The 72,089-nt window shown below is 29.6% G+C and overlaps 1 protein-coding gene across 1 annotated transcript; it reads right to left on the minus strand.

Moving 5' to 3' along the window:
• Positions 1-4,940: 4,940 nt before the first annotated feature.
• On the minus strand, positions 4,941-47,602 carry LOC127277979 (lateral signaling target protein 2 homolog). Its single transcript, XM_051299451.1, has 2 exons — positions 46,085-47,602; positions 4,941-7,179 (listed from the first exon to the last, which is right to left on the minus strand). The coding sequence occupies exons 1-2, from the start codon at positions 47,124-47,126 to the stop codon at positions 6,812-6,814; spliced, it is 1,410 nt and encodes a 469-aa protein (XP_051155408.1). The 5' UTR covers positions 47,127-47,602; the 3' UTR covers positions 4,941-6,811.
• Between the last annotated feature and the right edge of the window lie 24,487 nt (positions 47,603-72,089).

Here is a 72,089-nt window from a genome sequence, read left to right on the forward strand (position 1 = left end):
AGAGCGCTCTACTTCAACCCGATTAAAACCAAGGACCGACCAGGGCCTAATTTGGCCCCGTTCGGGTTCCCTGTTTCAACCAGGTCAGGGCCAGGTTGGCAAATTTCTGCACGGGTTATTTTAAGATGCAACATTGTTTTTTTTTTAAACAAAAGTCAAAAATTTACTTACTTGAAATTTAATTAAGTTTCCTCTTTTCTCACTAGCGCCATCTGCCGCAATAATCTCGATCAATTGCTCTATAGTCAAGCGATCACTCTGGATGCATCTTTTCCACTTCTCTAATCTGAAACTTCAATAAATCTTATTTTTTATATTACCAATCGTGTAACTCCAACATTTTAGTAATTTCACTTTGCCAGTTCAAAAAATGAACAAACTGGGCATATAGTATGTATTAACCTAATTCAAGTACGCTGAATTCAATGGCGTTAACCGTTTTTCAAGATCGGATCAAATTTTCAAAATATTTACCATTTTTTTTTTTTGGTCCATTATAAAAATAGAACAGTTTTACTATTCAAAAAAAAAATAAATAAATAAAATTTACTTGAAACTTGTTACTAGGGGTTTTTTGGGGTCTTAGATTACGAATCCGATGTCAGTTTTTCAAAATTTAAAATGGCGGATCCAATATGGCGGACTTTTTTTTCAAAAATCATTGGGATTCGCTTGAAACTTTTTACTCGGGGGTTTTCGGGGACGCTGATTTCGAATCCAGTGTCACTGTTTCATAATTCAAAATGTCGGATCCAATATGGCGGACTTTTCTTCAAAAAATCGTTCGGCTGTCTACAGTTCAAAATATGTGACCTGGTCGATATACTAAAAGAAACACAAGGCTTAAAAAAATTTATATGTTGTCTCTTTGGCGATTCTGATAGGAAAAAACACTGTTTAGAAATTCTTAAGGAGGTTATAGCGGAAATAGAATTAACATTAGGAATTTAATAAAACTTGGTACACTATTAAATAAATGTTTAAAAATTATGTATAGCTTAATTTTTGATCTCCTTACATAATTTTTGAGTTCGTTGCCACCAGATTTGTAATAAGCGACCACAAGAACCTCTAAGTAATGAATTTCAAAAGTAAAATACTTGAATTTTTAATAAATTTATCCGCCATTTTGAATTTTGAAAAACTGAATTAGAAATCAACCAATCAAGAAAAAAAGTTTTAGATTTTTTTTTGAAACAATGCAAATAATTTTAGTCAAAAATTATTATATTGTAAAGAAAATGAGTAGAAAAAAATAGAATATATATATATATATATATATATATATGAAAGAATTGAAGGACAATAAACGATCATGCTCGACACGATGGAATCAGTTGAGTTATTGGTGTATCAGATATATTGAGAAAATTGGCGGTGGTCATCATCGCCATTATGAATTCTTTATTTGGATGTAGCGGCGTCTGAATTACAAGGCGGTACGAGCTACCTTGCTTACTGCTTCATATATGGCTGATGCCCGAACCGCATAATAGCAAAGGGAATAAACTGCCATCGGTCTGTACAAACCAAAAGTAATACTATATACTCTTTTTTAGACGCAGAAAGCGCACCACTGCTGTTTCTTTTGCGCCGCGCAGTCAAATCAATTTTCTCCTCTTAAATAATAAATATCTTCTCCGAAGAACACTTTCTATATATATATATATATATATATATATATATAAAGAATCCATTTATTTTAATTTCCAAAAATCCTCATCGCAATAAATTACCCTCAAAAAAATCATTTAAAATTCAAGAAAAATTGAATGTTACCTTAATTTCCACAAATTGACCGCACACATGTCTCTCTTACTCTAAAAAAAAAAAAAAAACAGTTTGTTACCGAAAATTTTTCAAGACACCAATTAATAGGCATTATATTATATTTTAGGTATAATTTAATATAAATTATTAGATTCTCGAATCCGGCTCAAAATGATTTACCGTGCGCATAAGGACTATATATATACTCCTGTTCAGTGATCTTAATTTTCGGGTGTGAAGCTCCAGAAGAAACGCGTGTCTAACGAAAACCTATAACCTGCACTTAACGAAGATCATCTCTAATAGTTCCGACAGCTGGCAGACTGCTACGAAAAATCTTTGTGTGAAGTCTTTATTTGTCGTTACTGTCTTTCGACAATCATTTCCCTTCGAAAAATAAAAGAAAAAAATTTGTGGTTTCCCGAAGGCTAGAAACCAGTCGATTTCTTCACCTTTGTGTGTGAAACCCACTGCCTCCGGTCACACCCCATTTATTATTTTTTTCCCCCTCTCTTCAAAATCAGGTGGATTCTCATTGAAATGTCTCACTTCGAAGAAACAACAAAAGATCCGAGAAATTCTCTTTTATTTCGAAAATCAACGATAAAATAAAAATTTGTTTCACCTCGTATAAGATCTTTCAACTTATATATATATTTTTGTTTCTCTTACTTTTCTTAGATTATTATTGTTTATTTTATTAATTTCTTTTTAATAAAAATTTTCCAACAATTTAAAAATAAAATTTTAATGAATAAAAGTTTTTATCTTTACTCTGTATTTACTTCTAGAAGGTGATTAGCAATTGGTAAAATCAAATACGAGAATTTTTAGGTTAGAAAGATTGTAAACTGTCAAACGCACAAGTGCCAACAATGTAACACAAAATAATAAATAATGGCGCTAAATTTCAAAAAATAAAAAAATATAAAAAATACATCTTTCAGCAATATATCAATTAAAACTTTTCTCATTCCACTTTGGAATTATAAAATAAAAAAAAAACGACTTTTTGCAAAATTAAAATACAAATATCTTTCTCTTTATATTTTTTTTTTATTTTTCTCTTTATCTCTAAAATTATTGAAACTGCAACTGCGGCGGCGATATGCACAATTTTCTCCTTGCTTTCTGCGCAATGTAAAAATATCACTTTCTATAATTATGAGTTAATTTATACTATCTAATTACATGATTCAGAATAGTGAAAAATCTGTTCAGATTATATTTTTTTCTTTTTTTGAGAAATATAATAAGGGCAATATATGAATGTATAGTTCATAAAATATTTATTGTATTTTAAAAAATTTGGTTACTGGCATTTATATATTATATATTTCTTTGAAAAAATATATAATATTTTATAATATTATAATATTTTTCAAGAAAAGTCCGCGTGTTCTGATTTATACTTTAATGTGTGTGTGTGTGTGTGTTAGAGAGCACACACATACACGCATATATTGGTAATATATACTCCCTTTTCGACCCCGCAAATGGACCAAAGAGTTTTGTTATGTCAGGTATTCAGTTATGACAAGTTACAGACTTTACGCGAATGAATGTTACAGAGGCAAACATATAATGACTTCATCTTAATAAATTACAGACCTGGGTAAACCCCGCGAACCGCATCAAAAAGATTCTCAGAAGAACCGGACTCTTTGCGCTATTTTTGGCCAATAATTTTTTTTTCTTTTCATCTCTCACACTATATATTATACGCACGCCTTATGACTGCCGTGCGCGTAAGAAACTTTCATGTTTCTATACCTTTTGTCATTTTTCCCTCTTCTCCTAAATATTCTATTTTTTTTTACTGTTTTTTTTTTTTTTTTTTTTTTTTGAACTTTACTTTTAACAATAAACCTCTTAACAATTGCCTTTCACGATAATATATTTGCATAAAAATATATAATAACGCTCTCTGACAAAAACGACAAAAGTTTTGAAGTTTATTTGTCTTGAAACTTTGAGAATTAAGTTGTTTATTCTTAACTTTTATTTTAGATAAGCTATTTTTGGTCGACATTTTTTTTTTCACAGTTTAGATAAATTATTTTATTTTAATTTCATTATTCGAATTGAAATTTGATTTATTTCTAAATTAATTCTAATTAATTTGGTTATTTAAATTTATATTTAGGAATAAAATTATTTTTTCATTTAATTGAAAATGAAGTTCAATTAATTTAATTTAAAATAATTGAATATTCAGTAAATTTTGTTGAATAATAACATATTAGACAAGAAAATAGACAATCAATTGTTATAATTTAAAAATCAATATTTCTTAAAGATTACGCTATTGGTTGTGTAATTATAATCCTATTAAATCCTGTATAGGCAATTCAATTTCTTTATATATTGTTCAGTTCATTACTAATGGTCATACACACGTGTGCTATGTCACGTGTGTATATATATTGCAGTTACACGAGTCGAGAGTTGAGATGACAAGCGAGTGACAAATAGCAAACGACCAAGAGAGTTGTCTATCTTTTGTTTTAAAAATACATTCAACAATTGGTGGCTTGCCATTTGTCACTTGATTTTTTTTCTCCACTCACCTCTCTCCTGCTACTGTCATATATTTCAAACATTGTTCATTGACATTTACATTGCATATTCATAAGGTAATACAAAACAAACCTCTTTTACTCACAATTATCATTAATTAAGTATTTTCCCTATTCTTTGACATAAAGTAAAATTGAGAAAGTATTGTCTATTTGCGTTTTCACAATTTTTTTCTCACAAAATGAATTGAAATTTTTTTTTTTTTAGATAAAAATTGATTTATTTAAAATCATAGTTATTACAATTATTTAAATATAATTTTTCTCTCATTTTCCCAAAAACTTTTTCTTTTATAATAAAATATTAAAATACGAAAATACAAATAAAAAAAAAATGTCTTCATTTAAAAATTATTCTTATTACTTTTTTATTTATACTTAAATTTATTTTTCATTCTGAAATAATAATCTTTTTTGAAACAGAGAAAAATTATTGTTTTAATAATAATTAATTACAAAAAAAATTTTTTTTAAATTAATCCATTTAGCGTATAATATCAAATGAAAATTTATTGCAAATTGCAATGAAAGTAATTAGAAAATATTTCAAGAAAGAGGAATATAGAGGGGATAAAATACGAAGACATCGAGTATAATTATGATATAATGAATTTTCTATTTATTTTTTGGATCACTATACACTGTCCTAATCTTGTTTGTACAGACATTCTCCTTGGTTCACAGGTTCATTTGTCATCTGGAATATAACATTCATATACGATAGAATTTACATCATACAAAATCGTAAAACTCCCTAATTAAACTGACAATTAGGTATATTGCAGTGCCCCATCTATATGGCTCTACGTTTACCTATACACGGGAAAAAAAAAATCTTCTAATTAATGACAAATATGCTATTTACAATATTATGTACACGAGACAGCCGGTGAAAGCGACTCATAATTTACGAACTATATATATATATATATATTTACTAATAATTTATTATCATCGATTTAATCCGATCATGCGGACATCAATTTTCTTTTTATATAATAAATACATTATAATACATCCACCTAATTCGATCGCCACAAATGTTCCATATTAAAGCGAAGATGGGAATTTTGTTTTAACAACAGGAGATTCATCTATATATATAATAATGTCTAGAATTTTAAGCGAATCGAGAAAATTTAATTGTTAATTTTAGAATCACATTGGAATTAGACTCATTAATTGAGTGTTGCTTTGTTACACTGAAAAAGTTATATTCTAAATTATAGAATATTTCTCAACATATATAGAAGATGACAAATTTTCTTAAATTAAAAATAAATAAAATAGAATCACATACATTATATATATATATATTCTTAAAATGAAAAAATTTATTTTAGAAATTGTCATATATATTTCTAAATAAAGAATATCATTTTTTCAGTGTATATACATTATTCCCACAAATTGAATTGCTTTTTGGGACAGTATAGTCGCACAATATAAAAATCTTTACATATATAATATTTCACTGAGATCTTACAAATTTACAGACAATAAGATATACATAAACTTTTATATGCCGTATATATTTCTACCTAAAATTGATTATAACAATTTATTCTTTTTCAAAGATTCATATATCGATTAGAAATATAGTGAGCGTGACATATATATATAGAGAGAATTTTTCTTTCAGAAAATTTTAAGTCTCTTTTTTTTTAATGGAAAAAATTGTTTAATTATTTAATTATAGGGTAATTTGGTATTATTTTCAAATACATAATGTCATAATTTCTTTTCATTTTGTATGTTTGAATTGATAATTGTCTATATCGATAGTTCAATTTTTTGTATTAATATTTCGTTTGTTTCTTGGAGTTTTGAACTTATGCGTTAAATAATAAATACATTGTAAATTCAATGCTATACTGAACACAAATTATTTTGAAATAAACCTGATTAATAGATATATATATATTAAACACTGGGTATTTAATAATTTGAAAAAAAAAATTGCGAAATAATTTTTCTTATTTTACAATAGTATTCAATTTGTGCATCGAAATTTTAATTTTTAAACAGTCAAACAAAAGTAATTATGTACTGCAATTGTAAGTGAAAATTTGTTCTTTTAATTTCGTTTTATTTTTTTAAGAGAAATTATGACGGGAATATTTTGGCGTTGTCCTCTTTAATTAAATGTGTTTTCATTTAGTAATGAGAGAATTTAAAAAGAGGAAAAATTTTGAATATTCATATATGCCTCGCACTTCAAAGCTTCTTTCAGTTCTTTTTCATTTAATTTTTTTTAAAAATAAACATTTTTCTTGTCATGGGAATAATTTTTTTTTTTTTTCATTAGAATTAAAAAAGGTACATTTATTTTTTTTTGGGAATTATTTTCATGAAAAAAAAAAAAAACAGTTTCTTCTCGCTTATATTATATATAGCCTTTAATTTTAAATTTTTTATCAGGTGGGTAAGGGGTGTTAGGGGAGGGACGAAAACAAAATGGTCTATAATTTTTCATCCATCGAATTTGGTAGTGGCCTCTTCTTCAGAATTCCGAGATCTTGAACATTTTCGAGGAATGTTTTGTGATGTTGTGCCACAATAAGTGGATTTACAGTCTGCACATCTTTTTTGAGCTCTTCCATGTCCCTTTTTAATTTTGCTCGTCGATTTTGAAACCACGTGATCACCTGAGCATTGCTAAGACCCAATTGTGCTGCAATCTCATCTCTATCGGCTGGACTTAAATATTTCTGATAGAGAAATCGTTTTTCTAATTCGAATATTTGTTGATTTGTGAATGCTGTTCGACTCTTTCGTTTTTTCTTCGGTTGTTGTCGATTGTTGAAGAGATTCAAATGATTAGCTTGCTCTGTAACAGAAAAAGAAAGAACGATTCATTAATGAGTTGAAAAAAGAAAATAAATATAAATCATTTTCTCTTAAAGTATAATCAAAAATTATATATTTTGTGATGAGAATTTTATTTTTTCTTCTGTATATATATATTTGAAAATTATATTTTTAATTCTTGTTTTTATACAATATGTTTAAAAGTGTAGCAAAATTCTTTTGCTGAGTTTGAGAAAAAATAAATAAAATTTATTTGTGGGATAAAAAGTCATAATCGCGCCTTTGGTGGCAAAGGTGAGAAACGGAACAAAGTTACGAGGGAATGGCTCATGTATAGACGCGTAGAGCGTGAGCTTTATGCAAAAGCCACAAATCAGATGCATTTCGAAATGTCGAGAGAAATCCCCCCATAAAAGTCGTATTACACATTCGTTCCGGGACCTATCACGAAATTCCGAACTGGCCACATAGATATTTGAAACCAGAGAGATCAAAAATTCAATTTACTATAGTCTATACTACTGTTGTAGTAAAATTTGCCAAATTTGTAAAAAAAAAAAAATTCTGCATTTTTTTAATTGAAGAAAGAAAAAAATTTTTCATCGCATCAATATTCTTATGATTGAAATCAACTTTTGATTCGGCAGATGGAACTGATGTGGAATTTTATATATATATATAGATGAAAGACTTCGATTGTAGAAAATTAGTATACACGAAATCATCGTGGATCTAGTTCATGGAAGGTGTTATGGATCAGATTGGAAATAATTGGGTTGAAATAGGGCAGAAGCTCGATGAGTCGCGGACAAAGTAGCCGGTCGTTTATAGGAGATCAAAGAGTATACCGCCATCGGTCACACCTGCGCGCAACTCGAGTACAGTCATCTTCGAAAACAAGTCTTACTTCTTCTTTCCCTCTTTTATATATACCTCTTCTTTTTCTTCTTCTTTTTCTTCTTCTTTCATTCCCTCTCAATCATTGGTGAACCGAAGCGTCCACGAAGGACCATTGGTTTGTGGCATCATATATATTGACAAAAACACATCGCCTTTGTCCTGTCGATACATATCCTACTGTGAAGGTTTATCAATTTTATTTTTCGTTAGGACCTCTGTTCCCAAGTAATCGTGTCATGATTCGTTCAACAAGCCAATTCAGTGTCTTGTCAATTTTCATTATCCATATACCAACCATCACGCACATCTTCAGCGAAATTAAGATTCGATTAGCTTTATTGAATCTTCAATTATTCTTCATTATTTTATATACTTAAATACCATTTATCATAAAATTCCTCAACATTTTTTTTAATTCTACTCTAAATGACTTTTTTAAAAAAAGAAAATAACCTGTTCACAGAAAATGACATATTTTATATAGAAAACCTATAGGGGGAAAATTGAGCAACTTCAAAGACTATCATGATGATCTCTTTTCTTCATAGAATAAGCTATATTATAGAAACAGTTTATAGTTCCTTATTTCTAGGAAAATTGTAATATATATATATATAGATATAAGAGAGTTGGAATATTTGCAAGATTTTCAAGAGTAGTGTAGAGTAGTATAGCTGCGATGAGGTACCAATATCATGAGCCTATAGCACAGAGGGAACAAAACTGACGAAGAGAGGCGCTGAGATATTAGTTTCTGGGGTCGACTCGCCGCGGAGATTTAATTCGTTTGATGTTCACGAATTTGCCGCGGCAGCCTCTTTTCGCAACACGTCCAAAACCTCTTCCTTCAACGACGACGATGATGACGACGACCTTCCTATGGTTCAGCTCACCTCTTTTTCTCTCCTTTTCCTTTAACCAATGATGACTCCGCGTTGCGCTATATACTTCCTTTCTTTTTTTATATTTCATTTTTATATTCTCATTAGATAACAGCCTCGGGCCAAATTTTATAATAGTCGTTTTCAACTATTCAATTTTAAAAACATCACTTAATGAAGTTCACCATAAGGTGGGTCGCCTCATTCCCCCCCCCCCTCTCTCTCTCTCTTAACGCAGATATCCCCTCTAGACTACAATGAGAAAAGAATTTATTTCATTCAAATAATTGGTCACTTGACTATTTTCAAATAAATATTAACTTGTATCAAATAATTTTTATTTGAATTAAATTAGTATTTGAATGGTATTTTCAGAAAAAAAAATAATTTTTTAAAAATATTTTCGCTTTTTCTCACGTCAATCGACATGCCGATCTTAAATTGCTATATGTATTACATCTCCATTTCTCAGATTTTATGGGAAATATTTTCATACTCCAATTTTCCATTGGGTCGTTATATAACTTTTGATGATCAAAGCGGCATCAAATTTAGGGGAAAAATCAAGTAGAAAAATTACAGATATATGGACCAGAAATTTTATGGTTCTGCATGATTTGTATCGAAGTTAAAAGCCGCGAAGTTGTTAAATCGATTGTATCGTCTAATGGATTATTTAGTAACCGTTTCTTTAGTTTCTGAATTTAACGGTCAAACAATATATATATATATACCTAGAAAGAGATATATATACTTCTTTCTCTCTTTCTCTTAGGAAATTGAGAAAAGAAGCGTCTAATTAATGAATTGATTCATCCGGAAAATTTCAGATCATCCGTAAAACACGCATTTTTTTATATCCACCTTTTAATATGGATTGTTTCGCTTGCCTTTCTTTTGATATTGGCCCAGTCAAATTTCCGTTCCACTGGCTTTGTGCGATTGACGAAATCTATTTTCAAAATCAGGTGGGATTTTTTTTTTTTTTTTTTTTTCGTTAAAATATATACATCGACATCAGTTTCTATATAAAAAATGTCTAATTCTCAATGTGCAGAAGCGGAAAGTGCGCGAGAGTAATCTGAAATTTTTTAGAGCGCGAGACTTTCTTTGAAAATTATATAGAATGAAACAAAAAGTAATTTTGTTTCTATTTTAAAGTGACACTAAAGAGAAAATTGAAAATATATCATTATAGAATTACAAAACTTCATATAATAATATTAAAGTCAAAATTGATTAAATGAGATGATATAAATATTCGATAATATTTAAAATTAAAATTTACTTTTTGGTAACTATTGTTATATATTATGCAATCGGTGATAATGTTATAGTTTGTTTAATTATACTGAAAATAAAATCCATAATTATATTTTGTACTATTGTTATATTTTTGATTTTAAGAATGAATATTTTGTACAAAATAATATTTTGTTGTATGAAACAAGATTATCACCTGTTGTAAAATATATATAACAATAGTTACGAAAACTTTGTTAGCAAAATAATAGTAACCCAAACATTTGACAATTAGAAAATAAATATAATTTTATATAGTATACAGTCAAACCTGGCTGTGATCAACTTGAACAGTATCCCACTTAAAAAGGTTGTACTGTATTCAACAATATTAAAATACAACAAAAAAAATCTCCTAAGACAAATTCGGCTAAAAGTGAGATCCAAATGATCAAGAACATTCTATTATATATATATATATCTAATAAAAAAAAATGTAAACTATTCGAACGCTAATTTTGATATGGAATGAGAAGCGTAGAGAATGAGAAGTGATTTAAAGACGAGCGATATATTAAACAATGCGATTTGTGGCGAAGAGAAAAAAAATCATGACAGACCAATTGGGAAGGCGACAGTCATTTGTCTCCCTGAAGCCAAGTCGGGAGTTGTGCTCCCGAGAACTGGCTTTTATTCGTATAAGAAGAAGAGAGAAAGACCATAAGAGAGTCGACCCTCAAGCGCCTTTGCCCACATGTCAACGATATATTTTCTGCCGGCCCACAAATCGCTTAGCGGGTAATTTTGAAATTGGAACACTTATTTAGTCGTTTAGCCCTAAGGGCGTGTGTTGCCATGAGCCCCATATACACACACATATATATATATATACGATTCAGCAACGAAGATTTATCGTTGGATTTTTGTTGGTTAGGCCACCGGACGAGAGTCACCTTTTCTATTCTTCTTTCTTTTTTTTTATTTTCAATTTCGAAAAAAAAGATATCTCTTCCATTCACCTTTATTTCAATTCCAAAAAACGTGGTCAAAACATAATTCAATTTTAAATATACATATATTTTTTCTAACCAAAGCGTTTGAATGTAAATAATATTTAGTCAGAAAAAAACTGCGTGCCCGAAATTATTACTTGACGATATTATACATATTTGATGCTCCACGAGAAAAAGGACCTTACAGTAATTTTTGAAGTGAAAAAATACAAAAAGAATCAACTCAACCCAAACAACAAAAAAAATTGCTCGTCTGCTAGGTAATCAAATATTTTATAATTTATTAAATAAATCATATATATATTTGAGATAAATTCGTTAGTGTAATTCTCCCTATAGTGATTGATATATCTTTTTTTTTAATAAATACCACTTAATCATAACTTTTAAATTTATGATAATTGAGATTAGTTTGAAAGTGGAGGGTGTGAAGGAGTGAAAAAGAGAATAAATCGTAAGAGGGAAAGGAAAAAGTCGGTCAAATTGATTTTGTTTGGTGGTGCGGTATATATATATATATAATACGGCAGTGCAGTAGGAAATAGTTTCGGACGCCATTTTCAGTTGGATTTGTCTTCATTAGGACTTCCTGCGGGGCGCCACTATAACACATCGACCCAATATACCACCTGGGCTATTACGAGGTGTTGAGCCGCACTCGAAGATACACCAATATTTCCATCTGATGAAACGATATACATATATTATTGAGCCCAATGGGTGGTCTACAATGTTAACTCCTCCTGATGAAGACAGTTGGCTTATTTCCTATTTCACCTTCTGTTCCTGACATATTTCGTTATATATTTCTTTATTATTTCATATATACAATAATACACAATTTTTCTTCAAACAATATAAAATTATTCTTCGCACAATATTTTATTTTTAATTGAACATTATAATATTTTGTTTAAAAAAAATTAATTTTTTTTTTTTATTTTCTAATCATATATTTTCCTTTTTTTTTTAAATTTAAATTAATATCCAATTTTAAAAAACTTAGCGACACTGTTTTTTTTTTCTATTTTTACAAAATAGTTACTAGCGAAACTTCCGCTTTTTTATTTATTTATATGCTGCAGTTCTTGAAGTCGTAAAATTTTCATGATTATGTTCTGCAAAGATATTTTGTATACATGCTTCCGGCGTCAGTGTGAAACATTATTATTATTATTATTATTATTTTAGTATTGTTGTTAAATGTCTTTCTTTTTTTTATGAGACGTTATTTATGAAAATATTTTGTAGAGACCAACATGATATTTTTTTGTGGATGCAATAACAAATTATAGATAAAAAAGAAGCAATAAGGACTGTTTAATGTTTGTGCAATATTGTTTGATATTGTATTAAACGTTGCATTTTTTTCTATCTCTTTCCAACTACATTTATCCAACACCATATAATAAGTCTCTGTTACCCAATTTGCGCGACTCGAGTTTCCACGTATCTATTTCCGGAACTCGAACCCTTTTATGTATATATATATATATATACTAAAGTGGTGGTCTGAATTTCTTAAACCAAGGGCCCAACCCACGTGCCACTGATTAGAGTAATTATTAAAAAATAGAAAAAAAACGAACTGCTGAAAGGCACGCACTCCGTGTGATATAAGGCAAAAATATTAGAAAAAGTGGAAAATGAAATGAAAATCAGATAACAAATATTTTTAAACAAGACTCAATGTTAAGCTATTATTTCGAATATATAATGTTTATAAGGCGTTGTAAAAAAACTATATATCTAACTGATATTTAAGTCCTTTTTTTTGCAAAACTAAATTTCCACTTTATTACAGTTTATATCGTATATATATATATATGCGCACAATATATAGATAAAAATTTCTCCTTGAAAACAGCTAATTTTATTGCTCTATTACCTTTTTAAGTATGGTGAAACGAAATAAAAATTTGTAAGTCGTCCTCAAAAGTACTCAGAATCATGCACTTAGAGAATAAAGTTTTGTTTGAACCAAATAATACCATTTTTTTTATTAACACAATTTTTTTTTGGTAATTTATTGATTTAAGAAAGAATTTGATTGAACCAAATAAACATTTGGTTGATTTAACCATAAGTTTTGTTATCTATATGTATATACACTTAGAGAAATATATATAGTCTCCGAGCCTATATACTAACTCATTTATTTGTTGCAATTGCAAATATATTTTATTTTATTTAAGTAATAAAATTTATTTGAGCCAAAGAAAAATTTATTTATGACACACAAAATTTTTATTTACGCCGGTTCAACCAAAAATTGGTTAAAAAAATGTTTTCTTATCATGAGACAAAATAATAAATTTTCATTTCTTTAGAATTTTGTAATTTAAATAAATATATATATATATATGTTTTCAAATTTACTCAATTCAAAAATTCCCCATTAAATTTATTTTAAAATTTGTTTCGCACATTGAAAAAATGAATCTCTTAACCATTGCAGCGTGTGTATATATATATATATATATATAGTAAACAATCGTTTATCTTGTTTCCTTTTATTTATATTCATTTTAAATACTTAATTTCTGGCACACGACGCTGTATCCGCACCTCGTTTCTTATATATGGAGATAGTCGACGCGCGCATTGCGATGACTGATACGACGTTTGCATTCCGGTCATTAGTTACGGCGTCGTCACTTCTGCAATTAGAAACCACTATAACCGCGCTCTTCTTTTCGTCCCTTTTCTTTATCCTTATACATTATTCGCATTTTTACAAGGTCAACCCTGCAGAAAAATAATCATCATCCACATATACCCCTTTTCATCCCTCCATAACATGTTGACGCATGGACAAATTAAACCAAGTTGTAAAAAATAAAAAAATACACATACTCTCCCTTTTTTCCACTGTGACGCTAAATTCAGAATTTTTGATTACATTAACTTATTTACTGTATTTTAAGATAATTTTTTTTCCTATAAAATATTAAAAATATTGAGGGAAAAAAAAGTAAGTTATTAATTTTATTTTTTAATGAAATGCGGTAAAATAAAAAAGAAATTCACAAATATAAGGAGGGGATGAAATCCTCCATTTCGTGTGTAAAGGGCGTTTACAAAGATGAGGCTAGACTAGACAAATGATAGAGTTTGATTCGAAGGGGGCATCGCAAGGGGCTGTACATTTTTATAGTGAACTATTGCTCGCAGATGCGGATGATGTATTAATTGCACACGAAACAGTCGGCCCTGAAAATTGATACTTTCAATTCAGAGCCCAACCTCGAGCACCTGTCGCTATTGGGTTTCTCTTTTCTTTACCAAGGGACCAAGTACAACGCCTCTTTTGGTATATATATATATATATACCATATATATATATAACCTTCCGCTCATCCAATCCACCTTTTTTTCCTTCTTCCGTTCTCCATTTCTTACAACCTCCACGAAATCGAAGATTTTACCATCGTTACACTTACAGATATTAGTCCCTCTAATTCCAGGGTTTTAAATGTAATTTCATCTATAGGCGTTTCTAATTTCTAGTTATTATAGTAAAAATTGTTTCAAATATCGGGTTATTTGGCAGCAGCCATTCAAAAACTTAATTTCAATGAAAATATACTTGTGCGCGCATATGATTTGGGGTTTTATAATATTCGAGGCACGCTTCATTTGGCAACTTATTTTTTTTTTTTAGTAAATTACTCATCAATTAGTATTAAAAAATAGAAGCAATTTCGAACATTCACTATTCGGTTTTTTTTTTTAATTGCATTCACTATATATAAATGAGAAATTTAATTATAAAATAATTCAAGAGACAGGAAATTTCAATAATTTCTCATGAAATTTCACAGGCGCTTTACGAAATTGTCATACCTGTTAATTAAATTGGAAAAAAATAAACTCGATTTAAAATTTTCATTATAAAATAAGTAAAGAACAAACCCATTAACAGCGCATTTACAATGTAACGACCCGTTGCAAAAATCTATTATTGTGACATTATATATATATATATAGTATACGCGACGACGCGGCTTTGCCCAACGAACACAAGGAAAATCGCCATCGAGCCGCGAAGTCTTCCAATTAACATGAAACGAGACAAAATATAAAAGAAGAAAAGAACACAACAAAGTTTTTGATTCGGATTATCTCTACTGTTTTTATTGCATTTATATATACCTCTGCCTGAGGTAACGAACCATGATGATTAAGAAATCGCAGGGAGGAATTTAATCGCATTTTAATCATGGCAGAGTAATTATCACTGTAATTAATCCTCCTTTTGATTTCAAAAACAAAGACTCAATTATTATTCGCATTCGCACGTATCAGTGGGAGGAAAAATATTAAAATTTTTTTTTTTTTTGCTGAAATTTCAAAGACCTTTTTATATATATAAAGATATGTACAGTCGTTTACATATTATAAACCAGCTGTCTTCGCACATTAATTTGGGAACAGTGAGACAAACTTCGAGATGAAAGACGTAATAGGAGCGACATTCTTGACAAAACATATATATAAGAAAAAAAAACGATTTTTAACTGTTTTTTCTTCAACTGATTTATATTAGTTCTGAAAAAAATATAGAAAAAATTTTCAATTTACAAAAATGCAACAATAGTTGCATCCAATGCGCTAAACAATATGTATGTATGAACACAATTTTTCCTATTAAAGTGATAATTTTTTAAAAACCATATTTCTTTTTTTATAGATTTCGCACAAACATTCATTTGTGTCACTATGTCAAGGACCGAAGAAAAATAATCATTTTTCAACAAAACGACTAACAATTCTAATCTTTTTCACTTCAAAGTAAATTGCACGTGGGAGAAATCTAAATTACCATATGAATATATAAAACAGGAGTAACACTAATTTTAATCACCTCTCTTGAGAAGAATATTTGCATCTCGATCTCAGTGAAGAAAATATGGAAAATATTTTAAGAAAATATTTTATCCCAATATATATAATTATTGCAAAGTATAAAAAAATTAAATTTGGCGCCAAAATCACAACTAGATGGCGCTCTCACACCTTTTTGGCTGCCTGAAGGTTACCATGGCAACGCATGAGAGTGAGTGCGATAGGAAATTTGCATATATTCAAATTTTCTGTCTCACTCATAACCGTGCGTTGCCATGGTAACCTGCAGGCAAGCAGGCAGCCAAAAAGGTATATGTGAGTGCGCCAAAATTCGCCATATTGTTATTGTCATAAATTTCGCACATATTTTGAATAAATAATTTTCATCAATTTTGTACAAAAAAGGCAAATTAATTATTGTTAATAGGAAGTAGCAAAAAAATGGAAGCCCTCCAGGTTAATAGGGATTCTGAAAAGGAAAAATCTATATCCAAAATTTGCAGTCGTAGATAGATAACCTCAAAAATTACTTTTCTAATCTTCTAGTATCTTATATATATTATTAACAAAAGGTATATCAGAAAAAGAAAATTTATACCACTGTGAAAAAAGAAACAGGAGAACATATTCGAATATCTCATTTTCTTTTTAAATAATAAATTTCCGTTAAAACTCAAACTCGTTTTCGCGAACACATATATAATAATGTGAAAAAAACAACAATAAATAAACAAAAAAAACGAATTTCTTTCATTTGGACAAAATTTGCTTTTTTCAAGACGTCACGGACGTGAGAGTTAACAAAGAGGGCGCGTCTCCAGGGAAATAATAACTTAACTTGGCGATAATGACGCGCGCTATTTCTTCATTTCCTTAACGACAGCTCACAAATCCCTGGAAACATGGGTCGTTTTGCTTCTTAACGAGTATACACGTTTTTGAACCTGGGTGCACGCATATGCGAACGATTGTGTATATATCTATATATGTATAACTTTCCTTTTATTTTATTTTTTGCTACCGCGTGCGCGTCTCTCGTCCTTTTCTCCTACATATATATATATATATATACATATATGAGAGCTGTGTATGCCGTTATACACTATATATATATATATTTATATATATATACAATTATTTTTGTCTCTGGATGATACTCAAAAGCGACAAAGCGGGCAGCGACTCAGTCTAATTAGCATCAGTCTAATCTTCCGACTAATAAATCTACTAGAAGAACCCATCGACCAACAATAATGATTCTCATCTCGTCGTAAATAACCAGCTACTGCTTTAGAACCGGTCCAAAAGCCGTGAGAAGGGGGCTTCGAAAACATTCGTTCCAACATCAACAATGATCACTGATCGCGCACACGCAACATTAATTATCCCATCGATTCCAAGACAAACCAATTGGCTCATATAGATATATAGATATATATTATAAATAATTATACAGGCATCATTTAACAGAAATTGTAACCAAAACGGAAACGATTTTTCTCTCATCAATCAAGAAATTTATCTTTTATATAACTTTATATACAATTTCCGCTTGAGCACAATAACTAAACTGGTATCCAGTTTCCGGTCTCGTGATTTTCTTTATTCTTTTATTATTTTCTCTTATGGCAAAAGTACTTTTAGTGTGAATTATTCCTGGCTTACGGCAAAAGTTCCATTTTTCGCCACGGCGCTACTTAGTTTTTCCATTTCATCTTCCACTCGATACACTGCCCAGATAGCACGTAAGCATGCAGCAACCTTGCACGGCAAACTTGCCGCAATCTTACTGCAAGCTTCAAATGTCCCACCTGATCCAAGCTTGCGTGGTAAGATTGGATCAGGTGGGACATATGAAGCTTGCGGCAAATTTGCCGCCAGGTTGCTGCAAGCTAACGTGATATCTCTGTATTGACGAGGTTGCACTCTAGTAAAATGTAAATAAAAGATTGTTTTGTGAAAAAACTAGTGTAAAGAAAACAAAATAACTTTTTCTTTACAAAAAATATATATATACATTTCAGATAATTATCGAAAAATTTTTCACCTAGAAAATTTGGATTGATAGAAATCAGAGAAGCATGGTTTAAATATTTACTTGTTGACTATATAAATATATATATACAAAGTGCTGAAAGTGTAAGGGCAAATAATCTTTTAAGGATGATGGTGGTGTTCAACACAAAGACAGCTGTATCAACAGGCATTACTTAAACACAATTTTAATTCGTTTATTTTCCGCGGATACCGGCACAGCGACAAAGGTGGACCAAGCCACTGATCCCGATGCTTCATCTCGTCCCCCGGAACAAATCGTCCTCTTCCTTCTTCTTCTTCTTGCTCGTAACCGCGCGCTCTTTATTTCGTTTTATGGCGTGTCGCGCCTCGCTCACAAGCCTTTATTCGCTCGATATCCCGCCTCTTTCATCCCTATATGCGCAAGCCTCTGACATTTTCCGTTTGACATCCTAAGCGTTTTGTTTATTATTTTAAGTTTCTGGTTTAATCTCAAATTATCCTCTAATCTGTTCCCGTTTTCTTTTTTATTTCACTTTTTTTTTCTCTTATATATACTCTATAAATGTATACCTGCATGGGATTTTTATTTTGTTTCTCATTTTAATTTCTTTCCTTTTTTTTTCGTTTGAGTGAATCATTTTTTACACTTTTTTTTTCTATTTTCCAAATGATCCAACAGTCTTGAAATGAAAAGTTGAATTTGATTTTTATATTTAAAAATTATTATTCTTTAATATAATTTCACGCAATTTTAAATAAAAGGTTCACACTTGGAATTTCTTTTTCACAAATAATTTTGCATGTATAAACGGTTCAAGGTAAAAAATGTTGCATTATTGGAAAAAGAGTATAACAATGAGATGACGGAAGTAATTAAAATAGTATTTATAGTTTTCTATCACGCTATGGAACAATTAGTACATTGTATTATGACAGTGAATGACTATGAACATTTGTAAAGTTTCCTGATGAAGTTAGAAGTTTTGTTAACTAGAATTTATATGAGATGGAAAAGTGCCTGAAGGTTTTTCAAACTGTGAGCGCGCGGCGAGCAAAAATAATTTCTCTCAACTCATTTTCAAATGTCATGTGTTTGATGCGAAAAAAAAAGAAGTCGATGAGATTTCACCGTAGAGTCATCGATTAAATGAAAAAAAAAAAAGAGCGACGAGAAAGTTGGACATGTAGTCAATGCGACTTATCTGGTCCATTAAAGCGCAAAACATTCACGATATATATTCGTTTAGAACAAGAGGTATATGTATACATATTATAATGGCCCCTATATATACCACGTCTATAAACTTCATCCGAAACAATTCCAATTTCCTCGCGTTCAAGCTTCCATTCGATTACACTTCTCCCCAAGAAAATTGAATCTTTGACATTAGCAGGTGTCCGATTTCCAAGAGACTGGACACCCCCTCCGATTTACAAGCGTGCCTAATCCCACAAACATTTAAACACTCAAACTTGCTGTTTCATTTTACAAATCGCTTAACACACGTTGTCGACGATTAAACGAATTTCCAAAGGACGACTTTTCAATTATTTTCAAAGTTTATACATTATATTTTCATAGTAGAACAAATATTTTCAAAATTATCACAAAATTTACAAATTGCTGACAATTTTAGTCCCATCATCAGTAATTTCACAATTTTTACCATTTATTTGTAAATGAAAATTTTCTGTAATAAATAATTTTATTTTTATTATTCTTGTTATTTTTACTGTTAATTAATTATTACTTTATTTAATCTTTTAATTAATTGTCGAAAAAATCAATAAACAACTCTATGAACATGAATCAGCTAAAATATTTTTGGTTGAAAATTATTTCTGCTTCGGTACGTTAAAATATATTTGAAACAGTTCTTTTCTCTACTTGTCAAACGAGTGCGAATAGACCTGCGCGACTAAAACTCTAAAATCCATGGTTCATTATCGTGAGGATGATGGGACACAGGTTCCTTAGAAAATGGGCAAGTCATTAAAATATCATCTCCACTTTCTCATCATTATCATGTCACTTTTATTAAAGATATACACTTTTATACGAATGTAGAAGTCTATTAACCCTCAATCATTCACATCTTTTTGGGTATATACCAATTTTTTTCTCCACTTTCATTTTTTCGATTCCTATTCCCTGATTATTTCACTTCTTCTATCCTTGGTCTATTACTTCTATGTTCCCTTTAACGTAAAATTTATTTTATCCTCCTTTATATTTCTTTTAAAAAATGTAAAGTACTATTCGATTTTTTTCTACACTGTAAAAAAAGGGTGTTAGATTTTAACTCCCAACGGGACTCTATAAAAGTCCAACTCTATTGGAGTTGAAGCAAAGGGAGTTAATATGCTAAGAGAGTTAAGATTATTATTAACATTTTACTTCCAAGTCTGGTTGCCATTAACTCTCGAAATTTTTGAACAGTGTATATACGTAAAAAAATTAAATACCTTGATGTAAAACAGGAGAGATAGATTATTTAACTCGACGGGATTCTATTAAAGTCGCACCTTTTTGGAGTTAAAGCAAAAGGAGTTGTTGTTAAGGGAGTTAATATAATGTTAACTCACTTTGGAGTTGATTTTTAATTCCAAAAATTTTACCCCCAACTCCGGTTGACATTAATTTTCCAATTTTTTACAAACCGGAGTTGAGAGTAAAATTTTTGAAGTTAAAAATCAACTCCAAAAGTAAATTAACATTAGATTAACTCCCTTTGATTTTAACTCCAAAAGTGTGGGACTTTTATAAAGTCCCGTTGGGAGTTAGAATCTTACTCCAAATGAGAGTATTGGATATTAGAGAGTTAACATATACGAAAATTTTATAAAATCTCCCTGGTGAGTTAAATTTTAATTTTTATACACTATTCTGTAAAATCAATAACACCAAAATAGAGACAATTTTTTGCTTTTTCAACACAAAACTGAGCTCATGTGAATTGGGATTTCGTTAGTTCTCAGCATGAGAGAAAGAACATATATGATATGCGCTATACGTTTACCGCAGCTACAAATCTCTCTTCACATGTATGGGATGGAGCAAAACGACTTAATTCCTCTCAGCTTGCGAGGAATTTTAGTTAAAACGCGTGTATATAGCGAGGTCGACACACGTGTATATAATACACCTACATATACCTTGTAACGCGCGTTACATACGCATATGCACGCAAAATGCGCTCCGATGAGCACAAATTTAAACTCCGCCTCCTTTCCCTCCCTCTTTAACCCCTTCTCGTCATCGTTCCGGTATATACATATATACAATATATGTACTATAACCTCGCAAAGGCTTTTATGCGATTTTAGTTTTGTTTTCATTAAAGAGCCTAAATAATTTTAGCAATAACTTTTGCTCTTAAGTTTAAGATGATCGGCCTTGAGAAATGTTTGTGCATGCGCGCCTCACAAGTTGTCACAGATATAATTAATATATCAATCATCATAAGCACACTTGTCAGAGTGTCAAAAAAAAGGGGCCGAACATCTAACTCGGTTGACACATTTGTTACCCGTTTTGCAATTCGATGCTGTTAGCGAGGTTGTTTACATGTTACAATTTCCAAGCATATCGCATATATACGCAAGAGAGAATGAGAGAGAAATTGTAAAAAAGCGTTCTATAAAGGAAACTAAAATTAACTTAAAGTAACCGAATGGCAAATTCCTATTCTATATATTTGTTATTATAACAAGACGCACATAAATGAAAATTTTCCAAATTCTACTGCACAGAGTATAATTTAAAAGTATCAAATTGATATAAATTTTTATATCAAATAAATGTAAATAAAATTTATTTGGCTCTGAGACACAAATAAAAACTTATTATGGAGAATTCTTCTTCGCCTCGAATTATAACAACAAAAAGACCGAAAGTAATATGTAAATTAATCAAATAAGGCACGCAGAGAAATTAGTAAAATAGTCGCACTGAAAATATTTTATAATATATATGGAATGTACACCATAGATAATTGAATACCTGCGATATTAACATTAGAAAAGGTAGGTGGTCGCAACATAAATATGATAATTTAAAACTTCACATATATATATATATAGCTATATCTTACCCAATCGATACACTAATCCAATTTTCAGCGAGGACCATGAATGGTGAACTTATAATGTCTACTTTAGATAAATAAGTTATTCAATATTAATAGATTATACCAGTTGTCGAAAAAGATGTAGTTCTCCTTCGTTCGCGCGATAATTTCCTTTCTCCCCGAGAGAAATATGAAGCAATCATTTGTAATTCAAAACCTGTTTTAATTATCCTTGGAGGATTCGTGAAAGTGTGGTGTCGGGTGTCAAACGCGATGTTTTACAAGGAAGAAGGTATATATATATATATATATAAGGGGGGGGGGGTTTCAAGTGGAACGGTAGCCCGATCGACGATCATCTTGCGAATTGGACGGATTATCAGGATCTGCACGAACGTCCAAATTAGGCCCGTCAATGAAGATTAGCCCAAGGCGTCAGTAAATCGGTGGGTGCGAAGAACGAGCATGCGAAAAAAAGAAATGGAGAGAGAGAGAGAGAGCCAAGAAACACGGGGCTTACGACAAACCCTCAAAGGTGCCGCAAAATATATATATATATATTCTATCCCACAATTTCAAAGCAGAATTTCAGTTTTACCACAGAGAATTCCTTGATCATTTATAAATTGACAATTCTCGTTAGCAAACGAAAAATTGTTTGAGTAAAAATAAAATTTCTATATTTAATAAAAGTTTCGATAATTTTAAACTTAAATATATCTGAAATACAAAAGAACTATAATAATTGTCTCTGAAATGTTTCTGATTGAAAAATATTACGTGCAGTAATTTAAAAATATAATCAATAAACTGATTACTAAATTTATGGGAAAACATACGTATATATATATATATATACTAAAGTGTTGCAGAAAACTTGAACGATCAATTTGAGAAACTTTGGTTAAACAATCAATAAAATGAAAATAGAATCTGTTGTTCCGGTGATTAAAGTCTTCGATCAAGTTAACGTTCTACAGAGCGTAGGATGTGTATATAAGTGACACGCGAAACACGCTCGTTCATAGGTTGTTTTTGCTGTCGCCCTCATAGTAAACAGATTGTAGACCTAATCGGCCGTGAAGAGAGTAAATCGTTTCATGCGATTATATATATATACATATATATATCCCTATGGGCTTATCTCGTCGTGTCTTTTTCGCCCACCAATTTTAAAATCACAGTTTATTCCCCTTCTTCATTCTTCAAAGAAGCGAATCACTCCATCATTATTTCTCCTCTTATTTCAACCCCTCCTTATTTCCTTTTTTTTATCAACTTTTCTGCATGTATATATCTTTCTGTTATATTTTTTTCCTACTCATTTTCAATTCTATATATAAGAGATGGCGATTAATTTTTGTGCGCACATCCGATTTGTAACGGACGTTAAATTGGTCCTGGGGATATTGCGCACAGGAGGAATGAAGTGAAAGTGAATTTAGGGGTTCGTATATGCGCGCGCTGCGATATCAAAGACATGCGGAGGGTATTATCGTAGGTCAAAGGAGAACGCGTCGAGATCAGGGGAGAAATGATATCGGCAAACCGGGAATGGGACTCGTTTAATTATTCCCCAAGAATTCAGCAATTTTCCGTTTTATCGCTCTCGTTTAACACTGCGCGCTATATATACTATTATATACCAAGGGGATGATATTCTTTATCCGCGTGTAACTGAGGAATCCGTAGGGTCTGTGCGAGGACCATAAAGCACGGATTGAAAAACCCAGACTGCCGTGACTAAATATCAAGTCGATGCTTTGACGTGACATAATAAAAGAACCAATTTTTTTTTTTTTTGACACTTGATAATTTATCAAATAATGCTATTTGCCCTTAATAACAGAAAGAAAACTTCCTTCTGCTCCTTTAATTAACAATTAAAAATTGAAGGTCCAGTTCAAGGAACCGGTTATAATTATTTGCAACTAGAAAGGGGCCATTCATTAATTACGTAAGGGTCCTTAGGGGGAGAGGGGGGGGGTTATAAAATCTCTGTTCTTACGTCAGAGGGTGGGGGGTAGAAGCTATTCTTGCGTAAGATTTTGCCAAGTATTTTCCATTTGTATTGTTGTAATTAATTTTTTAATTATATTAATATTGTTAAAAACTTACGTAAGAAGGGGGAGGGGGGGGTCGGAAAAATATTATGTATTCTTACATGAGGGTAGGGGGGGCCAAAATCGTCCTTACATAATTAATGAATGGTCCCAAATCACTGGCCCGTAAATTCAAAATTATAAAGATTCGAATCTCATTTTTCTGGTATTGGTATTTTCACATATTCTTTATAAAAATAAATATTTACAGAAAGCTAAAATTCAAAACTTTTTTGACTTAAAGGCAAACGACTTTGAGTTTTAAAAACTGTAAGGTTCTTTGATTTGGACTCTCAATTAGCCAATAGTTATTTCAACGTAGTCAAAATTAAAATTTTGACTTTTAATCAGGGTATAAAAATCTGAGCTTGATACACTGAAAAAAGAAATGTATTTTATTCAAATAATGGGTTACTTGAATATTATCAAATAAATATTTACTTAAACCAAATAAGTTTTATTTGCACAAATAATTATTGATTGTACAGCAATTATAATTTTTGTATTTGAAACAAATACCGCATTTAATTGGCTCAAATAATAATTATTTAATACAAATAAATATTTAATTGATAATAGTCAAGTAACCACAATTATTTGAATCAAATAAATTTATTTTTCAGTGTAGTTAACTGACAATTCTGTAAACAAAAAACTAGTCACTAATTAAACTAATTCGATTATATAAATATTTGTTGAATCAACCAAAAGTATATATTTGGCTCAATCAACTTATCTTTCTCCGTTCAAGAAAGACAAAAATAAAAATCATTTCTTAAAAATAAGCCAAACGTTTATTCAGATTAAATAAATATTTAATTGAATTAAAAAAAATTTTGTTTGAAATAACCAAAAATTTGTGTTAATACAAAAAAATGGTACGTTAACTAGGTAAAAGTCGAGAGTTCACATATATTCCTTCTTAATTATTAAATTATATATTATATTCATGTTTTCACACACACTATTATATTCTTATTAAAAAGATGTCTATGAGAGGAAATAACGATATATATTAATCTTTTTAATCCCAAGACAGTGAATTATATGCATCAAACCAATTATAACATTAATAAACGTGGCTTTCTGCTTTGAGAATGCAAAAAAATTGACCTAGATTTTCATGAAATATTTTCTATACTAAATGGGTTTTAGTGATTCAGCATTAATGCTATATATACGATCGAAGAATAAATATCCAATGCAACCTAATATATAATATATACAGTATATGAAAATTTGTAAATTGCGATAGTATACTGATGATAACAAGATTACTTCTAATAATAGTCATTAAACATCATCAAATTGATAAACGACATATAAAAGAAAAACAAATCGAAAATAATGAAAAGACATTTTGTAATCCACTGGTATATATAGTATATATATATACTGACAATTATTAGAGCAGAACAAATTATCACAGACAAGGTGTATTACTTAGAGGACTTTATCGAAAGAAGACTTATAGTCAATATTCTTAAATACTTCCTTCTTTTTTCTAAGGTTCTAGCTTTTTTTCCCCACAAATATAATGCGAGTTTTAATCAGATATATTTTCAATATCAATGACAATCTCTATTCTTAATTATCCATTGTTATCGGTGAAATTATTATTATTATGATTATTATTAAAACAATAAATTCTTATTCTTATTACTGTTATTATTGATACAATACTATTATTATTACTATTTATTATTTAATCTTTAATTTTTCAAAAGCTTAAATTTTTTGTCCCCCTTTAATTTGGATTATATATATATATATATATATATATATATATATACATACGTGAGAAGATCTTTTCTGGAAGAATATTATTGTAACTTTTTTAAGGGAGGGGGAGTTACTGCAATAGGTGCGATAGTAAATATACGATCGCCCTTAAAGCCTCCTATATAAATCCAACAAAATGTCTCTTCTGTCCAACAGCACAATGGAACGAAGTCTGTAAAATAAATTGCTCGATTCATGACACTTGAAGCGAATCAACGCTCTGATTCGGTTGATAAAGTTCCAGCAATTTTAATTCAGCTTCCAGTATTAAATGATGCTTTTATCATTTCTGCAATGAAACACATACAATAGCTGCATTTGTGATATAACAACGAAAATTCAAACAAAAAGGGCAAATTTTTAAAAAGAAAAAGAAAAATTCCCTCATAACAGTAAAAAGAAATTCATTAGTAAATTTTAACATATATATTATATAGTTAAAATTTTAAATATTTAGAGAGCACAATTCAACTCAAACTAATTTGTTTGATTTGAATATTCAATAAATTCCTATAACTTGTACCTTATATTGATTACTTGCCATACATGCACTTTTATCTAATAAAAATTTTACTTCCGATAAAATTCAATAAAAAGAATAATGTCTAACAAAAAGTACTGTTTTTTAAGACAAAATAATTATTCTTCTCTTTCAATATTAAGTCTATACAATAAATGAAATAAAATAATAATTATTTGTCTTAAATATATAATTGTTGTCCCCAATGATAAGAGAGAGGTTTGCGTGTATATAGTTCGCTGTTCCTCCTTCCACTAAACCCTTATACGGTTATGTCTAGCCAACAATGAGTGCAGGTTTACCTACTACTACTACTACTAATACTACTGCTATAATACATATATACGTAAGTGTAAAATGCCTGCGAGTAACGGGCGCGAAGTTACCAAGGATCAACCATTTGTCACCGGGTCGCTGAGTTTCCTATTTTCCAGCCGATTTCCCGCGACAAAACGGAACCCATCCGAGTTGCTCGTTTCCCCCCATTTTCACCGCCCTCTTGTCACCAACACACCGCACCCCCAAAACACTAAAATCCCTTCCACCTATACCATCAGGTGGGGTAAAAGCTCATTTTCACGTCAGCACTGACGCGAGCGCTCGTTTATTTTCAAGCACTGCACGTCCTCTCCGAGGAGCGGGAGTCTACACACAGATCGATAGTCCGAGGGCATTTAACCCTTCTCACTTTATAGTCACTTTAAAAAATAATTTACACCAGAACTTTTTGTCATTACTTTCTAATTGATTTTTTTTTCATTATACAAAAAAAAATTTCTGATATACGCCATATCATTTTTATACATTTTATTTATTTAATTCCTTAAATGTTTCTATAAGATTAAAAAGTCCTTAAATTTTTTTTTATTTTTTACTATCTTTATACTTAAATAAAATAAAATAGAAAAAATATTACTTCTTAAGGATTCTCCAGGGGGTGATGCGGAGTAAGGGGATAGTTTCTATTCTTTCCGTGTGAAGGCTCACAAGTTTGCAACCTTAGAAAAAATAAATTTTTATTTGATAAGTAAGGTTCTTGTCCTTATTGATAGGAGAATTGTTTAGAAAAAGGTGTATAAATTAATAATGAGCTTTCCTCGTTACTAAAATATTATAAATTCTATTTAATTAAATTTTTTAAAAAGTGCTTGAAATCAGGGCAACGTAGCATTCTCGACGCGTAGTTTATGTAAGGTTGGTAAGACTGGTCTTTGACTGTATATTTGTATGTAACACAGATTGGACCTACACCTGATCTGACAGCTAACCTCAAATTTTTTGTTATATGTTATTATTTAATTGTTGAACTTCCATAAAACACTTAAAATTGAAATAAAAATAAGATTATTTACTTATAAGAAATTTGTAATATAAGTCGTTCACCTCAAAATTTGAAAATAAAATGGAAAATATAAATAGTTTATTTATTATACTTTATTTCAATTTGCATGATAATTAGTAAACAAATATCCAATTAAATAAAACTGTGATTGTAGTAGTTTTAAACTATATTTTATTTTGACAAAAATATTTAATTATAATTTGAGGTTATGTACGTGTATTTTTATCACTCTTTTTGTTTTCCAATATTTAATCAGAATTAAATTTATATAAACTTTCAAATTAAACATAACATACAATATTCTATTAAAATTGCAGTTTAATCCATTATTTTCTAAAAATAATATAAAAAAATATCTGAATATAAATATCAATTTGTCGACTTGTATACTTGCATTTGAAATTCGCGGCGAGTTGCTGTGCAAACGTGCCAAACACGTGTTGCGACGTTGCCACGTTTTCATGTCTGCTACACTTACTATTATTATTATTATGACAAAAAATCAAACTTTATTATTTATTTACTCAAAAACTATGTGGTAAACTTTCTTTATATTGTGCAGTTAATAAATTTATCATATTTTCTTCCTGTATACCAACTTTCAGATTTTTGTATCATTTCCATCACACTTTTTTCCTATGGTTTATACACGTTCCGATAAGAGCCCATGTTAAATTGGTCATATATTTTATTTTTTTTTTCTAAAAAACTACGTGGTAAAAAATTCTGAAAAAAATCATAACTTCTTAAATCAATCGAATGTAATGAACAAACTGTCAAAATTTGGTAAGTCTGTGTCATTTCCTTATATTGCCAGGGAGAATCCTTTAAATATCAAAATTTCAATTTTTATATAGATACGAGAAAAAGAGTAATTAAAATTTTAAACTTGTAGAGTTAATCAAAAACATGTATATGAAAGAAAATATATATATATATTATATATATATATATATATATATATATTCGCGTTTAAAATAATACTCAAAACCGTTTCATAACTTCAAAATTTCTTTCAACGAATGGACTCTGTTATTAGAACACCTCACCCTATAATTTAGCTTCCTAAAAAGAACACCTTTCCTAGAGGCCTATATATAAGCGATTTCGAAGTATTAAGACTCAAAGGATTATATATACAAGAATTTGAAATTCCAATACAAAAATAATAATCTTACAAACAAATCAACAAGTTTGTTATTCTTAAAAAGAATTAAAAAAAAATTGCAAATTAAGTATAAAAATATTCTTGATGCCTATTTAATTAAAAAATTAGAAGCTATAAAAGTTTATTTAAGTTTGTTATAATTTTTATTAATTAATCAAGTATAAAAATTATTTATTTTTTTAAATTTTGGCGCCATTATTTTAGTTCATGGTGATGTCGCTGCTGTGTTGTAAGTTATTATTTCATTTCCCAGATAGCACACGTAAGCTTGCTGCCCCACCTGACCCAAGCTTGCATGGTAAGCTTACCGAAAGATTGCAGTGTAAGGTTACATGCAAGATTGCTCAGTAAACTTATTGCACGGTAAACTTGTATAGCTAGGTTGGTGCAAGGTTACCAAATAACCTTGCTTTAAACCTAAAAAATTATTTTTTAATGTTTCGTCTAATTTACATAATTTTATTATATAAATTAGATGAAACATTTAAAAAAAAGTGTTTTTAGGTTCAAAGCAAGGTTATTTGGCAACCTTGCTACAAGCTTACCGTGCAAGCTTATTGCGCAATATTACGATAATCTTATTGTGCAATCTTGCAGTAACCTTACACTGCAATCAGTCGATAAGCTTACCATGCAAGCTTGGGCCAGGTGGGACATTTAAAGCTTACCGCAAGGTTGCTGTAAACTTACGTGCTATCTGGGTTAACACAAGTACATAAACTTAAAAGTACCTCTTTATCAAATATTTATTATTCAAATTTTATTTCAATTAACAAAACTTTTTTATTGTATCAAAAAAAGGAAATTAATTACATTAAATAAACTATTCCCATAAATATGAAATGCAGAAAATGTACAAAAATAACAAGAAAACTATATATATTATTAAAATATATTCTGTTCTCCTTTTCCAGTGTTCTCTGAACCATAAAAAGATATATAAACGTATATATATATATATATATATATATATATATATATAAAATATTAATAGAGAAAAACTAACGATGCTGATATATAATATCGCGGATAGGTTTTAACGATCGACGTGTATTCGAAGAGTATAATGAGGATCGTGTGTGCCCGATGTGCACTCAAATATATATATCCATAAGTTCAGTGAAGGTTTTCTTCGCCTCCCTGCAACCCCGTTGTTCCTGGGTCTTTAAGGGGGAAATTTGATATCTTGTGGCTTGTTCGATATCTCGTTATTACTGCGTTGCTCGGGCTTTAAGACTCGTTAATCTCGGAAATTCTAAATCATTTCCTATATATGTATATATACTTTTATTCCAGTAAATACGTATATATGTATATGAAAGCTATGGAGAATTATAGAAAATATGTTTCGTATTACCAAAGGCAAGAATACCTTATCACATTCCGGGTAATACAAATTGCTCAAATTGTAAAAAAGATATCAAAGTTTCCATAAGAATAAAAAAAACGTACACTATTTTAACCTTCGCTTGACAAGATGCCCACCCAGGGTGGGCCAGACAAATTGAAATTGCCATATCTTCTAAAGTTTTGCCTTAATTGAATCGTGATTTTAAGTCACTAAACAAAATCTTAAGAACTTTCAAAAAATGTAAAAACAAATTTTTAAAAAAAATTTCTTCTTGATTATTTATAACTTTTATCAATGTATGTACGGAGATAACCGGGATGATTCAGATATTTTTTTAATTCTATTTTACAAAAAGACTTGAAATCATGCAGACTTTTCACTGTGAGTGTTTTATGATGTCAAATAATAGATATAAAAAATATTATATTGCATTTTTCATTTGTTTAAACAATTTATTGTTATTATTTATTAACTTTCGTTGTTCTGCATCTAGAAAGATGCAGTTTTTTTCTAATTTTGCAATTTATCAAGCGGAATATAATAAAAGATAGATTTGATGTAAAATTATTAATTCAACAATTGTTTAAACAATTATTGTTATTATTTACTAACTTTTTTTGTAGTGCACCTAGAAAGATGCAGCTTTTTCTTAATTTTACAATAGGAAAAAATAATGCATTTTTCTAGGAAAATTATAAAAAATGTTAATAAATAAAAACAATTATTTGTTTAAACAATTTAACATAATAAATGTTTGCAAATTGAATTATATATTTTATTTTATTTATAACCTTTGAATTAATAACTACGAAGAAAAGATAACAAATTTATAAAATTCTTCTACTGTCGTATGTATATTTGAAAAAGTTATAAATTATTAATAATAAATTGTTTAAACAAATAAAAAATCAACAAAACATTAATAAAATATATTATTTGGTAACATATAACAATTTTGGAAAAAAAACTGAATGATTCTAAGTTTTTATTGCAATATACAAAGAAGAAAACATTTGGCCCACCCTGGGTGGGATCTTGTCAACCGTGTATATAAAAAATATCCAGTCCGGCGAAGGTTAAAGTAAATAGCAAAAGTTTTTGTGGAAATTTAAGACCAATTTATTGTATATATATATATATAGAGAGAGAGAGAGTAAGAAAAGCACCAAGCTTAGTTATATAGAAAAGCATGCTTTACGCTTAAGTTTGTCTCACTCGCACTCGTGGACTGTGAACATAAGTAAAAACGTTTTTTAGGTTAGGAACTTGTGAATCTAAACACAAGGATAATAGCGCCAAATTTAAAAAAAAGGAAAAATTGAATACAATATTTTATTAAATTAACGTTGCAGAATTCAAATAGCATAAACGACTTTATTTCTATAAATTTAAAGATCTTTGATTAAAAAAATAAATGAGAATCTTATTTTCCTCTCTATAAATATAGTAAAGTAATATATAATGTTATTTTCAAAGACGCAAACGATATATATATATATATATATATATATATATATATATATATAATTAAGAATAACTATATCATTAGACTTAACAAGATGAGTGTAGATTTTTACAATAAAGCATATATATATATAGAAGCTAATTTGCTAACTCAGTTAACTCTTGCGTATGGTTATGGCATTTGGAGTAGGTGGAATATACCTATATCCGATTGGCTAAATGAATTAGTCATCTCAAATTAACGGATTTAATTAAGCCACGGTTGCTAAGTCTCACGATTGGCACACTCAAGTCATTACAATGCGCACAACGTATATATATATATATAAACTAACCATTCTACAAATAATAATAATAATAATGGATTACTATACGGACGTCGAACTAGTTTATATATATATATATATAGGTATATATACTCTTCCGTACTTTGTCTATAAATATACATTTCATATCAGATAAATTACTCTGTAATTACCTTTTATTCTAGAATTCATTCTTAAACCATATTCTCTTTACTACTTTCAATAATTAATTTTGCTCCACATTTATATGGATTCACAATCAATTTTTTATATAAAACCTTTATTTTTTTATTTTTCCTTTATTTCTATTTCAATATATATAATTTATCTTTTATTTAAAAATAATTTCAATTTTTTCTAATTTTATTAAATTGATTTATTTTTCTTACTTCTGATGTATATTTTATATTTTATTTTCTAATGTAATTTTTGAAAACACTTTAATATTTAATTTATTATTTAATATTTTCATAATGATATATAAATTCAAGAAATTTTTTTAAATCTATTAGTATAAAGTATATTTGCAATGAATAAAAATTTCCCGCTATTTAGAACTTAATTATTATAGCTGTGCGTATCGAATTTTCACATTAAAACTTTATCGAGTTTTGCTCGCTTGATCTGATATTTAAAATTGCGCGAATAAGTGTCACGCGCCATTAGGCTCCAGTCAAACTGTAATTGTTTTTCATTCATGCAGCAAAACACGAAGTTATATTGGAAGTTTGAGCCAATAAATATAGAATCTCTGCTCAGAAATCTCTGCACGACTCTATCGTGATTTCGTGCACGTGATGAGCTGACAGACAAGCCTGTTATATCTGCTAACAAATAATCTTCAAGATCCTGTCAGCTCAAGCGCAATAAAACTCGGGTTTATCTACAATTATACAATATATACGTTTATATATACTTATAAACATTACACGAATTCATAAACTTTTATAGATATTTCTTAATTTTTTACATTGTACAAATATTTTTTTGCCAAAACAAAATTTTTTGATAAATAACGCAAATTGTTGGAATAACAAATAAATTTTGGTTCAAGTAAATTTATGCATGTTATAAAACACATATTTTTGTTGTACCAAATAAATCATGTTTTAACAGATTGTTATTGTCTCAATAAATAATATGATTTTGTACCAAATTTTTGTTGTACCAAACAAAAACTATATACACTGAGAGACCTTTTGCACCGCATCAGAACTACGTGTGTGACTGCATAAATTCTTATTGTGCCAAACAAGTTAATTTCCTATTAAATACTACACGGAGAAAAATGGAAAACAAAAATAAAGTAATTTTTACTATACCTACAAAGTAAATCCTAAACTGTCCGAAATTTCTGTGCATTTCTGGCGCAACTTTTACTCTGGAAATAGTAAAAAACTACTATTTTCGGAGTAAACTTTACTATTTCATGAGTAATTTTTTCTATATTTCTGAAGCAAAACTTACCATAGAGATGCGCAGAAGTTTCAGACAGTTTAGATTTTACTAGTATAATACTAGAACAGTATAGTAAAAATTACTTTATTTTTTTTCCATGCATACAATATTTATAGTCTCAACAGAGAATTTGTTTTATATTTATATATATTTTACACCAACAAATATAATCTTTATAAATGTTTTATCTGGAAAAAGTATAATCTTTCATATATAAAAAAACGTTTTCAATTTTCAAAGGGTTTAATAATAATCAATTCTTCAGAATCACCTGCTAAAGTATTGAAATATTCAAAGCCTTATATTCCTGACAATAATAAGCTTTACTTATATACAACTCAAAGATACGACATTATATATAATATAGACCCTTTTGTATCCCAGAAAAGATCGATAATCTCTTTTCACTGAATTAATATATATATATATATATATATAGACAAAATCATCTATACACAGTAGTGTTGTAGGGGTTTAAATAAATTACAAGAATGAACTCATTACAAGTTCAATTAAAACGTTATATAGAAAATTGTCTAGACTTCTGTGTACATGTATATATAAAAACACACAGCATATATCCAATGAGTTTGAAAAGCAAGAACGTTACCGGCGAGTGCGTGCATATACATGACCCAACATGGGAGTATAATTAGGAAAGAACTTTGGAGCTGACCCCGTCTTTTCTCTCCTGTATATATGCTACCCTCTCTTGTGTCTTATACGTATATATAGAGTATACCTACCGTTCATTATTTATTTCAGCCGCTCGCTAGGTCGTTCTCGGTTAGCCGGGCTGATCGCGGCAGCCTGACTGGCTAATGCGAGTATAATGTAGACGCTTATGTGTAAATGCGATGCTCACTACCACCCGAGAGAGAGAAAGAGAGAAGAGAGCAACTCAGTGAATGAGTGTGTATATAATATCTTCGGCTAGCCTTTGTCGGCGCCGTGTTAACTTGGTGATTCATAGTTTCTTCCAGTTTTTTATGCGACCAACTATATACGATATACCCCCGCTCCTCCTTCTCTTCCAAAAAAAAAAAAATCTCATTTCGGTCCTCATGGACCGTCGTCGCCGACGGAACGAACGCGATATCCCGTGAAACGTCGCACGATTACCTGACTGCACTCTATTTCTCAGTTCCGACAATTTTCCCACATTGAAAAAAAACTGCCAACTCATTTTTGTTTATTTCTTTAAATAAGGTGGTGTATTATTATTTTTAGAATAATTTTGTATCGGTTTATTACATCCTGAATGTCTTAAGCTGAAATTTTTTTTTTTTTTTATTCAAACCCTATATTTCCACTTCCATTTCCATTGGAAAAAGAATAAGAATAAAAGTGGGAATGGAAATTTGTAAAATGGTAGTGGAGATGGAAGTGGGAGTGGAAATTTGTAAAAGTGGAGGCGGAAGTGGAAATTAGAAAAAATGGAAATGAAAGTGGAAGTGAAATTGAAAAAAGTGGTAGTAGTTTTGACAGCTGATTCACTTTATGTATTTTCGTTTAAAAAAATACAAACATAACCTATAATTTTTTGTTTCTTGGACACCTTTCTTCAGAGCGCGCGTCACAAACACAGAAAATTAAAAGGCATTAAAATAAGCTGCAACGCTTATTATTTTAATCCAAATTTGCTTATTTTAATCCATTTTGGTATTAAAATAAGCAAAATTGGATTAAAATAATAAGCGTTGCAGCTTATTTTAATCCCTTATAACTTTCTGTGAATAAATATTTATTTGATAACACACTGAAAGACATTTCATTTCAAAAATTAATATAACATATAAGGTATATATTTCAAAATGAGGACATTTCTGTTTTTGTACTATTTAGTTAACATAGTTTCTAACCAAATAATAAAGAAAATATTATCTTATATGGTCCATACTAATTTTCGCAGTATTAGTTGACCAGAAACTGTTACGTTCCTATAAATAATATAGAAATTTACCCTATTTTGAAATACAATATATTAATTTTCGAAATGAAAATTTTTTCAGTAATTAACTGATTATTTGAATCAAATAAATCTTTTTTCCATTGTACTTATACATCAATAAAACAAAGCCTCTTAAAAAGAGAAGAATAGCTGATAGTTTGTCTTGTCTAATCCACACCTGTCCTTATCTAAAATCTCAAGTTTCTTGATAAAGTCCATGTAACATAATATGTAAAAAAAAAGGCTTCCTTTTTCTACAAGTTTCTCAGACCATGAAAAAACATTAGATTGGTATTTATAATGAATGCCCTTCTATCTATCACTCATCGAGATTGATAAACAAGATGAAGAATAGTTCCTTTAGAAAATTTTTGATAACCCCTGGCAGATAATAAATGAATTTCCCTTGACTCTCATCGCGTGTATATATGATTATAAGACATTTATATATATATATATATATAGCGAGTGCGCGAGTTCTTTACTTTTCGGCTCTTGAGCGAAGAGGCCATGTTTTACATGCAAATCAAGCATAGGATAGGCATCTGGCTGGTTGCTCGGTGTGTTGAGCTTTATGGCAGTGCTAATTGCCGCCAGGAAAGAAAGGTGTTAACTATACAACAAAAGAAACCAGAAAAACAATAAAACAAAAAAAAAGAAAAAGCAACCGCTCTTGAACTCAATATAATGGAAAGCACACATATACACACACAATTTTTATACGCATGCATCTTTAATTCAAATGATATATATATAGATATATATCTAAAGTGATAAAATATTCATAATTTTACCTACGTTCACACTCACCCTATATAATTTAAAGGGGAAAAAAAGTGTATTCTACAAAATGCGTATAATTTTCAAATAAATATAATAATTTTGATCAAAAATAGTTGAGTAAATATAAAGAAAAAATTCTTTAAATTCGTATATATGTAATTTAGATGTATATATGCACTCGATCAACTGTAGAATACAAAATAATTCTTAGGAAAATATGAAATTGAAAGATAGGTTATAAACTCAATTCTGCAGATTTTTTCTAAGAAAAGCTTTTTTTCTCTCTTTCTAAGATTATAGCTATAACATATATGCATCATGCAGTATATACAGCTGACGTAAACGAGAAAGCAGCGCCGTGAGAATGAAGAGTGTTGGGCCTAATCGATTCTCGAGTCATTAGCAAGTTGGACATGATACCTTTACTCGATGTAGACTCTTTGCGACGGCCATGTTTGTCCTAGATTAATGTTACATGAACATGAAAACGTTGCTCGTGTCATGTCCTTAATTAGACAATTTATACTCGTAACGTCCCGCCCCTATGCTGCCAATTTCAATGTCGAGTAACACACAGACTAATATACTCGAATTTACATATTTTTCTATGATAAAATCATTGAAAAGAGGTGCGGAGTATCAAAAAAAAAAGAAAAACGAGAAAAAATATATTAACACGATAAGATTCTATTTTTGGACGCGTATAAATAATTCGATAATTTAAATCACCTTATTTTATATCAAGAAATAAATATACTGAATTTTAATTATATTAATATTAATATATATAATATGAAAAGGGACGGCGAAACACGTTCTGACATCAAATATAATGCGACTGAGAAATATTTTTAAAAAATGATTCATATCTAATGGATAAAAGTTATTTTAAAAATTTTAAAAAACTTTGTGCTGAAATTTTATAGAATATTTTTTTTTTATAAAATTACCTGTGCATAAATCATGCATAAAATTGAATTTTGTAAATGGATAAAAGTAAACAAAAATTTTGAAAAAATTATTACAAAAAATTGTCAATCAACAAAAATTGCCATATTATAAATATAAGTATTTTTAAATTATTTTTTTTCCAGTGACAGTGTAACGTTAAATCTTATATGTATAAAAAAAATTCTGTCACAGAAAAAACGCTGGGTAAATTTTGTTGCAGGTAATTTTTATACCGATTTTGGGGCAAAAATTCTACTTTTTTTTCGTGTGGTATGATTTTAAGGACAGAATTATTATTATTATTATAAGTTACAATATTTTCCAAGCTGTTAATTTTCCTAGCGCTGATTTCTTATTCTTATCAATTCTCTAAATATTCCAAAAGTTTAAGTTTTACAACTTAAAGTAAGATTAATTTCTTCTCTTAAAATACGGTAAATATTTTTTTTTGAAAATAAAATTTTCATTTTCCATGTGAACAAAGATCCAATTAATAAATTTTCTTCTAGCTATAGCGATTTTATTGTAAAAAAAAAAGAAAAAACAAAAAAAAACATCCGATTTCCGTATATATGAATAACGATGGTTCTTCGTTTAAGAGGCAATAACAAAGAATATGTAAATTTAGTCGACGTGAAAAAGAAAAAAAATTATATATATATATAATATTTGACAGGAAAATTTATACAGGAGAAAATAAGGATTTTAAAAGAGACCTATGTGGAGAAAATTGTTGTTGCTGCGGATAGGAATGAAGAAGTTTACGATAAACATGTCTGGACGGAAGCCATGATCGTGGTCAGCTCACTCGTGGCTTCACCACGACTCGTCGCTTTACAAACGGAAGTTTCGAATTCGAACGAAACAATGGCTGAACTGAGCTGTAAAGGTTTATGGCTCTATTGCCCGAGATCCCCTCCCCCCTTTTTCTTACGCACGTATAAGTATAACCAAGGTATATATCGCGCGCCTCCTCTTGCGTCCTGTTTTTGTGGTATCTCTCTTGTGTGTGCGCCTCATCATTTGCCACTATATATATACCCATACATATATATTTATAGAAAGAAAAAGAGAGAAGATGACTCTTTTGGTCACTTTTGTTACTTAGGAGCTACCGTCCGAAAAATACGTGACACGCGAAAATCAATTTTGAACCACGTCAATTCGCAAGATCATTGCACGCTATCGGCAATCGGTTTTCAAGGAGTCATAAAAATCCGTTGGCATTCAATTTTCTTTTCGCCGCATGATCATAAGATCCGACTCTCTTGGGCCAACGTAATTTTTTTTTTTTTTTTGCGTTGACCGCTTACCGCAATCTCGTGCAGTTTTTAAGAAAGATATGTATATATTCCCCGACTCACGGACAAGCCGCCAATCGAAAACCATTTGACAGTGGGATGGATGATTGGTGCGCTTGGCATGAAATGATGATCATCATAAAGCAGCGGATAACGATACGCGCACAAATTCGATGAATCAAAAACCCTACTTGTTTTTGTTCTGTGACGCATAATGTATTTCTGTAAACTTAACAAAATTATAAGATAATTTTACAAAATTTACATTTTCCATTGTTAAAATATGAATATATGAAACAATTAAATATTTATGTGCGTATATTGAGTATATGCGTCATTACATAAAAGTAGAATTTTTCAATTACTTAAACAATAAAAATTTATTAGAATGTAGAAACAAACAATAATTATTTATTTCTATTTAACCCCTTCACTGTTACTGACCTCTATAGAGGCAAAAATAAGTCGTGCCACCAGTGTGCATGACCGCTATAGCAGCATCTTAAAAATAAAATAGTTTTATTTAATATAATATTAATGTTAATAAAAACATACAATATGATAATATAAGATTTAAAAAAAAAAATTTTTTTTTGCACACTGGTGGCACGGAAACACGATTTTTGCTTCACAGCGAAGGGGTTAAAAAAGAAATGCATACATGTTTTAGATATATAAAAACAAAATTCTATTGCTTTTTATTAATATTTTTTTATAGTACTAAAATTTTACAACGTTTAAGATTAACAATTTTTAAAGAAATATTTTTCACAGAAAATTAAAAGGCATTAAAATAAGCTGCAACGCTTATTATTTTAATCCAATTTTGTTTATTTTAATACCAAAAATGGATTAAAATAATAAGCGTTGCAGCTTATTTTAATGCCTTTTAATTTTCTGTGTTTTGAATGAAATATTCTATCAACAAATTATTAAAAACTTTCTTTATATAGATATGGCGAAAAAAATTTTATTCAAAATCAATTCTAAAATGAAAATTAAAAAAAAAAACATTTCATATATATAAATTTCCAAAAGGAATAAAAAATAAATAAATTCCCAAATATTAATTAGAAATGTGAAAAAGTCGCGATTAATATTGCTATATCATATTAGTATAAATGTAATACAAATTGATCTATGTATATTTATTTAATCGCAATTAAATTGTATATTTTCTATATTTGACAAAAAATCAGGGGATAACTAAACTCGACTTATTTCTGTTGACTTTTGATGCGGGCAACTATATTTGTCGAAAAGTCAAACTTATGCGTCACACACGTCACTTGGGAGCTATATCGTTTGGTCTTAAGAGCGCTATATAGCTCGAGGAATTGCAAATGATTGGATGCTGCGCGGGTCTCACATTGAACACCCCAACGAACAAACTGAGACGGATCGACAACATAAATCTCCCGACTCTCTGTCCAATATAAATCCCAAGACTGTGAGAAGCAACACGACATAAATACGACTTAGCGACTCGCGATTTACAACTAATTGAGAATTATTTCCCGCAATAGGTGGCAAGTTACTTATACACAGTTCTTCTATACCAATTCTTTTGGAATAAATTTTCTCCGCTAATTCTAATGGGTTTTCCCACTGAGAGTATATTTATTGAACGCATTATTGAAAGAGACAAATACATATATATATATATATATATGTACATTATATATTTGTCGAATCACCAAATTAAAAAAGGAATGAGAGACCAAATTGTAATTGAATTGCTTTTTGACAAAAAATTGTCTGTAAATTAAATTGCCATTTAAGATAACTGATATTTAACCACGAGAATTATCATGCAAACGAATTGCTAGTTAACAAAACTGCGTTTTAACAATATTATTATTAAATCAAATTACCGTTTAGCCGAATTGTCATTTAATAGAATATATACATTTTACTAAATTATCCTTAAAGTAAATTGTCATACATTTATCGGAATTGATAATTAATCAAATTGACATTTAACAGAATTAACCGAATTGTCATTTAACCGAATCGCCAATTAATCAAACTGACACTTAATAGAATTAACAATCAATGGAATTGTCATTATTAACTAAATTTTCATTTAATAAAATTTCATTTAATCGTTTTATTTGTAGAAGTTTTCAATTAATTGAACTAACATTTAACAAAATTAACCAAATTGTCATTGAACTGAACTTTTATTTGACCAAATTGACACTTGATCGAATTTCATAAATGCTTAGAAAATAAATGTTATAAATGACAATCCAAATTAATAGAAATTTTGTTAAATTCGGTTAAATATATATAACAATTTGGATTAATGGCAATTATTTAGCTAAACGGCAATTCGGTTAAATGACAAATTTGTTATTATTTTTCGGTTATTATTTTTGACAAATTGGTTTTTATATATATATGAGACAGTGATTTAATATGACAATTCAGTTAAATGGCAACTTCGTTAAGTATCCGTTTGTTTAATTGGCAATTTAGATATAAATTACATTTTTGATTATTGACAATTAGAAAAACTGCAAATCGGTTAAGTGACAATTTTGTCAAAAAAAAAAAGAAATCGAAATAATGAATATTTAGTTAAATGACAATTTTTTTGAATGACAAAGTATTAATAGTTATATATGTATGTATGGTAGTTTGATTTAATGACAATTTCGTTAAATGTCAGTTTGTTTAATTGGCAATTTGGATGTAAATTTCATTTTGAATTAATGATAATAATTAGACAAAACGGCAATTCGGTTAAATAAAAATTTTGTCAAAAAAGAAAATCGATTATTATGTTTAGCAAATTGTTTTAATAAAAATTTGCTTAAATGACATTTCTATTAAATGTCAATTTTTTGTTTAAATATATGTGCAATTTGGTAAAACAATTCAATAAAATAGCGATTCGGTTAAATAAAAAGATTAAATGTCAAATTTGTTTAAGTGACAATTTCGATACAATTATTGCATAAATTTATTCCCACGCATATATATATATATATATATGTCGTGTGATTTTAGAAAAATTCAATTTCACACAAAGTATTCAATATATGTTTATTGTCACGTTTTCAAAACGAATGAGATAAAAATAAAAAAAAAATAGAAAAAACGTGTCTGCAAAATAAGGCTCATTTGAAAAGTGAATGGAGAGGCCCCATATTTAACAGCGGGTGCCAGTTTGAAGCATGAATAAAAAGTTTCAAGAGGGCGGATGGTATTTTGTATATTTGGTAAAATGTCACAACAATTTGACCTGAAGAACGACCCTTCTCTTCAATAAATTTGTATATTCAAGTGGTTTTTGAAAAAAAAAAAAAAATTTAAATTGCTTCTGGTTTTATTTTGTGTTTCTCTCTCCCTTTTTTCTAAGCTTTTTCGGAACCCCCCCCCCACACACACACACACGACAATTCCAACAGATATTGTTGAACATATTTGTTGCGCTCGCTGCGAGAGTTTAAAGCGAAAATTATTGCTCTCGGTCTATTATGCAAGCGAAGGTCAAAAATTATATATAAGAATGGAATGACAATTTCTGCAAATGTGTTTCGAATTAGGACGCAAAATACAATGTATTTGTGGCCTCTACTCTCAGTGTGTTCACTTTATTCTCTATCCCTCTCTTCAATTCTATTATTATAAGCTGAATTTTGTTAATCATTTATTCGTAAAATTTCAATTGAGTGGAGTATTTCAATGTATTATTTTGATAAAATTATTTCAATTTTAATAATTTCGTCAAGAAATTGTAATAATAATAATAATAATAATATATCAATATATGAATGATACTTTTGATAAGTTCATTCGACGAAGAATGGAGAGTGGAGACAAAATGAGAATGAAACGAAAGAGAGAGAAAGAGGATGAGTTGAATCGAAAAGGTACCGCGGAAGGAAAAGAATGCCGCATAAATATAGAGGGCGTAATAATAAGAAGTAAATTGCGGAAACGTGAGGCTACCGTGCAGAAGGCTCTCTCTCTCTCTCTCTCTCTCTTTCTATACCGAGTTTCTCGAGATGAGATGTGCATCTGCTGATCTTCCGCCCATAAACTCGCAGGCTAGGGCAATACCTATATCTATATAGCTATTAGCCATCGATCTACACTCTCTTTCCTCCTCCACCATCCACTATATATATTGGTGAACCACAATATAAGTAATATAATTTGAATTCTCAACCTTTGAATCCATAATTGAACACGTATCAAATAATGTTCCGCAACCATCTTCAATATTCGATTTCATATTCCCAATGTCCAAACGAATGACGTAACTCTTTTTGATGTGCCATCGCATGGGAATATGAAACAACTTTTTTTTTGTTTTTAAATTCTTTTATTTACACAATTTTAGAAGCAAATTTCATTATATATATAAAAATACGTCAAAGTAAAAAAAAAGGATGATAGAAAAAAGCTCATCTTCTTTTTTTTAAATACTTATTTTCACGATTTAGTTTTTGCCGTCGGAAGTCGGCTGTTCGCGTTTGTGTATCACGCTATATGTAAATGATGCATATGTTCGAGTCGAGAATAATAAATTATCCCTGTATAGGTAGACCGAAAATTATACGAACTCCTTGTACATACATGCACATGAGCACGAACCTATACTTGGTATTTTTATTTACGTGTCCTGCTCCTGTCACGTATATATATATATACTTATACGAGTTTTCATATATTCTTTTCTTTTCCAACTTTCTCATATATAGGTACAAATAAGCGAAAAATATAAATAAATCGAGAAACGGAACTCGAGCACCAATAACTAACTATCTCGCACTCGATTTCGACGTCACCTTGAGAAAGTCTCCTTCGTTTCTACCCCCCCCCCCCAGACACTGATTAAGATTTACAATCATTTCAATTTAAATAGGTTGCATTTTAGATCGAATTCGTACTCCCAATTTTTCATATTTCTTCACTGAAAAAAAAATTTTGATTCAAATAATCGATTACTTGCCTATATTATCGTTATTGAAGAAATATTTATTTGTATTAAATAATTATTTTTACATAAATAATAATATATTATAATTATTATTATTTAAATACATTGCTTTAAATTCTCAAATTACTTGCGTGACAATTACTGAAGCATAAGTGACGGTATAGAGAGTATTTATACCTTATAAATGTTATATTTGTTTCAAATACAGAAATTATTGGTTCAAATACAATTTATTTAATTCAAATAGAAATTATTTGGCTTAAGTAAATATTTATTTGATAAAGTATTAACCGATTATTTGAATGAAAAATTTTTTTTTCTAAAGTTTATACATGTATCACTCAAATGGACAGAATTTTTTGTCTATATTTTTGAAACAAATTTTTCCCAAAAGGATAAAGAAATAACGCAATATTTCTATGTAATACAAAATTCATTCATAGAGGACTAATCCAGAATATAAATATAAATTTTAAATGGAAAAGAAACTTTGTGTTTCCTCACGAATATATTAAGATGGAAAATCCTTTTTTTTTGTTAGTGCAAAAATCTTCAGTTTTTTTTCGAACAAATTCTAAAAGAAAGAATTGAAAAATTTTTTTCCTCCAATACGTAATCTTATTACGTAATAGAATCTGGTTAAGTGTGAATGCAATAATAAAACAAAATAAATATATATATAATATTCTGAAAACTTGGATGCCACATGTTTATATATGCATTAAAAGAAAGTTTTCGAAGCTTTATAAACGGTTGGAGCCTCTAAATCGTATAGATATACAATGTTGACAAAGGATCAGGAAAGAGGTGCCATAAACCGATTTACTTGTTCGAATCGTAAACAATATGGATGATCAGGAGGATAAATATTAAGCTTTCAGATTGCGTAAAATGGGCTCAAAAAGGAGAATATTATATACATTGAGATAAGGGAGCCAACAACCACTTTAGGTATATGTTTTTTTCCCTTCATTTTCGAGCAGAAGCAGAAGGAAAGAGGCCAGAGCATACATATATATATATACAACTTAAAATGCCTGAGGGTAAAAACGACCAAAATTTTCGTTTAGTTTAGGTTTTAAGTGTGCTTAGGTATTCCATATTATATCCCCTCCAAACCACACTTTCCATAAACATTTTTAAGTTTACGACGATCATTTAAAGAACTTTGTTACGAGGCTGTTTAATCCTGGGCAATGATGGCAAATTCAATTTACGAAGGGCGACCCACCGTTACGAAAAACTAGGGTTTATGGTTTTGTTCCTATATAATATAGGATCTCCAAACAACTTTTAAACTTCTCAAAATAACCTAATTTTATTTTCGTGTCCTAGAAAATAAAATCCAGGTACTTAATTGAATCTAAAACAGATTTTGGAAAATATTCTCGAAAATATATCTTTATGAAATTTCATAAAATTGGAAAATAATTTTTCCTATTAATAATTTAAACTAGTGAATCATTTATGAGACATTATCTTTGTATAACTCAACAAGCAATAAATTAACACGCTGGAAAAAAAATATAATTTCTGGAATAAAACACGACAAATCCATTTGAATGACAAAACGTGCGCGTAATACAATAAATGCATATATTCTTTATTAATGAAAAAAAAAAATAATAATAATCGCAACACACGAGAGAGTGTAGCATGAATAATGCTAATGATCAATTATCATCTTGTTATGACATATACTGTCTTGTTATAATAAGTGATTGATTCATTTATACGTGGTTAATATGCATAAGCTTTTGATAGCTTGTATTTTGATGAAACACGATAATATACCCTTGAGCAAAATATTTTAAATGTGATATTTTTCTACAAATGCAGAAATTATTCTTTTTTTTTTATATTACAATTGTAAAATAGAAGTACAAATAAAAATTATACTATCATAATTCGTTAAAAATTTTTGATTTAGATTAATATGTCATATGAGATGCGGTATATATTAACTGTTTCAAATTATCTAAATCATGAAACAACTTAATTTGCGTTTTACACCTGCCATTTAAGATAATAATAGATCCATCTCGCATAAAGAATTTGCAGTCATCTAATTACAAATCGGCATTGGTAAGAACCAAAATGGAAATGTCCATGTAACAGTCGCAGTTATATGTTCAAAGAAATATATGTTAATATGTGTCCCCTTCTCTTTAATAATCAACTCCGCCGATGACAGGGAAGTGAACTCGTTGACAACTTATTCACATCAATGACTACTAATCAGAATTTTCCGACAAAAAAAAATATTAAAAAGTTATTCGAGAAAGGAAATTTTTATCACGTATCACTGACGCTAGTAATAATAGGAAATTATAGTTAGTGCCTCTATTATTTATTGAAATTTCATAAATGTTACCTGACGGAAATTCATTTTGCAAGTTGAATAAAAACTAATGATACCCGCGTGTATTGAGACAATCATTATCAATCAATTTGTAATTTCTTACATTGTAATATTGTATAATTTTATAATTTATATATCTATATAATTAAATAACTACCTTGACTGTGTTCGCCAGCATCGAAAGTTTTGCTCGTCATTTGAAAGAGAGCATCAAGAGGACTTCCTTGTCCCGGTTGTCGTTTTCCATTTTGTCCACTTTGTGAATTGTGTTGCTGAGAAGCTTTTCTTTTAAATTGTTGCTGCATCGCCGGATGATGTAAACCTGGATGCAATCCATGATGAACACTATGATGATGGTGATGATGATGCACCAAAGGATCAGGACTTCCCGAATCGGAAACTGAACTCCTACCGGACGAAGAGGAACTACTTAATGGTGGTTCACTGATGGATCCGGAAATAGATGCCAATGACATTCCCATTAAGGAAAGATCTCTAGGTCCCGTATGTGGCGTGTGGTGGTGATGATGATGATGATGTGGATGTTGTCGATGATGATTTAAATTTGACTCGGCCGTATCCCATGGTCTCACAATTTTAGCCTTTGGTCTATGAGATAGAATATCAAGAATACTGAAAGATTTAACACCACGTTCATTTGTTTCCCTCTCACGTTCATCTTCTTCGTCCGACTGTTGAATCGGCACCATTTTCAGTCGTTTTAAAGGCTTAAAATAATCATCGGCACCGCCCGTGTTACCATTGCCATTTCGATTTCTCCCATCGTCCTCAGTCTCTTCATCAATGTCCCTCAATGATGTCACATCACTTCCCAATATTCGCGAACCGGTTATTCTATCACGAATTCTATAATGATCATCATCCCTCGAGTACCTGTCATCATCGTCAATAATTGTATCCTGGTAACTCCTTGGACTCAGTCTCTCGCTATATTCCTCTCTCGATGAACTCAGTCTCTCCTCATCATCATTTGGTGTGACGACCACAAGTGGCAGTGGACTTGGACAACCAACCGAAATCTCATCATCGTCATCCTGTATCTCAGGGGGTCGATTAGGCGAATTTCTTCTCGATAATCGCTGATGATTAGGCGATCCCAAACAAACAGTGGTTGTACCACTGGAAGAAGCTGTCGACGGCGACATTGTAAACGCTTCCGTCATTTCCGTCGTGCACATAATCACATCAAGTTCCTGATTAGGTACTCGAAATTCTCGGTACCTTCTTCCACAATCCTCGTTCCATCTAGAACATATTTCTCACTGCAACACTCTATTCATATACAGGTATAATCAATAACAAAAAAAAACAAAAACCCCCATCAAAATTCACCAACACTATCACCAAACTTTGTCAACAACACAAATAAACACCTAGAATAGTTTTTCCTTTTTTCTTTTAAACGAAATTAATATTAACGTTTCTGTCAATTTGTCGTGCACTGCACTGTGAATGAAATACGCGACGGATTGAATAGAAAAAAAATAAATGTAAACTTAAGCCGAGTGAACGAGTCGAATAGGCGCAAAAGCGATATACACACAGTCAGTCAGTTCGCTCGAGTGACTCGAAGTGGTTTGAACTGATCCTGCTTCCAGTTGCTCCTTCTCGTCTCGATGTGGGAGGGAGTTCGTCTTCTGCCACGGCCACACACAATCGTGACTTTGAACGGCAAAGATCAAAGTATTGTGGAGCTCACGAGGGGCGTTTGGTACCGCCAGGTAGGCGTCTACAACGCGAGGCCAACCCACCAATCCCTGGTACCGTCAGCCCCTCGGCAAAATGACGCTGGCTCGATGGAATTTTTACGAGACGTACTTAACGTCTTGCTGGTCTCCACCTCGTACTATGGTATATATGATCAAACAGCTCTGTGTGTGGGTTATCCCACCTTTATATATATATATATATATATACAGCACGTAATATATTTATATATATATATATGAATTCGTTGCTTCTGCACAACAAACACTAACGAGGGCTACCAAGAAGTAAACCCTGCATCAGCAGCGATTTTCAACATTATTAACGACACACACATACATATAATGGCAACAGATGCCATATTTTTGTGTGTGTTCATCAAAAAAAGAATTGGCTGTCCTAAAATTACAATGACCCTCAGGGCATCAGACTACTTTTTCAAGGTGACCTTGCATTCATTTTTTTTTTTTATATATATATTTCACCCCTTTTCTGCAAATTTTACCCACGTGGCAATATTGTTCACCCGTCAGTATATATATTTCAGAATTTTTTTAAATTGGTATATACGGTATATATGTCCTCTCTGCTGTTTTTGATCATCGCACACACACACATATATATATGTCATTTAAGTAGTAAAAATATTCAATCTGTAATTTGGGGATGGTTTAATTTTTTTAAAGTTGTTTTACATCAAAAATCTTCTCCTAATCAGAATCAGTGAAATTTCACTAATGAAAATTAAACTTATTTGAATCAAATAAATTTTTTTTCAATGTACACTGTAAAAAAAATTAGGGACTTTAACAACACTGGGCGTTGGGAATTCAATTTTTAGAGTTAAAAATCAACTCAAAAAGAGAATTATAATAATTAAATTAACTCCTTAAAACTAACTCCCTAGGCTGGGACTTTTATAGCATCCCCTAGGGAGTTGAAATTCAACTCCTTTTTTTTACAGTGCAATGATTTGCGCAATGAATCTTGAGTGATTTTTTTAGACTCCTATAAGATCTCCAATACTAAAATGGGCCAAAAATTATCAGCAGTCACTTTACGCACGGAGAAAAATTTCTTGGAACTTTTGCTTGAAATCATGGGAAAAATTTATATTATTAATGGCAAGATGGTGACAACTCATCATTTTTAGCAAAATATAATTTTTAAAATACTATATTATCCTATATATTGGTTTACAAATTTTCAGAAGTGCTTATAGTTGTAAATATATTAAAACATAGTATAACTTTGTATACTGCAAAACAAAATATCTTATATACATATCATGAAAACCAGTGCGGAATGGGAATTTTAATTTTGGTAGTGAGAATTATAAGCTATCCTTTACTAAAATATGAATCCTTTTGACTCCTATAACTGACTCCCGCAAAAATGAACTCAATGATTTTAACCATATAAGGAGTAACTGGGGTGTCTATAGACACCCAAGCAAAATTCAAATTTCGGCAAATTTTTCGTCTTTTGTTTTCGTTTTTGCAAGTTTTTTTTCTACTTTTTTTTAATTTATCAAAAAATTAATAAAACTATTGTTTTCCTTACTAAAAAACAAATAAAAATCATTATATATAATAATAGTTTTATATTAAATAGACACCTTTTTTACACAAGTTTCAAGTTGAGGTGTCTATATAGACATCCCCCTATAAAAATCCCACCTATTAGGAAGTTATATAGCAAAGGGAGTTCAGATTAGGAAGTTCAACTTTAACTCCTTATACGAGTTAGAGAATACGATCTTCCATTATAAAATAACTCAAAAAGGAGTTATTGAGACTGAACTGACTTCCACTCTTGGTTAACGTACTCCTTTTTCAAGTTGATTTTTAACTCGAAAAATCGAACTCCCAACTTCTACACTGTAAAAAATTTAAGGAGTTAACAGTACTAAGAGTTGGGAGTTCGATTTTTTGAGTTAAAAATCAACTCGAAAAAGGAGTTAACCAAGAGTGGAAGGGATGAGTTCAGGTTAGGGAGTTCAGATCCCTTTTGAGTTATTTCATAATGGAGAATCATATTCTCCAACTCGTGTGAGGAGTTAAAGTTGAACTCCCTAATCTGAACTCCCTTTGCTTTAACTCCCCAATATGGGTGGGACTTTTATAGCATCCCCCGAGGAGTTAAAATTCAACTCGTTTTTTTTACTGCTTAGTATCGTTAACTCCCTAATTTTTTTAAAGTGTATAATTCCATTTTCGTACACTGTAAAAAATTTTGGCAGTTAATGGCAATCGGAATTGGATGGATCCTAAGGGGTAATAGTGCGGGGACTTTTATAGAGTCCTCCCTTGAGAGTTAAGATTCAACGATTCTCTTAAAATTAAGAATACTATATTATATATATATATTCAAGACTATATTTAATTTGTTATAAAATTGAAGGTATGTAATTATATTTCCCTATAATAAATAATACACATATCCGATTTCTGCTTTTCATTTTATGCCAATAATGGATTCTTATTTTTTCTTGTCGTTCGCAAGAATATACGCATATATATAAGTCTATGCGGTTTTGTGGTTTCATGTCCTGCGGAGTGTATATTAATGAGAGAATAAGGCTATTGATATAGCATGCATGATGATGAGACTGATGCATCAAGAGAAAGCATTACATTTTTCAATATTCAAATGTTTTCATTCTTTTCTCACGGAAACGACTATTTAACTGCATAGGTTAATGTGGCTTTAATATAATAAAAAAAACAAAACGATATATGTGTATAATAATAAAATAATAGACTATAAAGAGTATTTATAAACATTTGTATACAAAGAATAAAGTGCAATACATTATATATATATATATATATATATATATATATATATGTATTATGATCAAAATATATATATGAGGAACACATTTATATACAATTCACATAAAAGACAATAAATATTTTTATTAAATCAAAAAAAAAAAAATATTTTCCTCAGCGTTTCAAAGAAAATTTTTTAATTTTATTTTATTGAATTAAATTCTATAATGCAATAAATATATGCGTGAAAAACTCCATATGTTAGACTAACGCATGCTTTTATTAATTCGCATCTATAGAAAATAAATAATTGGATTGATACAATAGAAAAAATTCGTTAACTCTGTAACAATATGTAACAATATATATATATATATTTTTTTTTATTTTTAAAAATTAGGTAATAACAGTGAAAAAAATTATTTGATTCAAATTATCGATTACTTGACTATTATCAAATAAATATTTACTTGAATCAAATAATTTTTATTTGTAAGTAAATAAATTGTATTTGTATCAATAATTTCTTATGTAATTGAAACAAATACCATTTAATTAACTCAAATAATAATTATTATTTAATAAAAAAAAATATTTAAACGAAAAATTTTCTTCAAGAAATTCTTCATGAATATATGTATATTTATTTGATAATATAGTCAAACAAATATTTTTTTTCAGTGAAGTATATATGTTTTAATTAAAATTATAGTTATTCTGTTTATAATTATATTTAATGTTAAGACAAATTAAAATTATAAATTAAACTACAATAAAAAATACAAGAAATATGAACCCAAACAATCGAATTTAAACTAAAAAAAATCAGTAGTTTCAATAATATATATATATATAGCATTGAAAACTACTGAAAATTCTGCAGGATTATTTGGGTCACAAAAGAAAGTCATATATGCAATCATTGTAAAACATATAATATTATGTTCCTACTTCAAGAAATAAATTTAAATTTTATTTTATATAGAAAAAAGGATACATTTTTCAAAAACATTCACAGAATTTAAATAAAATCTTAATGTAAAAAAATGATTTCTACACTGTAAAAAAAGGAGTTGAATTTCAACTCCCTAGGGGATGCTATAAAAGTCCCACCCTTTTGGAGTTGAAGTGAAGGGAGTTAATGCATTACGAGTTAATTTTATGCCTAGGGAGTTGGTTTTAAGGAGTTTCTTTAATTATTATAACTCTCTTGTTGAGTTGATTTTTAACTCGAAAATTTTAACTCCCAACTCCTGGTGCCGTTAACTTCCTAATTTTTTTTACAAAAGGTAAAAAAAATAGTTGTCGAAAAAAGTAGGCCAAATATTGACATAATATAAAAATAATAACAGAAAGCAGGAGTTTATATATTATAAAAGTGAAATAATCCTAAAATATGTAAATTGAAATTATCAATATAAGAAGTGAAATGAAGACGTTTAATTGAATATATATAATAAAAATAAAAGGATAATGAAACGTAAAAGAAGAAAATGACTCATCGATGGTATATTATATATATATATATAAATGATCCAGCGCGTGATTACGTCGCGGTATTCCCAAATCAGTAAAAGCTTTTTAGAACCCTTTCAGCTTCAATTTAGCACCGTCGGCCGACCCTTTTTCTCAAGAGATGGTCGGCTTTTCTATCCTAATACAAAGAGGCGCGAGCGAACCAAATTATTATGATAGGTCGCCACTGAATTTGTCGGTTCCTTTCATCTCCCGTCGTTTAGCATGATCCCTCGACATTTAGGTGGGTTTCTGAAGAGAAAGGACCACTGTGCCTAGGAAGGAATAAAACGCAAGGATATAAGACCCCAATAAACCAGCATCAACTGGCTACTCTTTTTCTATTCTCTCTTCTCTTTTATACAACCTCTATATACCTATACGTCGACTACTTATCACTTCGTGCATTGACCTGCTAATGATTCCTCCATTTATATTCGGACATTCCAATTCTTCAACGATGATGAAGCCTTTAAATCATGTTTACTCTTTTTTGATAATGAAATATATAGGTAAAATTAAAAGCAGACTTTTTGTCTCTAATACTGATGCTATAAAACTTATAAATGAGGGATATATATTTTTTAAATATACTTTTTAGTAACTTTTATCGTTTTATTTTGTGGTCCTTTTAAGGCAATCGTTTAGTTTGACTTTTAAAAATGGGAATATTGGAATATAAGAGAAAATATACACTAAAACGTCAATCGAGAACAGACGAATGTGTTCTCGATTGACGCAATTTTCATCGCTCGAAAATAAAAACACTCAGGGCCGTATGAATAAGTGCCTTGCGCAACAATGGGAACTTTATCTATAGGGAATTTTCACTAGTGGGGCACTGAATACACCTTAAATTTAAAAATCACAAGTACGACACTGGCGTCAGTCCTAACCTAAATTCTACCCGTTTCCCCACTTCCCCTCAAGTGTTACCAAGCGTATATATACTGTTTTCGACTGACGTGTTCTCGATTGACGCTTTAGTGTATTATTGTAATAGCGGGGGTCAAATGATAATAATAAATTGAAAATAAATTTTCTCTTCATAGATAAAATGATGCGCGCAGAGAAAAATGACTGTTATAATTATATAACTGCGTGACAGCGGAAAAAAATGAATTATTATATATACTTTATAACTCTGAATTAGTAAAAATGTTAACTAATTTGAATTAGTGACTCACTTCTTGCTTTTGAATAAGTAAAATTTAACTAACATTAAAAAAAAATTACTATTGATTTAGTAAAATTTAACTAATTCAAATAAGCAAAAAGTCAGTCACTAATTGAAATTAGTTAAAAAAATTTACTATACGAAAAATGAATTGTCACTAAACCTATATATGGATCTAACAAACTTTGTTTATACTGAGAAAAATATGCTATTGAATCAATAGCATATCTGCCAAAGGTATAAAAATGATTTATTCAAAGCATATTGCTATAGGATATATCTATAAAATATTTTACAATTTTTATAGTATTTGTTTTTGAATCAATAATTTTTATAACTTTGGCAGAAATTCTGTTGATTCAATATAGTATAATAGCATATATTTTTCTCAGTAACAAATCTGTATTGTAGTAACAAATTCCTTAGTATTACTAACAAATATGGTAAATATTATGGTAAATATGACTCATGGGAAATATTAAATGAAGTTAATTGAGTATTGGCGATTCAAACAGCTACACTAGCGCCACAGTTGAACTAATTTAGGCGTGACTCGCTCTGTAGCACTCCATGTGTTTTAAATTATTTTTTTTTATTTAACGCTTAAAAATAATTTTACAAACGCAATAAAAATATCAGAATAATTAAATAATTTGAAATAAACTGTCAAAACAGAGACTGCTTTAGAGCGAGTCACGCCTAAATTAGTTCAACTGTGGCGCTAGTGTAGCTGTTTGAATCGCCAATATAGAAATTCGTTCGTTTAGGGCAGTTGCCGGCACCAAAATTTTTTCAATGTATTAACTAGCAAAGTTTGCTGTGGTAGAAAACTTCTTTGCGTGTAATTTAAAATAAATTTCACATGCGAATTACATAATTATCCACTGATTTATCACTGTCTTGTAAACTACTAAGAGTTTCTATATGCACATATAATGGTAATTATGTTAATCGAAGTATGACGACGGATAAATATATACATGTATGCTGATATATTGTCTACTTCGTCTTATCGACTATTCCATTTATATACATTTTTCTTGTCTTACACATATTAGACAAGACAGATATAGAATATGTATTTATCCTTAATTGACGAGAACATACAAGACAAGCAACTCACGCAATATGTGCTCGCAAAAGTCCATAAGAACCCTGCTTTAACTTTGCCCTCTTTTATGTAATTCTCAACCCTAATCCCCCCACCACTCTCTCTCTCTCTCTCTCTTTCTCCCGTTGTATTTCCTCCCCTTTCCAATTTGATTCATGCTTTCCTTGTTCAACAACAGAACAACATTGTGTAAGTCTCTTTATTCATGCAACGCTGACGACGTGCCTCGCAGTCTCGAACAGTAGTTTCTCGTACTGGCCACTCCTCTCATGAAAGCCGATTGGCTCTTGAATTTCCCGCCTCTCATCTGCGGCCACGGATTCAGAATACCTCACACGATTTATTCAATGCGATTTTTTATACACACCATCATCGCTGACAAAAAAAAAAAAATCCACGTACCTACCCGACGCAAAGCAATCGAGCATACCTTGTCTGACGTTTATAATTTAATAAGGTCGTCTTATTTTCTCGTCATTTTATTCATATATGCGCGTATATACAATATATAATATATATAACTTTAGAAATTATGCCTTCTCTAACACTTGTTTAGTAAATTATTACAGTTGGATTCAAATTTTTTTTTGCTTTACGTATATAATTTATGATAAAATCGATTCGATCCGATTGAAATTTGGAACAGTTTTCAGTTGCATATAAGTATACTCACGTGTAGAAATTGCCATATTTGGCCTAAAAATGGCATGAAACGCATCCAATATGGGCCAGACCTAGGAAGCGTCAAAATGTGCACGGAAAAAAATAGTTCGTGAAACTTTCGTAAACTAGTTGTTCACTTTTGGACGGGCCCATAGTTTGAAAATCTTTCATTAACTTTTTCCAAGATTTCACAAACGCGTTCATCACTCTCTTCATGACAATCAATGTCTGCGCACGCGCACAAAAAAAAGTTTGCAGAATCTTAAAAAAAGTTAATGAAAGATTTCCAAACTTTGGGCCCGTCCAAAAGTGAAAAACTAGTTTACCAAAGTTTCGCGAACTATTTTTTTCCGTGTGACTTATATCATTTTGCGGCCCATATCGGGTATAAGGCGTTTCATGACAATTTTATATAGACGCCAGATTTGGCCCATTTCTGGGCCATGACAAAATTTCTACACGCGGGTATATATTCGGTTTTGATCTTCTAAATCGATTTCTTAATTATATATTAATTTGAAATATTTATAAATGGAAAAAAAAATTAGATAAACGCATTCCTTATCAAATTGCTATCAAATATACATCAGTTCTATAATTTCATTCAATTATATTATACTCAATAAATGAACCAAAAAAATAAATAAATAAAGAAGCGTTAAAAATAAAATTTATTTAAATGTAATTAGCAAAAAACAAAATTTTTTAAAATTAAATTTTCACAAAAAAAATATCTTGAACTTCTGCAAGTCGAAATATTAATAAATGTCGAATTTGGATGATATATTGAAAATTAGTAGATTGACCTTTGATACATTGAAAATTAGTAGATCGATCTTCGATATATCGAAATTAAGTTGTTCGTACTTTTAGGTACATTTTTTTCTATATATTATATATGAATTTCATTCCAAAGTTGATAAAAAATTTTTGCAATTAAAAAACCTAGTTAGGAAAAATGTAAATTAATTTTTTTTATTTGTTTCACGACCTACCGCCGCTGTTAATATACATTCTTTGCATATATATATATATATATATATATCCCCATAACAGACTTTATAAGTTTCTTACATCACAACGACTAATAAATTTCTCGTTGAACGAAAGATATATAATTAAATTGGAATTGAGATATATATATACGCATGTAATATATATATATATATATAGGATACCCCATCATATCCAATAAGGGAAATTAACATTTATTCATCACATATATTGTACTTTGTGTGTAAATATATATATTCAAACATAACATTAATATTTACCAACTTAAATGTCAATGTGACAATATTTTAAAAATAAAATATATTCAGTGAAAAAAAACTCATAATGAATTATAATTATCTTATTAAGTTTCTAACGATGACACAAGAGTCCTATAATAAATATATGCCATATTCGATGAATAAAAAATAAAAGAAAGAAATAAATAAAATAACGTTTGCGGAAAGTGAAAGAATCGTTTGTCAGATTTAATTGAAGAAAAAAAAGAAGGGGCGTCGAACTATACCATTCAAAAGACCTCATCATCCCTACTGCGTGAAAGAAAAGTCGTTTACGACTCTATTTACCGATTTTGGATAAAGCAGAGCAAAAGTGGAACTTCATCGTTGGCGGTCCCTGAAAATTAATTAGAGCCCGTGGGAGCAGGAAATCTCGCGCCTGACCATTCCATATATATACCAAGAGCGGAAAGGTGTGACTGTCTGTAATTTACCGAGAATTTTCGAAACGCCTGCGTTCTGCACCATCCGCGCAACGAAGCCCATAATTTTCGCTCGGTCCGCGCGCATTAAATTCTAGTTATCCGAACACGTTGTTGGCGTTAGTGTATATATATATATATATATAAGGACCGAAAATAGAGACAACGCGCGGTTCCCTTTGTTGCGCCCTTTTTCTTCAACAGAGGAGCCACCTACTTGTATATATATACACGTTTCAAGAGGAAATTTTTCACAAAGCCCATCAACAATATATACCTTCTCGATGACCGGTTCTAATCTTACAAACGACTTTGGCTTTGTTAACATCTCAAAAGGTGTCAGTCCACGATCGGCTATTAGGCACGCGACCCTTTTTCGACACAAAATTCATTCAAAAACTTTTCTTCACGCGCAAAACTCTTTTAACATCTTCTTTTCATGTTTCGGATATCTTATTTCTTCTGTTTCTTCTTAATAGTTTGCGAATATTAGTCAAAAGTGATGAGCTAATTATTTTACTTTCTCTTGTAAACTGAGTAAAAATTTATACAACATCAAATCTGACGATTTTGGAATTAATAATTTCTGTACTTGAAACAATCATACCATTAAATTGACTCAAATTTTGTAATAATTATTTAATACTCTCTAAATCTGAATAAGTGAAATTTCACTTAAAATGTGTCAAAAGTCTTCCACGTAGAAAAATAAGTGTATATGCACTTAAAAATAAGTGAAACTTCACTTATTTATGAGTGAAAACCGCACTTATTTAAAAGTGCATATACACTTATTTTTCTACGTGGAAGACTTTTGACACATTTTAAGTGAAATTTCACTTATTCAAATTTAGAGAGTAAATAAATATTTATTTCATAATTGTCGTAAGTAACCGATTATTTAAATCAAATAAACTTCGGCTCGGGTACCCGCAGATAGCAGATAGGCTTACAGCAAGCTTACCGCGCAAAATTGCCAACCTTGCACGACAAACTTATTGCAAGTTTCAAATGTTCCATTTGCCTAAGCTTGCATGGTAAGTTTACCGAAAGATTGCAGTGTAAGATTACTGCAAGATTGCACAATATAAGATTATCGCAAAATTTCTCAGTAAGCTTAAACGGTAAGCTTGTAGCAAGGTTAGTCCATAAAGTTACTAAATAACCTTACTTAGAACCTAAAAATTTTTTTTTTATTGTTTTGTCTAATTTATATAATTGTATTATATAAACTTGATTATATCAATTAAACGAAACATTAAAAAAAAATTGTTAAGGTTTATAAAGCAAGGTTATTTGGAAACCTTGCTACAAGCTTACTCTGCAAGCTTACTCTGCAAGCTTACTCAACAATCTTGCGATAATCTTATTGTGCAATCTTGCAGTAATCTTACACTGCAATCTTTCGGTAAGCTTACCATGCAAGCTAGGGTCAGATGGAACATTTGAAGATTGTAATAAGTTTGCCGTGCAAGGTTGGCAATTTTGCGCGGTAAGCTTGCTGCAAGGTTGCATCAAATTTAAGTGCTATCTGGGTACTATATATATATGTGATTACTGCGTGAATTCACATGTAAATATTTTCTGTAGGTTTTTTCGCAAAATATTTGATAGAATGAGCTAAAATTTTGTGACTAAGTCAAAAATATATAGTATAAAAATTCGTTGTCATGTGCCAGAATATATTAATACTGTTAAAAAATTTATTCTTAAAAAATTGAATATTTGGGGAAATACTCTAAAATTGTATTGAATTTTAAAATAAGATTTTCCTCCCTAAAAAATTTTTTTTTTTTGCTGCGTACATCAAATGAGAATGAATACCAATCAAGTTGCATTCTCATCAGGGGGGCTTGTAACTAAAATGATACTTATTTTTTTGGGTGTTACACCAGGGCCTATTTGGTATAGTCTCTCCGTGTCGAATTATTTAGCCTGTTGAAAATGTATATAATGTCGCACGAGATCCCTTTAACGATCGATTTCCAATCGTCAAAAATCATGGACTGCATTGTGCGCATCTCTTGAGAAGAGCTCCTAACCGTTAGTCATGGCACTCTATTATAACTATTGTGAAAACTGGTGTACCTAAATAAGGTATAATAACGTCATTTCCAAGCCCTCTTCAAAAATTCAGTGTTCAATATAATCATTCAAAGATAATATAAATCTGAGTCCGATCGATTCGTAATACTCGAAAATACGTTTATATTATATTTGATATTTCTACGTCTTTAGCGTTTGTTGAATTTTCAGACTTACAAGAAGGATTCTCTTGCACTTTTCAATCGTGTGAAAATATATGTAAAAGGCCATGTCATCTCTTATAGAGTGTCGCTTATATATATATGGATATAATCTTCATAAACTATACGGTCACTTTCGAGAATTTTTTTTTTTTTTTTAATTCGATTTATTTTATTAATTTCTATTTATTGGCATCGACTAAGCTCAGTAAAAGTAAAATTTTCTAAAACAATAATATTGAAATTTTAGATTCTATTTGTCAGAAAATATTTTTATAGCAAATCTCTATTTTCTTTGCGCGTATAGAATAATTGTCATTTAATATATAATTCTCAAATAGATACCGCACTGTAATAAAAAAATGGTAAAAATTTAAAAAAAAATTAAGAGAAATAAAAAGACTGTTAATTATTAATTATATGGTAAAAAAAATGTTCTATTTTGGTAAAATATAATCTTGTTAATTAAAAATTCTGTTAAATATATATTTAGTGAATGCAAATTAGTTTAAATAAAAATTCTTCAATATGGAAAGTTTTGCTTAACAAAATAAACATTATTTCCACTAATAATGTTAATATATAAATTTTGTTCTTTAAATATTTCAAGAATTCGCAAAAGATTAGACTTTTATCTCTAACAAAAAATCCGACAATATATAAATGTTTATAAAAAATTTCAAATTCTTCAGTACGAAATTTATTTTTCATCATAAAAAAATATGTAAAGCAACTTATTAAAAAAAAGAAATAAATAAATAAATTGCCGGATGTGTCGATATATATCTAAAATCTCGATACATAATAGAACGAAGAACGTGCGTTAAATCTTTTGCAATCTCAAGCAATAACGTGAAAAAAAACAATGGAAACATGTTCCACCCTTTGTATTATTGGAATTGATCATTGATATTCACGCCCCGTAGCACAAATGAATTGCAGATCCAGAGACAACTGCCTCAATACTAAATACGAAGCGTAAGACATCTAATTTAGTGTACAAATGTGTGAGTGAACAAATTATAATTTTATATACATGTATACATATATATATATATATATATATATATACACTAAAATATACTTATACTTATGTTTTTAACATATGTGAAATTGCACACGAATTAAATGTATATTTAAAGAAATATAAATTTAATATACATTCACTCTGTAATGTGTGTAAAGGAATTGTTATATAGATTGCGAATAACAGATAATGGACTTTAATATAAGAGCGGGTTAATAAAATTAAAGCTTTATATCAGATGATGGACCATATTAAAATCCAGTTAACGCCAAAACTCTCTGACGTAACGATTTTTAACTCCAATAATCAATTTACGAGTTTTATTATATATATGAGAGATTCTTTTTCAATCGCCCCAGCCCAAAAAGTCAATGTTCTGGGATTGGCTTCATACTTTGGTAAATTGTTGTCCTATATGATAGTAATAAATCCCTAAAATATAAACTCATTAAAAAAATATTTGTAGAAAGTAGAGGGGGTTGAAGTTTTGACGTTAAGGGTAACATTGTCATTTTCAAACCCGTTTAACTATGACAAAAGTTAATGGATTTTAATTTATCTATAATGAATTTTATTGCATTTTTCACGTACTTTTCAAAAATGTATACAAAATTTAAAAAAAAAATTTTTTGACCCCTTTTTTTTCAAAATCAACCCTTATTTTTCGATTTTCACCCCTTCGGGAATTTTTTTTGTTTTTTTTTTATTTTCATTAGAAAGCTGAGGTTTTTTCCCATGAGCTATGTAAATATGAAAATGGGACAACAATAATTTTGTGAGAAACATAATATTAAATTAGGCGGTGCCTATCTAAATCCTCAAAGATGATCTCCAGGTACACCCCTTATCGGCACCGCCTACTTTAATATTCTGTTACTCACAAAATTATTGTTGTCCCATTTTCATATTTACATAGCTCATCGGAAAAAACCTCAGCTTTCCAATGAAAATAAAAAAAAAAAAAAAAAAATACCCGAAGGGGTGAAAATCGAAAAATAAGGGTTGATTTTGAAAAAAAAGGGGTTAAAAATTTTTTTTTTTAAATTTCGTATACATTTTTGAAAAGTACGTGAAAAATGCAATAAAATTCATTATAGATAAATTAAAATCCATTAACTTTTGTCATAGTTAAACGGGTTTGAAAATGACAATGTTACCCTTAACGTCAAAACTTCAACCCCCTCTACTTTCTACAAATATTTTTTTAATGAGTTTATATTTTAGGGATTTATTACTATCATATAGGACAACAATTTACCAAAGTATGAAGCCAATCCCAGAACATTGACTTTTTGGGCTGGGGCGATTGAAAAAGAATCTCTCATATATAAAATATCCAATAGTTCATATAGATTTTTCAGAATTGACAACTTTTTTATGTTTATATAATTAACACATTTTAACATCACGACTTTAAATACATACAAAATACATACTTTAAATAATCAATTTCATACGAAAAGAATTACTATATATATATCTATGTAATTAATGATTTTCACGATCATGTACAAATCTTTACTAATCTATAAGTTATATATATATATATATATATACTTTCTTTTTTGATTTGTATATATTATATAAATATATAGTTTATATTGTTTATACTGTGCAAGTCATTAAAATTCAAATTTACATCCCTTAATTCCCTTTCATGGTTGAAAACTAACGCAAGCATTAATTACAGCGTAACAGTGAAATAAATTTGCAGCGGTGTACTTTCCTTGATAATTACTAGTCATTTATCATTTCCTCCGAGAGTCAAGCAAGAGTAAGAGAGAGAGAGAGCGAGAGAGAGATGAGTCGATCAAAAGTCAAGACATTTTGTCATCGGGGAGTTACATAAATCTTTTAAACTGAATAGGGCTTAATAATAAACACGACAAGGATGTTACATAGGGAGGGAGGGTCCCTCTTTCTCTCTCTTCCGGACACGAGAACCAATTCAGGTCAGGTTCTAACAAATGGTTTTTGTGCAAGCAAACATAACATAATGTACATATATACACACATATATGCAACCTACCCTTTGACATGTGCGAAACTATATGAAAATTCATCTAATGGGACCAATCCCGGTAGCTTATATATATTTACTATTGACATTATCATGCTAATTTATTAACCCACATTATGCTCTTACGCTATATTTGTAGTGCATTGTCATTATTATATTCCTTCAAGAAGCATGAATATATATTTATGCACATTCTTGCATATACATATGGGCCATTCCACGGGAGATTTTCATTCAAAATTTTTTTTTCCCCGAAACATTTTTTTTCGAAATCTATATGAAAAATAAGGATATACGTATTTTTTTATTTGATAAAAATGAAGGAAGTTATGATTTTTTGAAATTTAACGTCAACGATGGAAGTGTGTTTTTGGGACATTTTTTAATCTATTGTACTAATAAATTAAAAATTATGCTATATATGAAAGTTCATTTTTTCTTAAATTTTTCAAATATCTGCTCAAAAATAATCGTACCTATAAGAGAAGCAACAAAAAAGTTGAAATTAAACTTAAAAAGTGAGTTTTCTTAAAAGAGACACTTTCGATTTTTTTTTGCATTACAATCTCTGGTGACTGAAGAATTTTTTCCTCTATCTGCGAAAGTGGTATTTTTAGTTTTTAAGTTACTATTTACAATTTTTAAGCTCGATGCAACGATTTTTAGTATGTTTTTATGAAAATTAAAAAAACAAATGAATAATAACACAGGCACACAAAAAAAAAAAGTTGTCTGTTTCTTGAACTAGACATATATTTCCTATAGTATTTTGACCCGCTGAAACCGAATCTGTGCTCAGAATTGCTCTATCACCCTCAGTTTTTTTTTATCCCCCTGAATTTTTTTAATTGAAAAAACTACCCCTAATCTGCAGAATCAAATTCAGGAGATAAAACAATAAAATAACTGATTGACAAATTTTATAACCAGATATTTTTACTCCAGCAATGCAGAAACAAAGCCAGAAATGCTCCCTTACCCACTAAATTTTTTTAAATCGAAAAAACCACCAAAGAATCAAACTTACAATTAGAAGGTAATTTAATATAATTATATTGTGTTATCTCCTAAGTTTGATTCTTCAGGTTAAGGGTAATTTTTTTGATTAAAAAAAATCAGAGGGTGATGGATCAATGCTGGCTTTATTTTTTTGAGTTAGAAGAGCAAAACTACATACATGTATGATTCTGTTTTCCAAAAAAACCGGTAATTTAATATTTTTTACTTATTAAACTTGAATTTTTCTATTTAAGGGTGGTTATTTCGATTTAAAAAAATTTAGAGGGGAGGGAGCATTTCTGGATTTGTTTCTGCCTTGCTGGAGTAAAAATACCTGGTTATAAAATTTGTCAATCAGTTATTTTATTGTTTTACCTCCTGAATTTGATTCTTCAGATAAGGGGTAGTTTTTTCGATTTAAAAAAATTCAGAGGGTGGTGGATCAATGCTGGCTTTGTTTTTGAAGTGGAGCAAAGTTTCGTAGATGTAAAATTCGGTTTTTTAAAACAATAAGTTGATTTATTTTTTATCTCCGAAGTGTGAATTTGTCCATTTCAGGGTGGTTTTTGGTCGATTTAAAAAAAAACTTAGGGTGATGGAGCAATTCTGACCTCAGATTCGGTTTCAGCGGGTCAAAATACTATAGGAAATATATGTCTTGTTCAAGAAACAGACAACTTTTTTTTTTGTGTGCCTTTGTAATGGAAAAAGGTTATATTTGTAGAAAAAATGCTTAAATTCTGTGAGCCGTACTAAGAAAATTGTAAATAGTAACTTAAAAACTAAAAGTACCACTTTTTGCAGATAGGGAAAAAAATTCTTCAGTCACCAGAGATTATAATGCAAAAAAAAAATCGAAAGTGTGTCTCCTTTAAGAAAACTCACTTTTTAAGTTTAATTTTAACTTTTTTGTTGCTTCTCTTATAGGTATGATTATTTTTGAGCAGATATTTGAAAAATTTAAGAAAAAATGAACAAATTTCATATATAGCATAATTTTTAATTTATTAGTACAATAGATTAAAAAATGTCCCAAAAACACACTTCCATCGTTGACGTTAAATTTCAAAAAATCATAACTTCCTTCATTTTTATCAAATAAAAAAATAAAAAAATACGTATATCCTTATTTTTCATATAGATTTCGAAAAAAAATGTTTCGGGGAAAAAAAAATTTTGAATGAAAATCTCCCGTGGAATGCCCCATATATATATATATATATGACAACGGTTGCTATGGTATAGCGTTTACTATAGCAACGGTTACTATATAGCAATTGTTACTACAGCAACAATTACCATATAGCAACCGTTACTATAGCAACGAATACAATATATATGACAACGGATTGCTATAGAATCGGTAAATATATATGGTAACCATTACTACATCAGCAAAGGTCATCATATATTAACTATTACTATAACAACGAGTATCATGACAACGGTTGCTATGGTAACAGTTATTATAGCAACCATTATACTATAGTGTAACTGTTGTCACAGCAAAGTTATGCGGTTAAGTTCAACGAAATTTTTCTCCGAATCAACAAAATTTTATGACAAAACTCATAACAAGAAAAATATATATTGCTTTTAATTGAACGAAACTTGTATATATATATACATATATACATTCTGGGTGCGGTTTTGAGCCTCTTTCACAATGGTCCAAGAATTATATTTAGTGGTCGAACCCTCTTGAGAGTCACATTAAATGAAAATTTAAAAGACTTTCCAAGGCAAAATGGCCGGTGGTCTCTTTTATATACACAATACCTGACTTCTTTTGGGTGGGCAGACGATCTTTTTTCCCATTGTGAGAAAACTGCGCGGTGGCATCAGTCAATTGGAACTCTATTTAAGGTCCATTTAGCTTGAATCAGTTTCACTAACCACTTGAAATGAAAAAGGCTCATGTGTACTTTTTTCTCTCTCTCTTTTTCTCTTGAAGTTTTGAAGAATGGAAAAGTGACGGAGTGGTTTCATATAAGCGAGAGTGTATCATATCTCACTATATATATATATATATATATATATATATATATATATATATACGCTGATATATCTCGCCCCATTCGAGAAACGAAAAACGCTTCATCAATTTCGAATAGCGCGCGCCCGCCACGATTTGTCACACATTTCGTAAAATGATTGGCCCGCGCGGCGCGTAAACTAACTTTGTATAAGCCCAAAAATGGCACTGCAGAACAATGATTTGTCACGCCCTTTGCTGCAATATATATCCCCGATAGGCTCATCACGTTAAGAATATACGTTGATGACTTGATATTGTCGAGGGCACACCATTTGTCCTATAAATGACGAAAATCTCTTTTTTCCAATAGTGACATTTCGAAATTTAGTATATATTGTTGTTGCTAGAGCAGCTTGTCGTGTCAAATCTGATTTACTTTTAATACAGTTTATGAGGAAAATTGTTTGACTTATTTATTGTCATATCGGTATGGATCTATATATATATATATATATATATATATATTTTTCTATTTCTGTATAACTTTTCTTTAACGAGTTGAAAAATTACGTATTATAACAACACAAAGAAATGAACAGAAATAAATTATAATATAATATAATTACAAAATAGAATTATATAATTTACAAACTTTTTTTTACTACTTTGGTCTAAAAAAAGATTTTGTTTTATCTTCAATAACTATGAAAAAGTTTCCCCTTTGCATAAAATATATTAAAAATAATATATTTCAATTAAAATAAGAAACCACGAGAACCAAAATTTTCCCAGGATTTGAAAAGATTTTTATTTTTCAAAGTTTTGCAGAGTCATTCAAAAGATATTTTTTATGAATATTTCATTCTTCAAAAATCATCTCTTTTGTTGAATATTAAATTCAGAATAATATTTATCAAGTCAAAGATTATTATTTAAAATTTTTTCGATATATTTTCTGCTTTTATTTACATTCTGTCATTAAATCAAATTAGAATATCGATAGTATAAGTGATACTCTCTAAATCTGAATTAGTAAAAATGTTTACCAATTTGAATTAGTGACTCATTTTTTGCTTCTGAATTAGTTAAATTTTACTAATTGTTAGTAAAAGTTACTAATAATTAGTAAAATTTTACTAATTCAGAAGCAAAAAGTTAGTCACTAATTCAAATTAGTAAACATTTTTACTAATTCAGATTCACTGTTAATTTGAAAGTATTAAATTGCAACGAATTGATTCTAATATTTGGATCGAAATATAATTTGATTCAAATATTGGGATCAATTTGATCCAATTCGGTATCAAATTGATACTTTCATGAAAAACATAGTGTTTAGAGAGTATTTAGTAACAAATTCTGGAAAATATTTGAGTTGGCCATCTCTCCCACATGGCCATCTATCCCGGACTTACCCTAATAGGAAAAATTAAACATATATAATTAAAAAAATTTAATACAGAGAATAGATTTTACTGTATTTATATAAAGGAATACTGAAAAAATGTATTTGATTCAAATAATCGGTTACTTGACTATTAACAAATAAATATTTACTTGAACCAAATAATTAGAATTTTAATTTTAATTAAATTGCAAGTAGAAGTATTTTAAATGAGAGAGAAGGTATAGAGAATCAAACAGAGAACCAAAAGATGATCAAGAGAACCAAAAGAGAATTATAAGTTAAGTATAAAACAACGAACCAAGAGAATATCGCAATAGAAAATTAAAAAAAAAGAGATAATCAAGAAAATCAAAGGAGTCGAAATTTGTATTCTCATCTTGATTCTCTTTTAATTCTCTATTGATTTTCTTAGTTCTCTGTTTTACTTAACTTTTGATTTTCGCTTTTGATTATCGTTTGGTTCTCTGATTGATTCTCTATACATATACTCTCTCATTTAAAATAATTTTACTTGCAATTTATTTGTACGTTTCCTCAATATTAATAATAGCAGATAGTATGGTAAAAATATAATATCTATAAGGTATAACATTTACCATATTTCACACTGCAAAAAAAAGCATCTTATTTTAAGATGTTTTTTAGTATAGCGTTTTCAAGACATCAAGACATATCTTATAATGTCTTAAAAACGCTATACCAAAATATCTTAAAATAAGATATATTTTTTTGCAGTGCAGAAAAGAATGAATTATAGCTGCAAATGCTGACGAATATTTTCTATGATAAAAAGTTAGCTGTGATGTGTAAAAAAACAAAAAATCGATAATTTAAACCTCACAGCAAACTTTTTGTATACGTGATATTTTATCGTAAATTTTTTTTTTCAAATTTTCGTATGACAATAACAAAATAATATGAAAATTTTAATCCCACGATTGGATAATCGAGTCAAAGAGAGGAATTTCGCAGCGAAGATTATATACAAATGCAAATAATAAACGAAGGACGGAAGAAGTTATTTCATATCACGTGAAAAGTAGCACAAAATATTAATTATAAGAACCAAAGAGGCCTGCTGTTTGTGCGTGGTCCATGATGTTGCTGATTTTTCAGCGACGACCTTGCAAGCAAAACGCGGTCTATATTCTTGCTGCGGCAAAACACGTCAGACCAAAAAGGTATTACACTTTCATGGTATAGAAACTTAAAGTAAGTATATAAAAGCAATTCGTGTGTGGCCCGGAGATGGTAGGTTCTTCACCTCGCGAACGAGAAGTCGGTTCCCTTTGATGTTATGCCTAGCGCCTCGACTTCTCTTAAAGAGGGGGTAACTCGCCAGTTCCCCCCTCTCCTTCTCTCTCCACTATACAACCCTTCCATATCCGATCATTCTTAACCCTTTCCTTGTCTTTTTAAACCAACCCCCCCCCCACCCCTCAACTCACCTCACCTCATCTAACCCCACTTTCTACGAGTCACAGTCTCGCCTCCTTTTCTCTCCCCTGTTTATTCAATATATAGCCTTACAACCAGTAATGATGAAGACCTCACGGTATATCGACGTCTACTAACTTTGGCTTATGAATATTTGACGAGAATTGGACATGCTTGCCTGGAGCTTGTGAATGGAATAATTCAATCCATTTATGGAAATTTAATGACGCGATATTATATATACGCGTATATATAATGAACTTTTAGGTATGATCTAATGATCCAATTATTGTCCGTAATGTGACATTTCAGAGAATTGATGTTAACCAACAACATATATTACATTTGTAGTTGCTTGATAGTTAGTTTTAGAGATTGTGATAATGTATTTCATTTTATATGTTATAGGTATATACAAAAAATGAAATACATTATCACAATTTCTATAAAAAAAAAAATTTTCCAGACAAAACAATGAAAGTATATAAAATCATACACAGAAAGAAGCTTGAACTCAAAATGAGTTCAATCAAACTCAATTTGAAGTGCAACAAAAATGAGCATAAGCTATAAACGACAGCACTTCAAATTCAGTCTGAATTTAACTCATTTATAGAGGTGAAGGTTATTTTTCATTTTCATTTCATTTTTCATTTTTACATGCAGAAACATCTTTAAGTGCGTAAGAGGTATTTTTCTCAGGAGTCGTCAGTTCTCTTTGAGAGTCATTCATGTTCTATTTAAATTAAAAAAAAAAAATGGACACTTGGATTTATATAAGTGAGAATATCAGTAAATGAGAAAAAATTATCTGTCTCTTGAATTCTTGCATTGCCCTTTAAAGCCTGAATTAATTTCATCGATTTAATTTTTTTTTAAATATTTTATATAAAAGGGTTTTTCAAGGTCACTGATATTGAATCTGAGATCAAATTTTCAAAATTTAAAATGGCGGATCCAATATGGCGGGTAAATTTTTTAAAATTGATCCGATTTGCTTGAAACTCTAAAATTCAAATTGATACTGAAAATATGAAATTGATCCAAATTTTTATAATAATTGTTATTCGAGGGTTTTTGGGAACCTATAATTACGAATTTGAATTCAGTTTTTTAAAATTCAAAGAACTGATCTAATATGGCGGATGAATTTTTTAAAATTAATAAAATTCAAAACTTGTTAATCGGGAATTTTGGGGAACGCTGATTACGAATCCAATGAAATTTTGTATTTTTAAGCCACTGATTGAAAATCTTGCTTTCTAATAAAAACTACTGACAATAAGTAATAACAAGTTTCAAACAAAATTAATGGATTTTTAAAAATTCATCCGACATTTTGAATTTTGTAAATCTGACTTTAAATTTTTGTTTGGTGCGTAAAAATATTAAGGAAATTGGTCGAATTAGAATTTATTTGATTGAAATAAATATTATTTGGTTCAAGTAAATATTTATTTGATACCTAATAGTCAAGTGACCGATTATTTTAGTCAAATAAAATTTTTTTTCCAGTGTAGTAATTTAAAATTGTTAGTAGTATATATTTGTTTATAAGTTATGCGATGAACGTTAATGAATTTATAGTAAAAATTTATGATGAAAAGTTTGGAAAAAATGCGTAATTCATTTGGGTTTGTATTAATAATTCTAAAAATATTATATTTTGACGCACACTGAAAAAGTAGCATTGATTCAAAAAAATAATTTACCTTTCCGTATTTGATTCATTAATTTTCTTAATTCAAAAAAATTTACTTTAAACTTTAGTAAAATTTTCTTAGATCAAGCATATATTGAAGCAAATATGGACAATTAAATGGGTTTTTCTTGATTCAATATTATTTTTTTTTCCAGTGCAGATGATCTATCAAAAAACTTCTAACTTTTAAACAAAAGAGTAATCCAATAAAGATACAGTAAAACCTGTTATAAAATCTCTTCTCCTGGCGTATTAAAAGCAATAAAATTCCATTTAATAATAAAAAGTACATAAGAAAACAATATACATTCCTCAACTCTATATCTCAGAAATCAATTAAACAATTGCGTGTAAATCAATATATATATATACTGTGATTTTGTACGTGCAATATAAAAGGATTGACTGCACGTGGCTTCTACATGTATATAGGGAGAAAAATCTTGAAGAACTTATCACGCGGAGAATAATTGGAAGATGATAGGCTACGTCGGTTTCGAGTGAGCAGGGTAATTGCTTGTGTAATTCTTAATTTCATGTTACGCCGCCATTCCAAAACTATTATACTACTGATGCGATAGTATCTCGCACTAGATATATAGCGCAATGTGTGGGATAGACAAAATGTTAATATATTTGATGCGCTTCGTTACTTACAGACACATATGTCTGGTTATAATTAATTTGTAAGCGCGGGGATTATAATTTTCCGTTGTTTCCGCATTTTCTACATAGAAAATAACGTTTTATATCATCATTCACAGGTGTGAACATGCACTTTCATACATCATATATATAACTCTCATCTTATCTTGACTTTTTCGTTATATATATCATATAATACATGTTTTTCTATAAATCTGATAAAAGAATATATATATATATATATATATATAGTTGATCTAATTAGTAGGATGTGAACAAAGATAGTTATGGTCAATTTAAAAAAATGTTCCTTAACTCCTATACATAAACACTTAATAAATTTTAAGTATTGAAAAAATTTATACTACATCTTTATCACGCTTTAAGTTCTATATAAATTTGTACAAAATATAGACTATCATTTTTGGGTTCAAATTAAAAAAGAAATACTACCTACATATATAATGGAAAATATTTTTCCTGTACTTTATTTTCTATTGGAAAATTTCACTTCCACTAATTCTTATTTTCACTTTTACTGATTAAAAATTGAGAGTGAAAACTAGAATCAGTGAAAGTGAAAATGAAAATTAGAATCAGTTGAAGTGGAAGTGAAAATAAAACCACGTAAACTGCATCCAGAATTTCAGAGACGTCATAATTAAATTTTAATTAGAAGAATTATATATCTTTAATTTACACTTTTCAAACATTTGTTTGAGTCAACCAAAAAATTTGGTTGAGCGTTTTTGTTGGCATAACAAAACTGTTTTATTAGGTCAATAAAAATGTTTGCACAGAAAATTAAAAGGCATTAAAATAAGCTGCAACGCTTATTATTTTAATCCAATTTTGCTTATTTTAATCCATTTTGGTATTAAAATAAGCAAAATTGAATTAAAATAATAAGCGTTGCAGCTTATTTTACTGCCTTTTAATTTTCTGTGTGGTTGATCAAACCAACAGTGTTTTTTTCTAAAATGAAAAATTTTATTCTACCTTATTCCTTTTTTATTTATTTGTTATCAATATTTAACCGGTTTAATTTATATTTATCCAATTGGAATATTTGTGGTCATTGAAAAATCTCATCTCAGCCTGGGATCGAACCTCTGTTTTTAAACTGCGAGTCGTGAGCTCTGACCGCACTGGACTACCTATTTTTATGAGAGATTTAAACTAATTGTTCTCTTAAGGTATACGAGCTGAGAGCGAATTAAATTATTTGGTGGTCGTAATCAAATTTTGGTTAAGACAACAAACGATCATTTGATTTTTTAGACCAAACTATTTTGTTTAGTTAACCAAATTATTTTGTTGTCGTAACCGAATTTTGGTTAGAATTTAAAAATGTTGAACCTTGAACCAAATAATTTTGTTGGCCCAACCAAATGTTTGGTTGAGATAACTCAACGACTTTGTTTCAACCAATTAAAATTTAGTTACAAGTACAAAAATTGCCTAATTAAACGATTTTGTTGCAAACATAAAAGCTTTTTTTTTAGTGTACTTTTTACCGGTTGTTTATTTACACTGAAAAAAAATTCTAGTTAGAATAACCAGAATTCTGGTTAGGGTATATTTAACATTTTGATTCTGGTTAGGTTAACCAGAATTCTGGTTATTTTAACGAGAATTCTAGTTAATTCAACTAGAATTCTGGTTAACATAACTGGAACGTAATGTTAAATATAGCCTAACCAGAATTTTTTTTTCAGTGTATGTATATGATGTATTCCAAGCCAAAGTGTAAGTCCATCTGCAATTGCATCTCCGATTTTTTTGAGATTTTTTTTTTTTCTTTTAGTAGGGGAGGATGGGGTGAGAATAGTTGGGTAAGACATTTTTGGATCTAGTAGCTAAAATTCAACAGGCATCGGAAAAAGTATATTATCGTTCGAAAGCCTATACTGTTTATTTGGCTACAATTTTGTAATGCATTATTTTGCTGTGGATTGCAATGCCTTCGAGATATTAGTGAAAAATTTAAAAAAAATTAACTATCCTTGCCCCAC

This window comes from Leptopilina boulardi, unplaced genomic scaffold (genome assembly GCF_019393585.1).
Source record: "Leptopilina boulardi isolate dan_hultmark-lab unplaced genomic scaffold, ZJU_Lbou_2.1 LbouV2_193, whole genome shotgun sequence".
Taxonomy (NCBI): Eukaryota; Metazoa; Arthropoda; class Insecta; order Hymenoptera; family Figitidae; genus Leptopilina; species Leptopilina boulardi.

Coding starts and splice junctions, on each gene's coding strand:
- LOC127277979 (XM_051299451.1), bottom strand. CDS start 47,126: ATGTGCACGACGGAAATGACGGAAGCGTTTACAATGTCGCCGTCGACA. Junction 7,180..46,084: donor TGCTGGCGAACACAGTCAAG/GTAGTTATTTAA, acceptor TTTCTGTTACAG/AGCAAGCTAATCATTTGAAT.